Genomic DNA, 72,089 nt, shown 5'->3' with positions numbered 1-72,089 from the left:
CAAAGTTCATTTTGGATTTATTTCCTTGAAATACAAGAGTTGGAATATTTCAGTAGTGTTTGTCGTGGTTTACCTTGTCACAATTACATTCCCTTGATTTTTCAAAGTTCATTTTGGATTTTTACATTGTCTTGATTTTTCAAAGTTCATTTTGAATTTCTTTCGTTGAAATGCAAGAGTTGGAATATTTCAGTAGTGTCTTGTCGTGGTTTACCTTGTCACAGTTACATTCTCTTGATTTTTCAACGTTCATTTTTGATTTCTTTCGTTAAAATTCAAAAGTTGGAATGTTTCAGTAGTGTTTTGTTGTGCTTTACCTTGTCACAGTTACATTTTCATGATTTTTCAAAGTTCATTTTGAATTTCTTTCATGAAAACCAAGAGTTGGAATATTTCAGTAGTGTTTTGGCATGGTTTTCCTTGCCACAGTTACATTCTCTTGATTTTTCAAAGTTCATTTTGAATTTCTTTCGTTGAAATGCAAGAGTTGGAATATTTCAGTAGTGTTTTGTTGAGCTTTACAAAGTCACAGTTACATTCTCTTGATTTTTCAAATTTCATTTTGAATTTCTTTCGTGAAATGCAAGAGTTGGAATATTTCAATAGTGTTTTGTCGTGGCTTACCTTGTTCTGGCTAGGTGGCTAGCCGTTCTGGCTAGGTGGACGCGCGCTGGGCTGAGAATCCGTGAATTCGGGTTCGATCCCTGATGTGGTCAGTTTCTTAGTTTGGGACGCGGGTCAGTGGCGTGACCCTGTAAGCTTAGCCAGAGTCAACCCAGCTCTAAATGGGTACCTGGAGAAATCTGGGGAAGGTAAACAAGAAGGGTTTGCGAAAGCATAGGTTGGCTGGCCTCCAGCCCCCCATTGCACTTCCTGACTGAAGGGCCACGAAACGGAGATAGGCACCGCCGGTTTGGACCTTAAGGGTCTAGTGCCGCATCCTTTACCTTTACCTCTTTTTACCTTACCTTGCCACAGTTACATTCTCTTAATTTTTCAAAGTTCATTTTGAATTTCTTACGTTGAAATGCAAGAGTTGGAATATTTCAGTAGTGTTTTGTTGAGCTTTACAATGTCACAGTTACATTCTCTTGATTTTTCAAAGTTCATCTTGAATTTCTTTCGTGAAATGCAAGAGTTGGAATATTTGAATAGTGTTTTGTTGTGCTTTACCGTGCCACAGTTACATTCTATGTATTTTTTCAAAGTTCATTTTGAATTTCTTTCGTTGAAATGCAAGAGTTTGAATATTTCAGTAGTGTTTTGTCGTGGTTTACCTTGTCACAGTTACATTCTCTTAATTTTTCAAAGTTCATTGTGGATTTCTTTCATTGAAATGCAAGAGTTGGAATATTTCAGTAGCATTTCGTTGTGCTTTACCTTGTCACAGTTACATCCTCTTGATTTTTCAAAGTTCATTTTGGATTTCTTTCGTTGAAATGCAAGAGTTGGATTATTTTAGTAGTGTTATTGTCGTGGTTTACCTTGTCACAGTTACATTCTCTTGATTTTTTAAAGCTCATTTTGGATTTCTTTCGTTGAAATGCAAGAAATGGAATATTTCAGTAGTGTTTTGTCGTTCTTTACCTTGGTTTACCGTTACATTCTCTTGATTTTTCAATGTTCATGTTGAATTTCTTTTGTTGAAATGCAAGAGTTGGAATTTTTCATTAGTGTTCTGTTGTGGTTTACAATCTCACATTTACATTCTCTTGATTTTTCAAAGTTTATTTTGATATTTCTTTTGTGAAATGCAAGAGTTGGAATATTTCAGTAGTTTCAATTGTCGTGGTTTACCATGTCACAGTTACATCTCTTGATTTTTTAAAGTTCATTTTGAATTTCTTTCGTTGAAATGCAAGAGTTGGAATATTTAAGTAGTGTTTTTGTCGTGGTTTACCTTTTCACAGTTACATTCTCTTGGTTTTTCAAAGTTCATTTTGAATTTCTTCCGTGAAATGCAAGAGTTTGATTATTTCAGTAGTGTTTTGTCGTGGTTTACCTTGTCACAGTTACATTCTCTTGATTTTTCAAAGTTCATTTTTAATTTCTATCGTGAAATGCAAGAGTTGGAATATTTTAGTAGTGTTTTGTCATGGTTTACATTGTCACAGTTACAATCTCTTGATTTTTCAAAGTTCATTTTGAATTTCTTTTATTGAAATGCATTAGTTAGAATATTTAAGTACTGTAATTTTCATGGTTTACCTTGTCACAGTTAAATTCTCTTGATTTTTCAAAGTTCATTTTGGATTTCTTTCATTGAAATGCATGAGTTGGAATATTTAAGTAGTGTTATTGTCGTGGTTTACCTTGTCACAGTTACATTCTCTTAATTTTTCAAAGTTGATTTTGAATTTCTTTCATTGAAATGCAAGAGTTGGAATATTATAGTAGTGTTTTGTCGTGGTTTACTTTGTCACAGTTACATTCTCTTGTTTTTTCAAAGTTCATTTTTAATTTCGTTCGTTGAAATGCAAGATTTGGAATATTTCAATAGCGTTTTGTCGTGGTTTACCTTGTCACATTTACATTCACATGATCTTTCAAAGTTCATTTTGAAATTCTTTCGTTGAAATGCAAGAGTTGGAATATTTCAGTAGTTTTTTTTGTGCTTTACCTTGTCACAGTTACATTTTCTTGATTTTTTCAAAGTTCTTTTTGAATTTCTTTCGTTGAAATGCAAGAGTTGGAATATTTCAGTAGTGTCTTTTTCATTGAAATGCAAGAGTTGGAATATTTTAGTAGTGTTTAGTCGTGGTTTACCATCTCACAGTTACATTCTCTTGATTTTTCAAAGTTAATTTTGGATTTCTGTCGTTGAAATGCAAGAGTTGGAATATTTCAGTAGTTTTTTTTGTGCTTTACCATGTCACAGTTACATTCTCTTGATTTTTTCAAAGTTCTTTTTGAATTTCTTTTGTTGAAATGCAAGAGTTGGAATATTTCAGTAGTGTCTTTTTCATTGAAATGCAAGAGTTGGAATATTTTAGTAGTGTTTAGTCGTGGTTTACCATCTCACAGTTACATTCTCTTGATTTTTCAAAGTTCATTTTGAATTTCTTTAGCGAAATGCAAGAGTTGGAATATTTTAGCAGTGTTTTGTCATGTTCTACCTTGTCACAGTTACATTCTCTTGATTTTTCAAAGTTCATTTTGGATTTCTGTCCTTGAAATGCAAGAGTTGGAACACACACACACAAACACACACACACAAACACACACACAAATATACATACACAAACATACAAATATGTTACCAAATTCCACATTATTGCACAGAAATACCAAAACCATAGGTTAGGTTAGGTTAGCCTATGTACGCGCGCGTATATAGGCTAACCTAACCTAACCTATGGTTTTGGTATTTCTGTGCAATAGTGTGGAATTTGGTAACATATTTGTATGTTTGTGTGTGTGTGTTTGTGTGTGTGTGTTCCAACTCTTGCATTTCAAGGAAAGAAATCCAAAATGAACTTTGAAAAATCAAGAGAATGTAACTGTGACAAGGTAGAACATGACAAAACATTACTGAAATATTCCAACTCATGCATTTCAATGAAAGAAATCCAAAATGAACTTTGAAAAATCAAGGGAATGTAACTGTGACAAGGTAAATCATGACAAAACACAACTGAAATATTCCAACTCTTGCATTTCACGAAACGAATTCAAAATGAACTTTGTAAAATCAAGAGAATGTTACTGTGAAATGGTAAACAATGACAAAACCCTACTGAAATATTCCAACTCTTGCATTTTAAGAAAGAAATTCAAAATGAACTTTGAAAAATCAAGAGAATATAAGTGTGAGAAGATAAACCATGACAAAACACTAATTAAAAATTCCATCTATCGCGTTTCAATTAAATATAACCGAAAACAAATATGAAAAATCAGGAGAAAGTAATACTGAGAAGGAACATCGCGTCTAAACACTACTGAAACATTCTAACTCTGGCAAATCAACAAAAGGAATCAAGAATAAGAATTGCAAAATCAAAGAGAATGTAACTGTGACAAGCTAAACCTCGACAAAACACTACTGAAATATTCAAACTCTTGCATTTCAAGGATAGAAATTCAAAATGAACTTTGAAAAATCAAGAGAATGTAACTGTGACAAGGTAAACCACGACAAAACACTACTGAAATATTCCAACTATTGCATTTCACGAAAGAAATTCAAAAAAGAACTTTGAAAAATCAAGAGAATGTAACTGTGACAAGGTAAACCATGACAAAAACACTACTTAAATATTCCAACTCTTGCATTTCAACGAAAGAAATCCAAAATGAACTTTGAAAAATCAAGAGAATGTAACTGTGCGAAGGTAAACCACGACAAGACACTACTGAAATATTCCATCGCTTGCATTTCAACGACTTAAATTCAAAAAATAAGTTTGAAAAATCAAGAGAATGTAACTGTGACAATGTAAAGCACGACAAAACACTAGTGAAATATTCCAACTCTAGCATTTCAACGAAGGAATTTCAAAATGAACATTGAAAAATTAAGAGAATGTAGGAATGACAAGGTAAACCACGACAATAACACTACTTAAATATTCCAACTCATGCATTTCAATGAAAGAAATCTAAAATGAACTTTGAAAAATCAAGAGAATGTAACTATGACAAGGTAAACCATGACAATAACACTACTTAAATATTCCAACTCATGCATTTCAATGAAAGAAATCCATAATGAACTTAGAAAAATCAAGATAATGTAACTGTGACACGGTAAACCATGAGAAAACACTACTAAAATATTCCAACTCTTGCATTTCATGAAAAAAATTAAAAATGAACATTGAAAAATCAAGAGAATGTAACTGTGACAAGGTAAACGACGGCAAGGAACAACTGAAACATTCCTACTCTTGGATTTTACGAAATAAAATAAAAATGAAATTTGAAAAATCAAGAGAACATAACTCTGACATGGTAAACCACGACAAAACACTACTAAAATAATCCAACTCTTGTATTTCACGATAGAAATTCCAAAGGAACTTTGAAAAATCACGAGAATGTAACTGTGAAAAGGTAAACCACGACAATAACACTACTGAAATATTCCAACTCTTGCATTTCAACGAAAGAAATCCAAAATGAACTTTGAAAAATCCAGATAATGTAACTGTGACAAGGTAAACCACGACAAAACACTACTTAATCATTCCAACTCTTGTGTTTCGATGAGAGAAATCCAAAATGAATTTTGAAAAATCAAAAGAATGTAACTCTTATATGGAAAACCACAACAAAACACTACTAAAATATTCCAACTCTTGCATTTCAATGAAAGAAATTCAAAACGAACTTTGAAAAATCAAAGAGAATGTAACTGTGACAAGGTAAAGCACAACAAAACACTACTGAAATATTCCAACTCTTGCATTTCAACGAAAGAAATTCAATATGAACTTTGAAAAATCAAGAGAATGTAACTGTGACAAGGTAAACCACTACAAAACACTACTGAAATATTCCAACTCTTGCATTTCACAAAAGAAATTCAAAAAGAACTTTGAAAAATCAAGAGAATGTAACTGTGACAAGGTAATCCACGACAAAAACACTACTTAAATATTCCAACTCTTGCATTTCAACGAAAGAAATTCAATATAAACAGTGAAAAATCAAGAGAATGTAACTGTGATAAGGTAAAGCAAGACAAGACACTACTGAAATATTCCAATTCTTGCATTTCAACGATAGAAATTTAAAAATGAACTTTGAAAAATCAAGAGAATGTAACCGTGACAAGGTAAAGCACAACAAAACACTATTGAAATATTCCAACTCTTACATTTCAACGATAGAAATCCAAAATTAACTTTGGAAAATTAAGAGAATGTAACTGTGACAAGGTAAACCACGACAAGACACTACTGAAATATTCCAACTCTTGCATTTCAACGAAAGAAACTCAAAAAGAACTTTGAAAAAATCAAGAGAATGTAACTGTGACAAGGTAAAGCACAACAAAATACTACTAAAATATTCCAACTCTTGCATTTCACGAAAGAAATCCAAAATGAACTTTGAAAAATCAAGAGAATGTAACTGTGGCAAGGTAAACCATGACAAAACACTGCTGAAATATTCCAACTGTTGCATTTCAACGAAAGAAATTAAAAATGAACTTACGAAAAATCAAGAGAATGTAATTGTGACAATGTAAACCATGCCGAAACACTACTTAAATATTCAAACTCTTGGTTTTCATGAAAGAAATCCAAAATGAACATTGAAAAATCGAGAGAATGTAACTGTGACAAGGTAAACCACAACAAGACACTACTGAAATAATTCAACTCTGGCGTTTCAACGAAAGAAATCCAAAATGAACTTTGAAAATTAAGAGAATGTAACTGTGACAAGGTAAACCACGACAAAACACTACTGAAATATTCCAACTCTTGCATTTCAACGAAAGAAATTCAAAATGAACTTTGAAAAATCAAGAGAATGTAAAAATCCAAAATGAACTTTGAAAAATCAAGAGAATGTAACTGTGACAAGGTAAACCACGACAAACACTACTGAAATATTCCAACTCTTGCATTTACAGGAAAGAAATCCAAAATGAACTTTGAAAAATCAAGAGAATGTAACTGTGACAAGGTAAACCACGACAAAACACTACTGAAATATTCCAACTCTTGCATTTCAACGAAAGAAATCCAAAAATGAACTTTGAAAAATCAAGAGAATATAATTGTTACAAGGTAAACCACTATAAAACACTATTGAAATATTCCAAATCTTGCGTTTCAATGAAAGATATTCAAAATTAACTTTGAAAATCAAGAAAATGTAACTGTGACATGGTAAACCATGAAAAAACACTGCTGAAATATTCCAACTCTTGCATTTCAACGAAAGAAATTCAAAATGAACTTTGAAAAATAAAGAGAATGTAACTGTGGCAAGGTAAACCATGACAAAACACTACTGAAATATTCAAACTCTTGCATTTCAAGGAAAGAAATTAAAAATGAACTTTCAAAAATCAAGAGAATGTAACTGTGACAAGGTAAACCATGCCAAAACACTACTGAAATATTCCAACTCTTGCATTTCATCGAAAGAAATTCAAAATGAACTTTGAAAAATTAAGAGAATGTAACTGTGACAAGGTAAACCATGACAAAGCACTACTGAAATATTCCAACTCTTGCATTTCACGAAAGAAAATCAAAATGAACTATGAAAAATCAAGCGAATGTAGCTGTGATAAGGTAAAGCACAACAAAAAACTACTGAAATATTCCAACTCTTGCATTTCAACGAAAGAAATTCAAAATGAACTTTGAAAAATTAAGAGAATGTAACTTTGACAAGGTAAACCATGACAAACCACTACTGAAATAATCCAACTTTTTCTCTTCAATGAAAGAAATTCAAAATGAACTTTGAAAAATCAAATGAATGTAAAAATCCGAAATGAACTTTTAAAAATCAAGAGAATGTAAGTTGGACAAGTTAAACCACGACAAAACACTACTTAAATATTCCAACTCTTGCATTTCAAGGAAAGAAATCCAAATAAACTTTGAAAAATCATTAGAATGTAAGTTTGACAATTTAAACAACAACAAAACACTACTGAATTTAAGTATGTTTCATCTCATTCGAAGACATGTAAAAAAAAGTTAAAAAAAAATTAATGTAATTATGTAAATTAATTAATAATACATGTAAAAAAAAGAAAAATGTTGGGGGGGGGGTGGAGGGAGGATGGAGGTATAGGGGCTGGAGGGAGGGTGGATGGATAGGGTTGAGGGATAGGGGTAGTACTTGGGGCCCAAGTATCAGAAGAAATCGTTTGTCTAGTATGCATCTCAAATCATCGTGGTATGCATATTCTCATGATGATGCCATAAAAATGCTCCGAAACAGGTCACTTTTAACACCTATCAAACATACAATTGATAAATCGAATGTGCTTGAACTTTTTTCAGCTCAACGGAATGGACCTGTTGCAATATTGTGACACCTGAAAAAAGTTGGGCAAAATCCCAGAAATCATACATTGGATGTTTTTCTAGAATAATATTGTATTCGATAACTTTTTGGCTCATGCAATTTACGAGTCGGTCTTTTACCTTAGGAAATAAAGAATTTCATACAAAGGAAACGAATCACTACCATGAAAACATCACGCACTTTGAACAGAGATCAGCACGAATTTTCACGGTAGTTGAATCTGGTCAATACACTGTTTGCTCGTATTGGCGGGAGACATTCTGCTACCTTATATTATAGCTATAGGGGTAGACACTCTGCTTGGAATCGTTATAGCTATATGGGTACCACCCTCGTACCTTATATTATAGCTATACTACTTCCATCACTATCAAGTCCGGTAACTACATCGTTAAAGCGATCGTAAGTTAATCCAGCTTTCAGTGATTTTTCATCCACAACTAATGTGCAAAATCTATCAGCTTGTTTCTCTAGTTTAGCTTCTAGCAATTGGAATACGTCGTCATCAAAGCCATCTCGCGCTTCGAGCGTTCTTAAGTACCTACGAATATTCGGAAGCGACGGCAACTGAAAAATACCAGCTTTCTTGATAGTCACATAAGAAGAGGGGAGGTGAAGTAGAGCGACAAAGCAATTTTTTCTCATCTTCTGTGTATGGTAGACGTTTTTTCCTCTCCGAATTTCAGACTGGATCATCCTTAGTGTAAGACCACTAAGATGGGTGTTTGCTAAATCAAAAATCCTTTTTTTTGCCAGTTTCAGAAAGCTCTTTCGGTTTTGCTTTCATTACACAATATCTAGCACGGCATCTCGATATCATTTTTTCTTGGTTTTTGATGATCTGTCTAAACCTCTTTTTACGAGGAGTATACCTGACTTGACTTAGTATCATTTTCTTTTTCGAGCTTGGAAACTGTTCCGTGCCCTCCTTTTCTACCCTCTCCCCCATCCCTAATTTTCCACCAGTTGAGTTCTGAGGCAGCTCGTCAGACAACCTTTTGAATTTTTTAGGTAAGGGGGAGTTTTGTTCGTCACGGGGTCTTCTCTTTTTTGGCGTTGTCAAGACGGATTTTTCACGGATATCTTTATTTTCATATTGTGGGGACTCTACGTTTCCTAGGAGTGAGTTGCATCAAACTGGTTATATGAGGCAAGAGCGTTTCTCTTGCCGTTACAAAAAAGCCTCTTTCTTCCCGGTCTAGCAAGGCCATCACTGATTTCGTGAGTTCTACCCAGTCCTGAAGAACGGCGTGCCCGGTTTGGTCCTTCGGGAAAACTTCTGGATTCAAATTACGAGTTGCGACGAAGGAACAGCTAGAAAGCGTCGGCAAATAACTATTTTGCTTAGAAGAATCAGTTATCTCTGAAGAATGGGACACATTTTCTTCTTCGTTAAAGGTTTCTAAGACAGGGACGAAAGTAAAATTAACTTCATTCAGCTTGTGACTTTTCGGAATTACAACCATAGCATCACTTAAGGTTACTTTGACACCTTCTTTTATTGTCTTAGACTCCTTCCTCGCAACACAGTCACTTGCAGAAACCAGCCTCTGGCCTTCGATAGTCTCTGGATTATTGGGTAAGAGCAGAGATGGTATAGCATTGAATTTAACTTTCGGACGTCTGCTGTGAAGACCCTCTTCCTCACAAACAAGGTCTGGTGGGCCAAAATGGCGGTTGCATACATTGGCATACTTCTTTATATAAGTAGGTTTTCTCAAAATATCCTCCCGGCCACACACTGTTAGCCATTCTGTTGCCCTGGAAAATCAAACGTAAAATTTAGCGGCTGAAATCTTTGAAATGTATAGCTAAAAATGTATTATTTCTTATAGTTCCCCGTTAGAAAAAAAGTCTTAGAAATATTTTGGAAATTGTGCCGTAAAAGGTCTAAGATTATACAGACTCAGCAGTAAGAAATGCATTTTATTTATTTTCTGGTAAACAAATTGGAAGAATATTCTATAATAGGAGCTTTTCTAGCGTAAAGCCCCGTAAAATTTTGGATCTGCCACTAAAATGTGTGATGTCCTTCAATTTTCAGAAAATTCCCTAAGAATTTTACGAAAAACACTTTTTAACAGACGTTTGGCATTTTCTTGGAAAGGGCTATTGTGCCAACTTTTACCACAGAAACCAATAATTAGAACCCAAGTCCTAAAATTGGTCTCAATCAGGAGCCCTTATCGCTATCTAAATTCAGAAAGTGCAAAGATTTTCAAACAGAGGTGTTTATTGTTTAAAGTTCAGGAAAGGTCTTCCCATTTCATATGAAAACATTGATTGAAAACAAAACTAGTCTTATCTAGGCTCTCCGCCAAAAAAAGGTAACTAGATTTTTCAAATATCACAGGAACAACAATCGGAGAAAATAAAATATCCCCCCGTGAAATAACAATGAGCACCGCTCCCGGTACGGATCCCAAGGGGGGGGGGTGAGGGGTACTCCCGTAGAGTAGTATAAAGCATTTTTAGTCAATTAGTTATAGAAATGTTCTATTAATTAAACTTGCTCCTAACGTAAGTTTGTCGGATCAACCTACTTTGCGCCCCCCTCCCCTAAGAAAATCCTTGATCCGCCCCTGAAACCATCACAACTAGTCCACCAGTTATTAGAAGAAAAAAAATCCTTATTTTCACAAATTTCATCAACCCCCAGCCTCCTTGTTTACAAAATCCTACATAGGCCAATCATTTGAGTCCACTGTATGTAAATAGTAGATTAAGTCATAATTTGTATATAAATTAAGTCATACCTGTGAGATGGGACCCTTGCAAACCACTTGGCTGGCTCACCAAGTTTTTTTTCTGCTTTCGCAATTACGACTAATGCACTTTGTAACCATTTCTTATTGATTGACGAAAACACACTAACCCGCTAATGCAGAAATAAGTGGGAGGAGCTTTTTGTTCGCACCGAGAAGGAAGAGCCAGAAATCATCTGCGGTAAACTTACTGCCTAATTATATAAACTGTGCCCCAGCCTAACTATTTAGCACTGAGCTGTCATTCTGGGACATTGCTTTACTGAAGTTATCTGATGAAATCCAGCGGATGAGAGCCACGAGATTTATCTGGCAAAATCCAGCAGATAAAAGCCGAATTTTGGAGTACACCAACCCAACTGTGCAGTGTCTGGCTGTCATCCTAGCGCATGACTTTTAGGGGGGGGGGGGGTTATCTTACAAAATTCATCAAATAATAGCCGAAATTTGAAACACTGCCAAGTATTTGCTCCACTCAAACCTTCTTCCTGCACAGGACTAGAAATTTAATCAACACTGAAAAGTTAAAAGTACGAAGGACAAGGAAAAGGGATTTTTTTTGTATGTTGTTTGAATTTGCTAAGTGGAAACTTACACAATTATTTATATGTTAAAAAGTTGCGAAACATCGGGAACTCAATATGTAATGAAAAAACTCCTTTTCAGTAACGCAGTTTTTGGCAGCAGCGGGTGTCAAATTTATAAAAAAAGAAAGAAAGAAAAGAGGGTGAAAAATCAGCAAAAAATAGGCTACCAGCATATGACACATTAAGAAGGTCTATTTTTCATTTGAAGGTGTAGTTGCCTTTGGAAATCACAAACTTTGATTGTGAAATCACAAGCTTTTGACACAAGCTGTTGTGTCAAGAATAAAATCCAACTAAATGACACCTATGCTTGCAAAAAAAGAGGGGGGGGGCTAGTATTTACTACAGTCTGACGTATACAGAGGGCCAGATTTTGTGCGTATGATAAGCAGTTTCAATCTATGTCTAGTTTTGATCTTGTATTTACATTTTTCTTCATAAGCGGTGCCAATAAGTTTCTATCACTCTGTGTGCTGAAAAACCAATTAAATAAATTTGCAGATTAAACAAAAGCAACACTCGTCAATGAACGGTAGTTGTAATGTGGATATTGCTGATTTCACAACCTGTATAAGCATCGCACAGAATTACATTGACATATCTTTTCTGTAATGAAACAAGTTAGTAATTTAAACAACTCTGCTATTGATTTAAGGGTTCCACACTATAGACACATATCGAAAATTAATCGAGGTATATGAGGTGAGCTGGGTACTTGTATGATATACCCACTACCGCTCAAGTTGTTCATGCATTGACGCACTGTAAACCGGTTTCTTTCGCTAGTTTCTTTCACCTTAGCGTGAGAAGACAGAGAGAAGTGACAGAATAGATGGGAAATATATAGTTTGGGCTATATATTTGCACATTAGGGGGGTGGGGGTAAAGTATTTCGAAAGTCAGAAAACAATTCTTACTTCATAATATGCAGAATAACTTTAGCTAACACATTTGGCATGCAGACCCGCTGTACTTTACCCCCCCTACCCCTAATGTGCAAATATATAGCCCAAATTTGTTTCTAAAGTATTATATTTTTATCATGCTTAGATATATTTTATTAGAATTAACCTAACTTCACTTCTTGAGTGGTAGTGGGTGTACCATAAAAGCACCATGAGCTGTTCAATTGGGACCCTGAAAAACTAAATCGATACAGCACGAGCTAAGTACGCAGATATTAACATGCATTCGCCTTTTTAATGGCTGTCTCAATATGAGCACTAAAAGACAATCAAATACACTAACTAACAAAAAAGTCTGAACAGTTTTTTTACGCCCTCCGTCCAGTGCCCCCATCCCCACCCAAGATATATCTCTGATCCGCCGAGTAATGGAATTTTTCCCCAGAGACAAATCTGTGCATGGGTTTGTTTTCCTTTTTTCAATTTCGCAGAACAAATCATATAAAGCAGACAATTTAGCAATGGCCTTTGCTCGTTTGTCCATTTGCTTACAGATAGTGTTTTGTTATTGAGAAAAATACGGACATTTTTCGCGTGGGAGTTTTCTGGATCAGCTATAATGAGGGCGGAGGTGTGAGTCACTGTTTAGGTGGGGATAGGGTAGATTCCTAAAAAAGTACACTTTAATGAGCAAACTGCTTACTCTTCCTGAGGCTTCAGATAAATGTTGAAAGTGTTTGTTATTGAGAAACATACGGACATTTTTCGCGTGGGAATTTTCTGAAGGGGGAGGGGCAGTTTCTAGAGGATTTTCCATGAGAAGAATATTTTTGCATGGAGGTAGGGGCAAGACTTACGCATAAATTCCTCTTTTTACTTTCCTTAGCACTTCTCAGCTAAACTAAAAAATAACATAACACAAACAAAATATTCCAGTTTGGAAAACCATATTTTCCGCGAGGGGTATTTTCTGGGAGAGGATTTTCCAAGGCTTTTACCTGCTACATTATTTTTCAATTCTGTTAGCATCGTCTCTAGATAGACTACCCTACTTTTTATGCAGACTTGTCTCCCTCCTCTATCTGTGATGAACAAATAAACCACTCCAAATGGTTACACGTGCAGGTATAAGTTTAATATCACATCAAGTTCTGCACTTAGCCTATGTTTATATATACATCTTAATTTCTTTTCTTTTAGTTCTATATTTCTCCTAACATACTTTATTACTTCCGTATATAAACTAGTTTAGACTTTTACCCTGGCTTGTGCATGGACATGGCTTGTGCCTGCATGGACAATACTTATACAGCAATGGGCATGTTTACAAGCAATATCAACTATACCACAGTTTAGAGTCACAATGGGAGTTAATCCCTATTGGATTATTGTTTCTCACAGAACTCATGTTTATATAGCATGTTTAATTATCAGTTCATTACACTAGGAAAGTGAATTACCGATATCGGATAATTATTTAATTTTAGCTCATTCAATTTTTGGTAGTTCCAAGGGCCAGATGTAGTTTATGTGTAAAACCTATCGGTATTTTGTTTCATGCACATTGTCATCTATATTATTACGAATTCAAGTAACATGGCCCTATTTATCTGTTAGTAATATCTTCGTTTAGTTTTTGCTTTAAATAAAATTCTAAATTAAATATTTCTAATTCTAATATAAAATACTAATTTGCTCTAAATTAAATTCTATATATTTAATTGTTCAATTTGTGCCCTTTCGTTTTTGCAAATTAGCCAACCATGAATTTACCAGCTTTAGAATTTGAATATAGGCGGGATGGGAAAAAAAAACAAACAGCTAAACTTTGTTACGCAGCTTTGGTGGATGAGTTTAATTTGGAAATGTGCGCGCAAATAAGTGACTCTTGCTAATAGTAAAAGGGTTATAGATATTTGTATCTAAGGATAATCCAATTTTCTAAAAGTATAATTTTGATTGCTCTCATCAACGTGAGTTAAAATCAATTAAGTTGTAATCGTTCGTAATTTATTTGCCGTCGTCATAATGAGGATAAACTGTGCTGGAAAAATACAAGAAGTTTCACTATTCGACCAAAAATATTTGAAAACGCTAAAATAAGGGGCCAGTAAAAACTGTTCTGTAGGCTAGGCCTGCATAATTTCAAGCATAAAGGCACGAACTATTTCAGGGGGGAGGGGTTAAAAAAACAATTTCTATATGGATATCTAAATAAGTGCTCAGGAATTGGAGAGTTTAGGGTTACGGGGGGAGGGAGCAATCTTCTTCCCCCCTCGTATGTCCCTGGGTTGCGTAGATGATTCAGTTGGTTTGTCAAGTCTGAGAAAAGGTATTCATAGCGTTTCACCATTTTTACTAATTTTCCCGAAAAAATATGGAACTGTTTTCTAGAAATAGAATATACAATTATTGCTCACATATAAAACAAAACCTTTTTTTAGGAATATATTTTTAAACTTTGGGTTATCAAGAACTGTTTTACCTTTTACTGTTTTACTGTTTTATCCATTCGGAGCTCAAAATTTAATTTCCTCCAGAAGCAATTATTAAATTACGAAAGAGGATAAAAAAAAGGCATCATGTTATATATTTACGTTCATCCTAGGTAAACTATGTACATTAGCCTTTATGATATATCTCTACCAGAAGGTTGTGCTGTGTATAATCATTCAAACAAAATTAATATGTGCAACAATTTTTTCCCCACATCTAGGCTGCTTCAAATATGTACTGACCTATATCTTGAAGATGATCGAATCTCTTTCACGATGCTCTTTCAAGTGAAGCCTGCCTGGCTGTATAGAATGTGTTTCCCTCTGCTTTGTGGTACCATAATTGTTTATTTAATTTATTGTTTTGCATAGTGATCTTTTTGTAATTTATTTTCTTAAAAACATTTTCAAAACAGCAACTTATGGGAAAGATTTATTCGGTTTTCGATCCTCCTGCGAAATTAGAAAAATTAGTTGGTTTGCTTATGTTTTATATGATAAAAAAGGATAAAGATCCCCCAGAGCCACTGAAAGGCTTAGGGTGTCGAACCGACATTTCAGCTGCAAGCCTTTTTGTAGGGACAGGTAGAAAAGCCTGTCGCCCAACTTTGCGGCAGCGGGAATTGATCTCCGGGCCCCGTATTGCCAAACAGAGCATCAATGCTACTATAAATTTACATGTTTTCAAGAGCGCCTTGTAAACATAGTGAAATATACCGTCGGTCGAAAGGCCAAAGGGGGTGGGTGTCTGAAAAAATGCAAGTTCAAATCTGGTAAAAGAAAAAAAATCCTTAGGGTTGTCTTCCAGATGCGCAATTTAGATAAGAGCGGATTAGGACCTCGAAAGTTGTAAAACTAATAGTCTCTGTAACCTACCTCAAAACTTTTGAAGCTAGTAATTTTGAAATTCAGTAAATTCATTATACCCAAATTTTAGGTTTGCAGATGCGTCCTTTGGACTGGCGACTGACGATTTAGCCATATTACCCATCCTACATATAGTTACGCCACTTTGCATCATAAACTAAATAAAGAAATATTTTAAAAAGAGAATAATTATTGACTTGGTTCTTTGTTTGACTTTATAGTAAAATCTAAAAAAACTTTTATAGAATAGCTGAAGCTGAGCGGTTGGAATTGAAATCTACTGAAGAAAATCAACGCAGGGTCTTTCAAAAAGAAGAAGATAATTTGAATGCATTAAAAAAATTGATGGAACAAGCAGAGGAAGAACTACGAGAAAAGTTGAATCAAGTCAGACCTTTGATGGAAGAGCAGGATAAGGTTTTTCTTATGGTTTATTGACATTAGGCTTACACAGCTGTGTTTTGTCTGACGCATCAAAGAGAAACAAGAATAAATAATTTTTCGGTCCCAGTAGGGATGTTGAATTCATTAAAACGCATAAGGCAAAACAAGGCAGCTATTAATTTTTCTGCATTAAATAACAAACTAATGTCCAATAAATAAGATTATCTTTTTTAAATATCTGTTTTCTTCATCAATATCAAGTTAATTTTGTGTTTATTTGTTTTTGTATTTTTTTCAACATTTATTAGTAACACAGGGGTCATACAGCCATGTTTTGTCTGAAGCAAAACAGTATACACGTAGAGATAAAGCAAAAATATATAATTATTTACTCCAGCTAGGGCTGCTGGATAAAAATGTATAAGGCAAAAATGGCTGCATTCTACAATAAAAAAAGAAATTAATCCATCACATCGATATTCACTTTTTGAGAGACGTCTGCTCTTAACTTTTTGACATTAAATAATAGAATAAGTTCCAACAAATTTCTATTTTCTAGTGACTACAAGGCTAATTTTTAGTTTGGTTGTTTTAATTTTTTTTTATCTATTGGTAAAAAAAAACGTATGACGTTAATGAGAAATCTGTGATGACAACGATTCCGTGCTTAAACGTATGTACGGAAAATAATAATGATTATAATAATTATTTAATATTAAATAAAATCAGTCGTCTATCAAAGTGAATCTATATCCAAAAGACATTCAAGGTTAAACTTTAAAAAAAAACTTTCGCACGCTTACCAAAGGTCTGCGTTGCGCAGATACCTGATTCAATACCTTCGGCCGGGAGTACAATGCGTGGTTGGGGGGGGGGGAATCATCCGATGCGTCCCGTGTTTTTCCCTCCAGATTTCTCCAGGTACCCATTTAGAGCTGGGTCGACTCTGGCTGAGCTTACAGGGTCACACCATTAACCCCCGTTTCAAACTGAATAACCAGCGACACCAGGACTCGAACCATAGTAATAAATAAGAAGAAAGTAATAAAGAAGAAGATAAGAAGTAATAAAGTAATAAAGAAGAAGTAATAGTAATAAAGAAGTAATAAAGTAATAAAGTAATAAACCATAGTAATAAAGAAGAAGATAAGAAGAAATACATAAAGAGAAATCCCATAGGATAAACTGAATAAAAAAAAAAACTTTTTCAACTTTTTAACAAAATTAAAATTTTAAATTTTACAAAACAAAATTTCAAAAAAATTAAAATTTTAAAAAGAGTTTAATAAGGTAGACAAAGCCATATGAGAAAAGAAGTTTATTTGCTTTGTGGAAAACTCTATTAACTTTATTGACGTCTTGGGAGCATCGTATAAAGCAAGGCTTAAAGATAACAAAAAATATTACCAACAAAAAGCTTTATGAAAAAAGACATTTCAACAGAACCAAGACATGACTTATTGTAAAGGCAGACCAATCCCCCGACGAATGAGTAACAATAAAATGAACAGAAACCATCTTGTGAACTAAAGAGGCTTCGAAAGAAAGTCGAGACTAGGCATATTTCGCAGTGAGTTCTTGAGCAAGGGCAATATATGCTTCTTTAGCTGCGTCTTGAGCCAGTACCCATTTAGAGCTGGGTCTACTCTGGCTGAGTTTACAGGGTCACACCATTAACCCCCGTTCCAAGCCAAATAGCCAATGACACCAGGACTCGAACCCTTGAAATGAAAAAGCGACTACCGAAAAAGTGAATATTGTGATGTAGAAATGTTCATATTTTTGATGCAATTGCTTGACATTGATCAATAACTTTTTTTGTCATTCTTGGCTGAGTCTTTATGAGGTAATGATGTTAAAGCTCTTCCCAAATTATTAGTTCTCTGGTTTTAGCTCATCGTTATTATATTGAAGTGTTTTGGAGTGAGTTAAATTTTTTGGCTGGAATAATTCAAATTTTGGCTATTATCTCCTCGATTTCTTCCTATGATCTTGGTCCAGGGTTGATAGCCAGCTACAACATAGGTTGGCTGGGATATTTAAAGTCTCAGCTATTACCCTCTTCCCAATATTTTGTTTTCTGGTTTTCTGTTCATCATTATTTTACCGAAGATTTTTTGGTCAAATTTAAATTATTAATTTAAGTTTAATTGGTTTAAATAAAATTGGGTAAATTTTAATTTTAATTGGGTTAAATTTAAAATCTTATTGGTTTCTTTGTTTTAGTAGTTGCATTATATTAAATGCCCCCCCCCCCCCTCAATAATATTGAGACATTTTTTTAAGTAACTTTAAAACTGTTGCTAGTTCTAAATTTCAACTGCGTTCTTTACTTTGAATAGACAATTTTTCTTAACTATTCCTTCCTCGTTTTTAATATAAAAAACGCGAAAAACTAGGGTCCATTAACTTCCTAATATGCTCCAAATTAACATTTATACATACCCCTTTTTCTCGCAATTTAGAAATTTTCTGCATACTCATAAGTGGTGCTGACCAATACTCTTCAGCTATTTTTATAAGTTTTATCATGCATCACTACGCGGCTGAGCTCCGCTTGCTGGAGGGAATTTTAGACATAAGGGGAGGTAATTTTCAAACTATAGGTGTCAATTTTCCCCATCCCATTGTCATCCCTAGCAAATTTTAATTCATATAAGGTTTCTATCGCAATGCTACCAAGAATTGTTCAGATTTTCCAGATATTCTTAATCAAACAATGCTCAACGCGCTAAAAATTCCCAAGCAAGTTAAAAATTCTCGCTTTTTTTTGAATACTTTAAATTAATAATAATGTAGCTATTTCAAATGTAAGGAAAATTTCCAGGGGGGATTCTCCATGGTGGAGAATTTCCACAGGGGTGGGGGAAGTTTGTCCTCCAATTTTTTTCATTAGACAACACCTTTTATGTTATTTTTTATTTTTTAAAATGAAAAAAAAATCCAAAGTGCACATTTTGGGTGCCATGGGGCACTTTATGATTGCCTTATTAAGTCAAATTTATAAGGAGCAATTAAATATAAAAATTAGCTTATAAATGAGCCCATAACTAGCTCTCAAGAGTGTCCTCGTGTCCGGCCCAGCCTTTCCATTCCATAAATGTCATCCAAATTGCACTTTTAATTTACCATGTTGCACTTTTTGTTGACCTTATCGAGTCTAATATATTAAAATAAAAACGATAAGATGGAAGAATTAGCTATTATGGGTCCTTGAACATCTCTCTATGATGTTCCAGTGCCTCAAATTTGAGGGCATATTACTCCTACCCTTGTAGAATAGTATTTTTTCATTTTGCTAAATTAGGGGGGGGGGGTATTTATTATTTATTTATTTATTGAAAAACCCGTCAATAGACACAACAAGACGGAGCACTTAAAAGAAAAAAGAAGACACAAACTATAACAAACTGAACTAACAAAGAAAACGAATCACTGATCCACTGAATGAGCAGATGGGACCATTCGTGTAGATTTCGCCGTATTTTTCTATTATGCTTCGCTTTTCGTCTAGCGACTGTGACGTCAGGGTCTGCGACTTTAAAATTTTCAATTACATGCGAATTCTTATACCACGGAGGTAGACGAAGCAAATACTTCGTAAAACGAAAATATATCGCTCTGATTTTATTCTGGTCAGTTTTTGAGAAGTTTTTAGAAGGGCGTAGCATATACAATGTGAGGATAAGCGATGGCGTTATACAAGCTTTCTAGAAGCAGCTGGTTAAATCGGAGTTTCCACGATACAACTGAAACATGAGACGGTGAAATTCTTTGTTTAAGCTGTTTCGGGACAAGTTTTCGGGTGTGACAGACAGACGAACCTATGGGTAAACATAGATAAATGAGGTGATCCACTGGCTGGACAGAGCTAGAGCCAAGGGCAGTGGTAGGAACATAAAAATCAGTTTTCTAAATGAACAGGACGATTTTTTATTTTCAAGAGTTGATCTAAAGTCCGACTTTGAGATATTCGGCTTCAAAGATTTTGAAGATATCAATTGCCCGCTGAAGGGTTCGGCTAAGATTCAGGATGTCGTCCACGTAACATACCAAAGACAAGGTAGGAGATGACAGAATCAGCGAAGATGGACATTGATCTTGTGCATCAAGGACACAGTTATTGAAAAGTCGGGAGAGGTGACTGCTCCTTGACGCGCTCCTTTCTTGACTGGAACTAGTCGGGTGCGCGGAATGGGGATCAAACCCTTGTCAGGAGGCAGTTTCAGTCAAATCCGTAATCTAGAATACAGATTCCTGAGAGAAAGAATGACAGCTAGATTCAACCCATGTTTACCGGCCTTCAAAAGCATCGCAGCATGGATTAGAGAGTCGAATGCACGTCTAATGTCGTGTGCTGCCAAAGAAAGGCTCTCTCCAGAAGATTCTGCATCTATCAAGACATTAGCAACGACTGTTAAGGCATCAGCACATCCAGTTTCTCGCTTGAAGCCGAACTGATGCGGAGGAGTGTAGCATACTGTTTCGAGTTCCTGTATAAACAGGAACTCGAAGAGCTTACACAGTGAAGTAGCTACAGTTATCGGACGGAATGCTGTACATTGAGTTTCAGATTTTCCCTTTTTAGAAATGGGAGTCAGATGTCCGATGCAGAAAGTGGCAGGAACAATCTCTTGAGAGAAAATCATCTGCATAAGCAGAGAGAGATGTGCCGCGAGAAATTTACCTCCGTGTTTCAAGTGGATCGCACTGACTTCGTCAATGCCCGATGAGCCTTTCCATTTGAGTCTACAGATGGCATCTTCAACAGAGCGGGCACTGACGATAAAATCTTCATCGGGATGAGAAGATAGAAACTGATCCAAGGCAGCCTTGTAAGGTTGTTCGATGGAGGGGTCAGGAGCTGAGAACTCTGATTCGTAATGGGCATACCATTCATCTTCAGGGATGTCGGCTGGGGATGGTGAAGAAGAGTTTTTGCAGAACGAGAGACAAGCTTGAAGATCATATTTCTATCTTGTTTGGCACGGGTAGAATAATGATTGACTAGATTTTTCCGATGCCGAGCCAGGGCCTTAGAAAATTTTCGCTTCGTGAAAATCCGTATGCTGTTCACAAGACCCATATTCGGGCGTCCACACTCTTTCCATACTGAAAACCAAAATTTTGCTTGACTACATTAAATGACGAGATCTGGATTTGACGACCACCCGGGAATGATTCCCTTACGAATTCTTTGCAAAGGAACGGCTTGTTTTTCTGCGAAGCCGAGAGCATGGCAGATTTCTGCGCAATAAATATCTAGACAAATCGAAACCTCTTTTTGAGGTAACTGGAGTGACTTCTGAAATAGATGAAATGGGACGCTGATTTTATTCAGGACTGAATCTACCGACTCGATGAATAAGGCTTGATAAATTTTCGACCAGTTACGACAGTGTCGAGGTGCTGAAGGAGCAAGAGGTGTGGTTTGGTGACCAGAAGATGGCATACCGACAGAGCAAGCTATGGGAAGATGATCAGACAACTGATAATCAAACACAACCTTTACTATATCTGCTCGCAAATCTGACGATACTACAACGTGGTCCAGGTTGGAAGTTCGCGAGGACGTGTGAACATACGTAAAATCGGACGATTTATCTAAAACACACAAGAAATCACTAAATAAGCCCCTAACTAGTGTTGTACGTGGTGAAGCTGGAGAATTCGGCTCTGACAGATTAAAATTAAAGTCACCGGCTATAATACAAGGTAAACCTAAGCGTCGAATTTTGTCTATACATGAACCTAGTTTTTCACAAGATAGCGCAAACTTACGCTCAGACTGGTCATTATTGTAATCTGTGGGAAAATACACACTAATATACACAGAGAACAATCCACTCTCACAGCTAGATAATAATCATTTGCTTCGAAGATACTAGAGCGGAGAGCTGATTTCACAAACGTAATAAGTCCACCCGGGGGTTGGCCTCTGTTGTTCAGCTGTCTAGCGGGTACACAATAAGTTGTCACATCCTCAAGCTCAAGTATGTTCAGACCATGTTTAGTAACAAAATGTTCCTGGAGACAAATCACACTAAACTCAGAACGGAGGCTTTCCAGAACCGGAAGTTTATTAATAAAAGAGCCGTTTATATTACACGATAAAAAAATTATTGACGAGGTCAATAGTTGAGGGTTTACGGTTTTTCGGGCACCTCACACTAGAGCATGTATGACCCCGCTTCTTGCAACCAACGCAAAAGGCTGCCTTCTGACACGGGGTATCGAACATATATTTGTAATTAGCGGAGCCGCATTCGGAACATAATGACCGGTTCTTACTATCTGCGGCGAGGCGACCGATTGCGTGGCAATTAAAGAAGCGCCGAGGTAAGAACACGAACTCTTCAGCTGGGAGGCTTTCATGCCCGATCTTCACTGAAACTTTGAGAAAGGTATCGAGGTCATTTTGTGTCGGAAAGCAGACTTTAAATGTTCGAGACTTGCAAAACTTTAGGGTCCTGTTACATTAGGGGATTAATTGTTTAAGACACCGTTTGTCTTTATCCTCCGGCACTCGCATGATTGCAGCTAGGAAAGCGGGTTTCTTATAGGAAATGTTGAGCGATGGTTTTACACGTTTAGCTGCATCTGGATCTCGGTTTGCTTGGAACGAACCACGAGTTTCCACTCGGTATTAGAGCGGTGTAAGTCGGTTATATCGCCGTCTGGACATGGGCACAGTTTGTTGATAAATCCTTTGCGTTCACTTGGGCATTTTAAGTCTGTTGAAGGGTCTCTTAGTATCACCGAGTAAAGCGGCCTCGGGGGTGTAATTTGGAACGACTCAGATTTATCTGGCAGGGTTACTTTGGAGTGGCTAGTATTTAGCATAAATCCATCCAATTTTCAGGAGAGCTTGTTTACTGTGGACACCACTGTAGCGTGAACTGCCTCACCGATGGCAGGTACTTCACGCGGACTAAATATCAAAAATTTCGGGATCGGGACATTTTGCTTTAGCAAAAACTTTGATAAGCAAAAACTTATCAAAATCTCTTGTAGTTCAAATGTTTTTTTTTGTTTTTTTTTATTAAAAACTAAAAAAAAACTTTAAAAACTTTTTAAAACTTTTTTTTTAGTAAAGAACGATGTTGGCACAATGTGTTATTTTCTTTTTTTTCTAGACCAAGAGACTTCGTATTGAAGCAGTTGTCGTAGAAACTTCGCAAAAGGGCTCATTCGATTGGAAATTGGAATGGCTAGTGCCTTTTAATAGTCGAAAGTGATCGGAAGGCAACTAACACCCCTTCCACGCCTACCATTTTCCCAAATACATCCAATCGAAATTTTTCGATAGGTATTTTGTTCAACGTAGTTGAAAATTCTGAAAATTATGTCTTTGAGGATGACAATCCCCCCAGACCCCCCAAACCCTTCAGGGCAAGGGTTGTAAGTTATGCCCTTGGGGCATATAAGGTTCTTATAGAAAGCGTCGTCGTAGAAACTTGAAAAAGGGCTCATTCGATTGGAAATGGAAATGGCTAGTGCCCTTTTTAATTGTCGAGAGTGATTATAAGGCAACTAACACCCTATCCACGCCCACCATTTTCCCAAACACATCCAATCAAAATTCTGAGATAGACATTTTGTTCATCGCAGTTGAAAGTTCTAGAAATTATATCTTTGCGCAGGACACTCCCCCCACAGTCAGGGTTATAAGTTATGCCGTAGGGGAATATAAGGTTTATATTGAAAGCATTGTCGTAGAAACTTGAAAAAGGGCTCATTCGATTGTAAATTCAAAGGGCTAGTGCCCTTTTTAATAGTCGAAAGTTACCCACCTTTTTCCCAAACACATCCAATCAAAATTTTTTGATAGACATTTTGTTCAACGTAGTTGAAAGTTTTGGAAATTTGGTCGTTAAGGATGGCAACCCCCCAGAGCCCCAGGGCAAGGGTTGTAAGTTATGCCCTGGGGGTATATAAGCTGTTTATAGAAAGTGTTGTCATAGAAATTTCAAAAAGGGCTCATTCGATTGGAAATTGAAATGGCTAGTGCCCTTCTTAATAGTCAAAAATAATTGGAGGGCAACTAACCCTCCTCTCACGCCCACCTTTTCCCCAATCACGTACAATCAAAATTTTTAGGTAGCCATTTTTTTCAACGTAGTTGAAAGTTTCGGAAACTAGTTCTTTGCGGATGACAACCCCCCCCCCCAAACCCCTGAGGGTAAAGGTTGTAAGTTATGCCGTGGGGGCATATAAGGTCTTTATAGAAAGCGTTTTCGTAGAAAATTCAAAAAGGGCTCATTCGATTGGAAATTCAAAGGGCTAGTGGTATTTTTAATAGTCGAAAGTGATTGGAGGGCAACTAACCCCCTCTCACGCCCAGCGTTCCCCCAAACACATCCAATCAAAATTTTGAGATGGAAATTTTGTTCAACGTAGTTGAAAGGTCCGGAAATTATGTCCTTGAGGATAAAAATCCCTCTACAGCCCTCACGGCAAGGGTTGTTATTTATGCCCTAGGGACATATAAGGTTTCTTATAGAAAGCTTTGTCGTAAAACTTCAATAAGGGCTCACTCGATTGGAAATTGAAAGGGCTACTGCCCTTTGTATTAGTTGAAAGTAATTGTAGGGCAACCCCCTTTCACGCCCATCATTTCCCCAAACACATTTTCAACGTAGTTGAATGTTCTGGAAATTAGGTCTTTGATGATGACAACCCCCTAAGAGTCCTCAAGGCAAGGGTTGTAAGTTATGCCATGGGGCATATAAGGTTTTTATAGAAAGTGTTGTCGTAGAAACTTCAAAAAAGCTCATCTTTGATTAGAAATCGAAAGGGCTAGTGACCTTTTTAATAGTCGAAAGTGATTAAAGAGTAACTAACCCCCCTCTCAGGCCCTCCATTTCCCCAAGCACATCCAATTAAAATTTTGAGATAGGCATTTTCTTCAACGTAGTCGAAAGTTCTGAAAATTATGATTTTGAGGATGATTAAAAAGGTTTGAACACTGGAATGTTTTATTTTAGTTATGCTGACTATAGCTCGTTTTATTGAAATTATATTTAAAAATAAACATGCCCCTTTCAGTTATTTCATATGGGAAAAACTTAGGCTCTAGAAAACTTAGCGGAAGATACTCAATACTTTTTCAATATATATATATATATATATATATATATATATATATATATATATATATATATATATATATATATATATATATATATGAGCTTGAGTAAATATAATTGATAAAAATTAAGGAGAGGATTAGTGGCTACAGTAGACAACTGGTAGGTTGGCTACTAGCTTCTAACTGGCTTGTACAATTTACAAGTAATGTTTGACTAATCTTAACGAAAAAAAGAAACTGCCGAAACCTCTAAAAAAAAGTAGCAGGATCTTTACCTCTTTGATGGTATGGAAAAGAGGTTTTTTAAACCTCTCGAGATAGCCATAAGTATATGGCTATCTCAAAATTTTTATTGAATGTGTTTGGTGAAATGGTGGGCGTGAGAGGGGGGTTTGTTGCCCTCCAATCAGTTTCGATTAGACTATTAAAAAGGACACTGACCCTTTCAATTTCGAATTGAATGAGCTCTTTTTGAAGTTTCTATGACAACATTTTCTGTAAAAAAAAACTTATATGCCCCCAGGGCATAACTTACAACCATTGCCTTGAAGGCTGTGGGGTGGGGGGGGGGGGTGTCATCCTCAAAGACCCAATTTCCAGAACTTTCAACTCCGTTGAAAAAATTGGCTATCTCAAAATTTTGATTGATGTGTTTGGGGAAATGGTGGGCGTGAGAAGGGGATTAGTCGCCCTCCAACACTTTCGACTATTAGAAAGAGCACTAGCTCTTTCAATTTCCAGTCACATGAGCCGTTTCTGCAGTCTCCAAAACAACAGTATCTATAAAAACCTTGGCTTTCTTAAGTACTAAACCTACCAGTTTTTTCCTAAAGGATTTGGGGGGTTTGTCATGTTAAAGAATATTATATCTAGAACTTACAACAACAATGAACAAAATAGTAAACTCATTATTCTGATGGGATGGGTTTTGGGAAACAGTATGCGTGATAGAGGGGTTAGTTGCTCTCCAATCACTTTCAACTATTAAAAAGGGTGCTAGCCCTTTCAATTTACAATCAAATAAGCTTTTTTTGAAGTTTATACGACGACGCTTTCTATAAAAACCTTATATGCCCACAGGGCGTAACTTACAACACTTGCCCTGAGGGCTCTCAGGGGGTTATCATCCTCAAAGACCTAATTTCCAGAACTTTTTAACTACGTTCAACCAAATAGATATCTCAAAATTGTGATTGCATGTGTTTGGGGAAATGGTGGGCTTGAGAGGGGGGTTAGTCGCCCTCCAACACTTTCGACTATTAGAAAGAGCACTAGCCCTTTCAATGTCCAATCAACTGAGCCCTTTTTGAAGTTTCCACAAAAATGCTTTCTATAAAAAAAACCTTATATGCCCCCAGGGCATAAATTATAACCCTTGCGCTAAGGGGTTTGGGCGGGTTGTCATCCTCAAAGACATAATTTCCAGAACTTTCAACTGCGTTGAAGAAAATGCCTATCTCAAAATTTTAATTGAATGTGTTTGGGGAAATGGTGGGTGTGAGAGAGGGGTTAGTTGCTCTCCAATCACTTTCAACTATTAAAAAGGGTACTAGCCCTTTCAATTTACAATCAAATAAGCTTTTTTTGAAGTTTCTACGACGACGCTTTCTATAAAAACCTTATATGCCCACAGGGCGTAACTTACAACACTTGCCCTGAGGGCTGTCAGGGGGTTATCATCCTCAAAGACCTAATTTCTAGAACTTTTTAACTATGTTGAACCAAATGGATATCTCAAAATTGTGATTGCATGTGTTAGGGGAAATGGTGGGCGTAAGATTACTTTCTTCCAATTCCAATTACTTTCAACTATGAAAAAGGGCACTAGCCCTTTCAATTTCCAATCGAGTGAGCCCATTTTTAAGTTTTTACGAAAACACTTTCTATAAAAAAAACTTATATGCCCCCAGGGCATAACTTACAAACCTTGCCCTAAGGGGTCTGGGGGGTTGTTGTCCTCAAAGACATAATTTTCAGAATTTTCAACTACGTTGAACAAAATACCTATCTTGAATTTTGATTTGATGTGTTTAGGAAAATCGTGGGCGTAAGAGGGAGGTTAGTTGCTCTCCAATCACTTTCGACTATTAAAAAGGGCAATATCACTTTCAATTTCCAATCAAATGAGCTTTTGTTGAAGTTTCTACGACAACGCTTTCTATAAAAAAAAAACTCATATGGCCTCGGGGCATAACTTACAATCCTTGCCCTGAGGGCTCTTAGGGGGTTGCATCCTCTAAGACCAAAACTAATTTCCAAAACTTTCAACTAAGTTGAACAAAATGGATATTTCAAAATTTTGATTGCATGTGTTTGGGGGAATGGTGGGCGTGAGAGTCCAATTACTTTCAACTATTAAAAAGGGCACTAGCCCTTTAAATTTTCAATTGAATGAGCCCTTTTTCAGGTTTTCACGACAACGCTTTCTATAAAAAACCTTATATGCCCCCAGGGCATAACTTACAACCCTTGCCCTGAAGACTGTGGGGGGAGTGTCCTGCTCAAAGATATGATTTCCGGACCTTTCAACCGGCAACAAAATGGCTATCTCAAAATCTTGACTGGATGTGTTTGGGGAAATGGTGGGCGTGGGAAAGGTATTAGTTGCCCTCCAATCACTTTTGACTATTAAAAAGGGCACTAGCCATTTCAATTTCCACTCGGATAAGCCCTTTTTGAAGTTTCTACTTATTTCTACTAGTAATTTCAGCTTATTTATTAAGTTTCCCCAATTCAAGGCACTTAGTAAATAGCGAAGTGTCTTCCATATATTTTTTTTTTCTTATCCATATAGCATAGAAGGGGTGTTCATAGAAACTGAAAATGGGGCTCATTCGAACGGAAATTGAAAGCTCTACTTTCCTTCTTTTGAAAGTGGTTGAATTAAACTAAGAGGCAGTTTCTTCATGTGCTTTTGTAGGTCTTTTCCAGCAACATTCGAATAATACCATCTAATGGCCTTTCAAGAAGTCTCACCATAACATTTAGATAGCATTTACATTTTAATAGAGCCATTGATCGTATCTAATCATATGTTTTCTTAGCAGTTTTAAACCAGTTTCAAGAAACTGGTGTTTTCATTATAGCAGAAAAGCAAGATCATATCATAGGAAAAAGTCTCATCTATTTTTAATCAGACATGTGTGATGTTTAATCACAAATCGTAGATGCCACAAAATTACAATGTCGGATAAATGAGTCAAATAACAAATTGGAAGGATCGCTATGTACTAAACACTATTGATCTATCTTCAAGAAAATTTTGATTCAAGAGCAGTTTACCGTTTAAAAAACGACAAGATCCAAAATAGGTTTTCTTTTTAAAGTGTTAGCGTATTTATTTGATTACAATTTGTATAATCAGGAGGAACAGAGGGACTGATTCTAAAAAAAAATGTACATGTATATAATAAAACTTTTAGATAAATACAAAATGTATAAATAATAAAAACAGATAAGAATCAAAATCAAATAATAACAAAAAAAAACAATACAAATAATAAAGGTAATACAAATATATAAAATATGTAAATAATAAATATAAATTATCCCAAGACTTGTATATAAACATAAAATTTAAATTATATTACATATAAATATGAAAATAAAATTAAAATTGTTTAAAAAAATAAATATAAAAGATAAGAATATATAAATATAAATATATAAGTATGCATATGAAAATTAAAAAAAAATGAATCAAAAACCTGTAGTTCTTTTTGCTTAAAATTTCATAAAGAAGAACCATAAATTGGAAATAAATTTTCGTTCTTTTTATTAAGTCAAGATTTCACAGAAAAACAATCAGATTAAAAAAAACAGGTTCTGAACGTGTCTCCAGACGTTTTAACGTTTTTTTTTCTTTTCTTTTTCAAGGATTTGTAAGAAAATAATCTCTGTTTTTCTGTTTGGTACAAACCTGATTTTTTCATATAGATTGTAATTGGTCTGATTCTATTTCGAACTACCCATGAACCTGAGATGACCTTTTTAGGTTTTTTTTTAGATTTTTCCATTAATTCTGGATATACTATTACTATATTTATTATTACTTTGTTTTTGTTTTCTATTATTACTGGGAGAATATACAATTTTTGGCTGCTACATGATGGCTTAGCTCGCTCGCTTATTGCAATGATTGTCTATAATCTGGTTTCTATTCAGGTAATAGATCTTTGATTGCACTGGTCAAAGGATCTGCTATTACTATATTTATTATTACTTTGTTTTTGTTTTCTATTATTACTGGGAGAATATACAATTTTTGGCTGCTACATGATGGCTTCACTTACTCGCTTATTGCAATGATTGTCTATAATCTGGTTTCTATTCAGGTAATAGATCTTTGATTGCACTGGTCAAAGGATCTGCTATTACTATATTTACTATTACTTTGTTTTTGTTTTCTATTATTACTGGAGAATATACAATTTTTGGCTGTTACATGATGGCTTAGCTCGCTCGCTTATTGCAATGATTGTCTATAATCTGGTTTCTATTCAGGTATTAGATCTTTAACTGCACTGGTCAAAAGCAAAACCAAACCAAAGGATTCATCTTTTAGAAATTTTGAGTTTGTTTTGTTTTCAGTTTGTAATAATTATTTTTTGTCAAAACGAGTTTTCTACAGTCCAAACATGTGCATTAAAGCAGCGTGGATATGAGACATCCTCGTGAGAAGCATTTTTTGTATTCGATTATTGCAAATTACCATTGACTATTGAGTGTGTCTGCAAGCCATCGTAATCTTTTTCAAAAAGAACCGCCATACAGTGCCGTAGCTAGGGATCGGGTAAGGGGGCACACTTGTCATGGTGCACAGCATTTATAATGTCGCCGTTTAGATTTGTCTTGATATATTGGACTGCTTGTATTGTTACTACGGGAGGGTCAAAACTAAAATTGCTCCTGGGAACTGATAAATGTTTTGGGCAACAACCCCTTATCCTGGAAAATATAATTGCCTGTTCTTCGGTCCTTGGCAAATCCCAAATCTTAATTTGAATATCCATGGTGAGACACTATATTCTACCACTAGTCAAAGCAAACTAAACGGTGACCTCAAGAATGACGTTAATAATGAACTAAAATGAACTAGGTCAAGAATCACGTTACTAATGAGCTTTTCGTTGTCTTTGAGACTGTCAGCCGACGCCAAAGCTCCTAATTTAATAATTCACAAATGACCTTCACAATCTTGCTAATAAAATTTTCTATTTTCATCATATTTGATTGTCACCAAACTTCTCTTCTCGAGTGTGTTTTATATAATAGACAAGTACCGTGAAAAGATACGCTACGTTGTTATGAAAAGTGAAAAAAATTTTTTTGCAAATTTTTGAGATTCCGTCAAAGTTGACACTGTTTATCAAAACACTATTTAAAAAAAAAATATTGATTAGGTAATGCTTTATTGCTTATACTTAAAACCCTCATTTTAAATGTCTTCTATCTATTTCTATCTCTTTGCTCTATTTTTTTTTTGTTATGCCCCTAAAAGAACTAGTATTAAATGTTTAATACATCATTAACGAATATAGAAGATAAAAGATCTGCTGCCATATAAAAGATCTAATATGTCTAGGAATTGCTTATCCACTATCTTAGAATGATAGAAAAGTAGTCAGTCTTTGTGACCCTCTTTGGTTGACAACGTCAACTTTATCTACCTTTGCTTGATAACATTGCTTAAAAACCTCTCAGGAGGTTGTTGTTCGTCATTTATTCCTCATTTTATTTATTTTTAGATAAGAGCTTCGATTGCAGATTATGAAGAGAAGAAAGAAGTTCGTCTGAAGGTTATAAGAACTCTACAAAATGGCGAAAAAGAATTGGTGAAAAAACAAAAGAAGGCTTTAAATGATAAACACAACCTTGAAAAAGAAGCAATCGACTCTACATCGGGCAGAATTTCGCCCTCTGATGCATCTAGAACGTTGGCCGTAAAAATCAGTGCTTTGAAGGCTACTCTTGATGACGAAAGACGTCGGCATGATCTGAATAACCTACCAGAACTGATTCAAGAAAAGATGGACTTGGCAAACCATGCAAATGACATAAAATCAAAATTGGATGAGCTGGTGGAAGATTATAAGCGCTGCAAAAAGGAATTTGTAAGTTATTATTCGTGTTTAACATCAGGTCAGGCACGCACGCTGGAGTTCAGTTCGGAAAAGGATTTGTAAATTAAAATAAAATCCGCAAATTAAATAGAAAATACTAGAAATTCATAAAGAAAATCATAAATGCCTCTCACAATTCAAAGAAAAGGCAGTGGACAGAAGCCCCCTTCTCCCTTGCCCTGTTTTCCTGCTTGCCGCGAGGAACAGAATTAAAATTAAACCATAGTTTATATTCAACTTTAAGATCTTTTTTAGATGAATTGAAGATGCAATCGAATTTTTCAGCGACAAATATTTTGTGTAGTAATTTCCTGAAATTTGTTCTGAAATATTTTGAGCTAAACATATATATATATACATATATATATATATATATATATATATATATATATATATATATATATATATATATATATATATATATATATATATATATATATATTGCGATCCATATTGAGTAACTTTTTTTTAATTGATTTTATTTGCAACCAGTTATGTATTTTGTAGCTTTTCTTATACCAAACTGTAGTATTTAATGAATAGTTTTCGTGAGTAAATTTATGACTTTTAACTGTTACCCTAGCTGATGAATACTTCTCATGGTTCACTATGTACCATCTGGCAGGGGGTCTTCCCCATTGAGCCAACCTGTGGTCCATACTTGGCCACTGAAAGACGCATATAAGTTTTAATTAGTTTAATTGCTTATAAGACTGCAGGAAACAAAGTACGAAACTAAATATAAAAACAGAAACCTTCTATGGACTTACCAATCTTCAAAAGTGAGGAAAGAGGATGGTCTTGATACTGTTCCTTTTGCAGATACTGGGTTTGAGATCTTCTTCAAAATATCCTCGCACGGATAGATTATGGAATCTTCTTTTTCAGGACACTTCCATTTACGTATTCCTGCCATGCATAATACGCTTATTTTAGCTGTGTCATGGCTCTTTACTTGAACAATACCAGGGTAATATTCCCCTCCATAGACTACTTTCACATAATATCCCTCTGCAGCAGTATCAAATTCTCCGTCCTCTATAGGCTGCTCGTTTTCTTCTTGTCCTAAGTAAAGAGATTAGGCATCACTCTCATCATTCATTGAAAAACTTTGATTGCTCTCCTCATCATGATGCAATATTGTGTTTTTTTTTCACCTCTACTTGCTGGACTGCTTTTGGCCTTGCAACTTTGCTTCTTTTCCCCATTTTTTTTTCTCCTCAGCTTCAATTTGGTTTTTTAACTGGAGTATCAGTTAATACTTTTGTTCTGCCACGCTTCCTACCCCTATTAGATTGTTTTCTAGGAAAGGCTTTTGCAAAAGGTCTGACTTGTTCTGGAGTTACAATGGAAGAAGAAGGTTGTTTACTGTCAGTGAAGCCTGTAATACCCACTTTTGGGCATGCATTCTCGGGCAGCCCTTGAGGTTCGTCTTTGTTATTTTCATCAGCCATATGATCAGACGACATGCTTGGTCTGTCACTTACATACGAGTACAAAAAATCTTCCTCGGTAAAGACATCAGGGTTGAAAGGCCAAATACAAGCTTTGGCAAATCCACTCTGGATATTGGAAGGGGTGAATGCAAGTGGGAAGGATATACCAACCAATCCTGCTATATTGTAGATGGTAACCGTTTTCCCCGGATTGATTAGCATCCAATTATCCATCACTCTGCTGTAGTGAGCTTTGAATGGGAAAAAAACACTGGCGTCTAGTGGTTGTAGCCTATGGCTACTATGAGGAGGAATGGTAAGAAGGACATTGCCATTTTCCTTGGCTATGTTCACAGCCTTTACCAAAATATGTGATTCATGATTATCGAGGATCAGTAGCTTTTTTCGCTCAGGCGATGCATACAAATGCTTCACAAAATGGTGCAAGTACTCGCAGAACAGCTCTTGTGATATGCACCCAGACGGGTTTGCTCCAGCAGCTGACCCATTTGGACTCCCGTTTAGCATATGGGGCTGGGATTTCTTTCTTGGAAAGACAAAATAAGGCGGTAAGGAATTTACACTAGCAGAAACTGTTCCAATCATTGTAACTAGAGGGCTTCGTTCGGCTGAAGTAACTTTGCTGACTGTTTGCTGACCTTTCCCTGCAACAATTTTAGGGGGTCTATGTACAGTTGTAATACCCGTTTCATCTGTATTATATATTTCAGATGCAGTGAAATTGTGTTTTTCAAGGACAGAGCGCAAGTTTTCAAAAAATTGGTTCACATTGTGCGAGTTGAAACTTGTTGCCCGACTGAGGCTGGTTGCTTCTGGTTTCCTCAGTGATAATGTCGGGTTTCGCGAACGAAAGTTATACATCCATTCTTTCCCTGCCTTTCCATTGTCGGTCAACGCCTGAGGCACTTTTTTGCTGTTTGCCAGAGCTCACTGATATGCAAGTTTTCTTCTTTCAGATTCAGTCAGACCGTAGCACATTTTGGAAGCTTGGATCAAGTAAATTGCCAGAGCGGCTTCTTCACTAGGGGAAAAAACGGTGACAAAGCCGTGTTTTCTTGAAAGGCTGGCCGAAAGCTTCTGATCATCACTAAAATTTTTATAGTAATTATAACGCTGCTGTAATGTTGCTTTTGGAATCCCAAATATAGGAGCAGCCTTCCGGACACTAAGGGCTTCACACACTTTATCAAGGGCTTTTCAAGTATTTTTTTCTAATTCAAGTCTCTGCTCTGCAGCATCCGTTATGTGTTCTTCCATCTGACTCCTAGATACCCTTGGCATTTTGGAACTATCAGTGATTTTTACTTAGAAAAGAAATTAGATTGAAAAGTGGACAAGGAGTTAATTTTTGTTTTCATTATCACGGTTTCATATTTTACTTCCTACATGTTTTTAAACGTTTTATATTTCTCCTTTTAGCCTCCCGTACGAAATTGGTTCATATATAAAATCCAATATTTTCATCCTACAACTTGTAGGTACTTTTGAGTTTTAACGGACTTATTCCCTTTTCTAAATTGAGATACAGAATTCCTGTCTGATTTATTGTTTATAGGTGCCTAAATTTCTTGTCGAAATAATTCTTGGGCTAAATCTTGTATCTTCAACCAGCTAAATAGAGTTAAGTGAATTTCACAAGAAGCCGGACACGATAATTCTTTGTCTAATGGAGTTGAAACTTGGGATATCTACTATTATCACTAATTCTATTGAAATTGTCAGATTAGCAAATGAATGACTGATTTACTGCTAGATTTGGCTTTGGAACAGAGAGAAAGTGAGAGAGAGGGGGAGAGAGAGTGCAAGAACCTTCAGCCGACCTTAAACTTTGACATGGAAAAGGGCAGAGGTAAATCAAAAGTCCCATGATGACATGGGTCCAGGTCATCAAATTAGCAGGTCTGCCATATCTTGATAATAGCTGATGATAGGGACTTGGACTGGCTTAAAAGTCTTAAGTTGCTTATAGACTTAGGTAATTTTTGTAGACGTACCTTTGTTTGTTTTTTCTGAGCATTTTGTCATGTACAGAAGGTAGCAATAATTTTTTAGAGGGTAAATAATGCTATGGTACATAGTGAGCACAGTTTATATAATTAGGCAGTAAGTTTAACGCAGATTATTTCTGGCTCTTCATTCTCGGTGCGAACAAAAAGTTCCTCCCATTTATTCATGCATTAGCGGAATCCACTTATTCATGTGGATGTATTCATGAATCCACTTATTCATGAACTTATTCATGAACGCGAAGCCAAGTTTTGCGTTTAAGAGAGATCTGACTTGTCTACCCGTGAAAAGATCTAATGTCGCTTATGTTTATACGTTCTCTGGAGCACTCGCACCTCGGTCCGGGTTTTTATAATGGGTGAGATAGGGAAAGATCATACTGCTAATTATATATACTGTGATAGTGAGTCAGTGGCTCACTATGTACCACCTTATACTGGCGCAGTATGCACCACCCGCCCTCTAACCACAAAAACCAAAATCCAATGAGACTGTTGTATTATAAAAAAAAAATTGAGGCTACTAACAATGTCTTATCATCAGGGATTCTAACAAGCAAATAAAAGCTTTTCTAGGGTCAATAGAAATAGAGATAATTAAGAAAATACGGGCACAAAATTTTTCTAGACCGTAGCAAAAACTTTAAATATAGCTAGCAAAAATCCAAGATTGTAATTTACCTTCAAAACTGGATAAGGAAGTCAACCATGCTGTAAACAATATCATATAGATCAGGCAACTTGTTTCCACCTGAATAGATGGCAGTTAATATCAATGGTTCACTATGGACCTATGCCTATGCTACATATATATATATATATATATATATATATATATATATATATTTCTGCTTGTCTTTATTCTCTCTTTCTTTGTCTTCTTCCCTCTCCGTTTTTATTCATGTTTTAGGAGCAACGTTGGAGGAACTTGGCGCAACTTCAGAATCATTTGGCGACAAAGGTGTATTACAATTTGAAGGGTATACTTGCAGTTCGAGAGTTTAACGTCGAGACAGACATTGATTTCAAATCGGAGAGTTTTTCGCTGAAGATATCACCTAAAGGAGGGGACTGCCAGGACGTTGCGTAAGCTCCTTCTTATTCCTATTCCTCAGATTTTGCCCTGAAAACCTAGATCAGTCATTGCCACCTGTCATTTTTCTGTCTTCAAATTCACATTACAGAAAAACCAATAACGGAAAACAATACAGAACTAATGGTCCGTTCAGACGTATAGTAAAACCGATCTAAGGGGAAAACTTTTCCAACGATAGAGGCAAAATTTTTCCTAAAAAGTACAGATAACATGTACTTATACGTCTCTAAGCCAAGTGTATATCTTGCCAAGTATCTCCCTTATTCTTGTTATTTTTATACAAAGAATGACTCGAGTTGGATAAAATCTGATAGTTCTTTGCAAGAACTACCAAATCTTGAACCTTTACGGGCTTAACAGTTGACATTCTTTCCACTTTCAAAATGATTGCTAATTGTTGCTCGATGACACAGGAAAAATCGATCAGTACCATAGGGAAATTCAGAAAATCTTCCTAGCCCCAAAACCGATCGGTACTATATGAAAAACCGATCGGTTTTCTCATGGCACCGATCGTTTTTGAGCTTTTCGTCTGAATGGGCTATGAACTAGAATAATTTTTAACCGTTGAAATGAAGGAAAAAAGCAGGTATTCTGAAAGTCCGTAGCGGGTTAGATTTAAGTATTTGTCCTTGAAAATGATTACTAATCAAATATTATCGTATTCATATATTATGATATTTAATTATTTTTAATGAATAATTTGACGAAAGAAATAACTTTATAATCCTTTAATTCAATGTGATAAGTTTTTTATTGACTAATTTTTTTATAATCGTCGGCTAATTTGTTATGTAATATTCCTGTAAATATGCCTGTAATGTGTCGGCTAAGTATTATGTAACTTTCCTGTAATAGCTGGAATAGATCCCTGGACCTCGTATTGTCAAGCAGAGGTCAATCCAAGGGGAGAAAAAAAATGTCAACAAAGAAGTTAAAACAGTCTGATACAGAGATAGTAAAGGGACATACATATGGATCGAATGAAACAGGAGGATAAAAATAGCGTTTAAATTTTTCCAGTCTTTGTTGAGTACTATTTTTCCGTCAAAAGTAATATTAGTAAATTAGACAACTATTGTCTCGCTATGTTGGGCAATACATATTGGCAAAGCGAATATCTGGTTCTTGCCAGAATCTAAAATAACTTGTCATTTGGAATCATTAACTTCAGTTTAGTAGCAATTCTTGACATAAATGGTAGTTTTTCTCCCTGTTTCCACTTCTAAAACGAATGACATTGATTGTTTTTGTGTGAATTGGCAACCCGTTGAATTATATTACAAAAAATCCAAAGGTTTTCTGATTACCCCCTTTACATTCTGGTATACTATTTCTTCAAGAAGGCGCTTCAAGTTGTCAAGACAATTGGTCCTCCTCATAAAAAGGTGCTTATGAATTTGTTTATAATTTTTATAGATTTACTCTAAGTATCTACTCTGCCTTCTTTCGGATTTGTGAACGACCGCATGCTCTGTGTCCTCAGTTTTTTTCAGCTAAACAAAACTAGGACCAAGACTAAAGCCCTACCGTGTAGACCAAGTTGCCTGGTACCAGTAAATTGCGTTCCTGTGCATAAAACGCCGCCTGTGCTCACTCTTTGGTATAGCGAACTGGTTGTGATTAGCAACTGTGACAAAACACCGCCTGCTCTACGTCCTCAGTGTTTTTCAACTAAACAAAAGCTGCCTAATACAATCGTGTGTAACGAGCGTTCTTTGAACATTAAGATCGACAATTTCGAAGTTATAATCAAGCAGAACAACGCCTCAATCGCAATAATAAGTGAATGCTGGGACATTACTTCTGTGTCAGCGCGCATTAAAGGCTACACACTGGCTACTTTAATACTCGTCGCGACCGTGACCTATATCGTCGTGGAGGTTGCTTAGGACTTTACTTTCGGGACGATCTGTCGTCCAAGCTGTTTAGTGATCCAATTGACTCCGACCATGAGATATTGTTGACGGAATGTAAACCAACACATTTATCAAGAAGATTCTCGTGTTTGATAGTCGCTTCGGTCTATTACCCTGAGAGTGCCAGAAACAGGAAAGAACTTATTGAGCACATACAGTTTTTCGTAGACAAAATGTGCCAAAAGTATGCCTCTCGTGCCTTTGTGATTGCTGGTGACTTTAACCAACCAAACAAACAGTGTTTTTCCAGTGTATTGGATTTGCGGCAAGTTGTCCCAATACCGACCCATCAGAGTGGCAGCATACTTGACTTGATCTTAACCAACCTTACAGACTTCTATGATGCACCGCGGTCCTTAGGACCCCTCCAGAATTCCAATCATTTCATAACTTTCCGGGAAGCAAATTCAGCAATCCTCAAAACCTAACGAGTCAAAATTACTATACGACCATTAACAAGAGATTTGATTTCTGCGTTCGATTGCTGGATCGGCAGCTACGAATCTGATGACATTTGCGCCGAGCCGGACATCAACGTCAAAGTCAGTAAGTTAAATAGCCTATTTCAGGAGAAGTTCCATGCGTATTTCCCGGCTAAAGTCATTAACGTTACAGATACGGATAAACCATGGATGAAAAGTGACCTCAAGGACCTAATTGAGCCTCGCTGCCGCCTTCACAGCAATAGCGATTCAGTCGTTTCAGCCAAGTTACGGAATTATATTGTCAAACTGAATAGGCGAGTGAGGAGACAATATGTGAAAGACAATATTATGCCCTTACTTACAACAGATACACACAAATGGCATTCGTCAGTAAAAAGACTTGCTGGTAAAATAACACCCAGTAGCTTAAGGGTGTTGAAAGAGGACGGTACCTTTTTATCGGTTACGGAAGTGAACTCCTTTTTTGTTCGCATCTCTACCACCTGTCCGTCAATCACATGTTCAGGAATCGAGTCTCTCATTACTCAAGCAGAGATTGATAATGTAGGTGAAAATTGCAAGTTTACCGTTTACAAGGAACTTCAGAAGCTGAAAAGGAACTGTTCGTCCAACCCTGGCGAGCTTCCTTTAAAGTTGTTACGTGAATTTGCTATTTTTCTTGCAAGCCACTTTCCTCTATTATTAACCAGTGTTTCGAAGAGAAAGTGTTCCTTAGTGCTTGGAAGAGAGCGTACGTTCGCGTCATACACAAAGTGAAAGGTCCTAAATCTTGTGACCAACTCCGGCCTATCTCAATAACCCAAAACCTGTCTAAGGTGGCAGAAACGCTTGTATACCGTGAGCTAATGTCACAGATTTCTTCTTCTCTTGAACCATATCAGTATGGATGCTTGAAAGGAAACAGAACAACTGTTTACTTAGTGAGAATGTATCACCTTATTGTCGAGTGGCTTGATCGAGGAAGTGCGATTGTTGATCTTCCCCTAGTGGATCACCGAAAAGTCTTTGACCTTATTTGCCATTTCATAGGTGTGATAAATTTACGTGCGAAGGGTGCACACAAGTATATTCTACTTTTAGTGATCGATTTTTTGCAAGACCGTTTCCAGTGCGTCTACAGCCCTCTTGACACCAACTCCGAATGGACTGAGCTCACGTGTGGTGCTCCATAAGGCACGAAACTTGCAGCGATGTTGTTTTTAGTAATTATAAACTTTGTCCTTTCTGAGTTTGAGGACAGGTTTAAGTATGTAGACGACATGTCAGTCCTTTTGAAATATCTCATTGAAAACTCAGAGGCAGTTCCCCAATTCAGTGATGCAGTAATGAGCAACTTTAAAGACCAATGTACTATCAACAGCCTTCAAATCAACGAAGGAAAAACCAAACTCCTTCGCTTTAATCCTCTTAAGAGGGACTTTTTCAGTCCTCCTCCACCGTATCCTAGTGTATCTTCGGCTGTGATTCTCGGTGTCTAATTTAGCGTTGACTTCTCGTTTAGTACTCATGTTGGTACAATCACAGAAAAGGTGAATGGTGCGATGCGTACCCTTATCTTACTTCGTCGTTACGGTTTTTCTGTGTCCCAACTTACGACGGCTTACCTTCCGTACATCTGACGAATTCTCGAGTATGCTTGCCCTGTATGGGGCCCTCAAGTCAACAACACAAGTTACCTAAGCGATCAACTTGAGTCACTACAAAAAAGAGACTTTGAAATTTTTCTTTCAGACGCATACTTAAGTTATGAATCGGAATTATCTGTCCTGCAACTACCGCCCCTTCACGAATTTCGTTTGGGTTCGATCTGCAAATTTGGCTAACTTCTTGTTAGCAGTGAAAAATATAGAGAGATTCTACTACCAGTTATGAAAAATAAACATAAGGTAACCTAACAAACTGAGACTGGAATTGCCTACTCCAAGAACAAACGGTTTTGCCAATTCGCTCGTTCCTTTTTAGATGTCAGTGTTTAATAATTTATAGTCAAGTGTTTTTTCTTTTTTCTTGTTTTCGTTGTAAGTACTTGTGAAATTTAGTTAGAATTTTTATTCTAAAATATGATTGCTTGTATAAATAAAACTATTCTATTCTATGGCACCTTAGTATATATATATATATATATATATATATATATATATATATATATATATATATATATAGTGGTAATCTTAGAGATTATGGAGGAGTTTGGGAGGTCAAGTCAGTTGTTACATAAGTAAATTGATATTTTTATTTATACCCCTCATTTTACAGGAGTTTAAGTGGAGGTGAACGGTCTTTATCAACTCTTGCTTTAATCTTAGCTATCTGGGAAATTACTGACCAGCCATTCCGAGTCATGGATGAATTCGATGTTTTCATGGATGGTGTCAACCGTCAGTTCGCTTTGGAGTTTATCCTCAAATCCTCGTCTAACAAGCCAGATAGTCAGTATATCCTGATTACGCCCCTCTCTCTTTATGTTCCGGAAGATAGATCAATTGGAATACACAGGTTTGTAGACCAATCCAAAATTGTATGTTTTAGAGCAAAAGCAAAACAAGTTCGACTAAACATAATATTTAAGGTAAAACTTTGGGTAGAATATTTAAACTATGGCACCTGGGCTGCATTCAATTTTGCATCCACCAGACACTGGTGGTTTTATTAATTAAACAATGTAATCATTTTCCCTTTCAATGATTGATAATTCATAGATAACAAAATTGAAAGATCATAAATTCTGCTTAAATTCGGGGGGAAGGTTGCCCTCTCTACCCCATATTGGAATATGCATACAAAATTTGTTTTTTCTATGAAATATTCATTGCGATTGTGTTGAGTTAAGAGGTAATCAGTTATTTTCATACTGTTTGAAAAAAAGTAATTTCAGTTGATAGAAACTGAACCTCTGGAGGGTACCACAACTGCAACTTTTGTTGCCATTATCTTTATATCGCCACTAATTCAGGTCATAATTTCGCGCCTAAGAACCAAAAGGCGTAAATCACACTTTTTCAAGAATGAGTTATTGCACTTCTGGGAGGTATCCACTGCTTATCTGTAGGTTTCCGTATGTAGAAATGTCACAATCGATCGTAAAAGCTTACTCATTGCTTTTTCTGTGTTTCCCCTCAAACCAAAATAAATTTCTATGTAAAAGCCGATTACTAGTTCTCCTCGCCTTCCAAAATAACCTTCACAAAAAGTGGGCTAGCTAATCATGATCAGGGGCGATATTTTCATTGAGCCTACCTCAAATCTACACTGCATAATTTGATGCAATTGAATGCGCTAAGGAAATAGCATTATTCGGCTAAATATCGTTATTTTGTACACATGTTTTGTTATTCAAAACCTAAAAAAATGATATTTGTTTGAAAACTGTCCAAAATTTGTGTTTGAAAAAATTAAAATCGGGTTTAGTTTGATAAAATTGTCATGACTTTTACAAGAAAGAAGGCAAGTCTCTATTTTATGTGTGATAGTGTAGTAAAATATCCATGGGAAATTTCAAAAGTTTTTTTCCAAAAATTTTGATGGTAATCCTCAGAGTTTGTAATTTGACTCATAGGAAAATTACGAGCAGAGGATAACTTCTTTCAAAAGGTTCAGAAAGAAAAGTGCTTCAAAAATCTTACTAACAGTGGAACTATTGGAATTGCAAGAAAAGAAGTTGATTTGTTAGGAATTAAGTAACATTTAAGCATGAAGTAGGAAATTGGGCCAAATAGAATGTCTGTACTTTATCAAACTTGTACAAAGAGAGTAATAAAGATAAAGGAAATCCCTTTAAAATCCATTAGTGATCAGGTTTTTTATTTAGAAACATTTAACCGGACTGAAACTGTTACTGTTCCCTATTAATTTGAGAACTACTTTTAAAGATTGTTTCTCTGGTGACAGTTGGTCATCTAACATTTTTATACAAAATGCTGGCCAAAATGAGTCTTTTGGATAGACTTTAGACTAATTCACTAAGCCCAAGGTTCTTTATAAATCTCAAATGGTATTACTTAGTTTCAGTGTTCATGTTGTCCATCCCAAATGATGAAATCTCATCACTATTGCCAGATTTCGGATAGGTGGATTTTTGGGATAAGTAAAATCCGAGTGTGAATGAGTCTTCAGTGTACAAGGTTAATAGACGGTGGCTCTCTTAAATATTTACTTAAATATTTACTAAAATATTTATTGTAAATAAATATGTTCTACTCTAGGTTTCTTAAAGAGTTAATTCTTTTAGTATATTTTTTGATGTTCATAGTTCTAATGCTGTTTCTTTTTCGTTTTTAAAGACTTCATACTTAATAGGTAGAATCACACCTTTCAGGGGTGATCTGGATTGATAATTTACAATCTCTATTGTGGGAATCAGGTTTCTGTGACAAATAAAATTTAATCTTTTTTATTTCAACTGTACTTTCGACGATTTTCCTCCGAAGGACATTAAATCGGGGCCATACGCATTGAATAATCTACGGGGAATTTAAATTTCAAATTAAATGAAAAATCATTTCCCTTACCCAAAATGGAATTCCAGGAGCTGTACCTGACTCTGATCAACGGCAAGCAGCAAATTTTGGAAATAGAAGCTTCTTCCCTAAAGTTCACCATGTTTGAAACTATGATATTAAAGGCATATTAATGGTTCTTATCTTCAAATTACTGAATAGGGACAGCATTGATTTGGGGGGAAGGTCTAAATAAGATTCTATTTTAGGAAGATTCTGACTGTTTTTTTTCGGGGGGGGGGGGGTTATTGACTTTGCACCCAGCTTTAACATAAATATTAAAATGTCAAAATCTACCGCTCGAAATCAATGTTTTTTTTTGTTATAATCTATATTTAATGGGAATAGAACCCCTAAGCCCTCTCCCTATTTGCAGTTTTGACATACATATTTAGTAGAGATGATACACGGCAATACAAAAGGTTGAAGTACTTTAAATTTGGTGTCTGTTGTAGATGTACCTTGGTCAGTTTAAGCTATGCAGCTATGTCAATATGTATGTATGGGCAGCAAGTTTCAGGTTTTGGCATTGATGATTATCAAACTCATAAATTTGTGTGTTCCATGGTCAATGTTCAAAAGTAACATAGTGACTGTAAAACTTCTATTTCCATGTAATTCAAAACCATTTGTTTACATATATTAGAGTGCCACCTATTTTGTATCAATTTAAATTTTTTTGTTTGTTGAAGGTGAAAAAAAATGTTTTTTAATGCTTAGCTGTGATGTTTCTAGTAAAATTAGACCAATGTAGACTTTTCCTAGCAATGTGCATAAATATAAGCTGCATTAGTAAGATGTATGAGAATGGAAATTTCTAATCTTTTGTGTAGATACGGCAACCGTATCAAATGAACTTAGCATCAAAGGCTAGAGGGTTTCCCAACCGTATTCTTTGTAGCTCACACTATTTTGATGATGCTGATGAAGAATAGCGCGGAACTTTAAGGTTACTGAAGTTGAAATTTTGCAAGATGTTTTCTGTTTAACGTTCCTAGTTTGATAACGTTTATCGTACAGTTTTACGTTAATTTTAGCATACACTATTTTGATGTCAGAAAGCTCAATTTAATTACAATCTCATGTTCATCACTTTTTTTTATGTTAAAATATTGTACCACATTCTCACTGTCGGAGCAAATATCTGCTTCAATCAAAACCATAATTATTTCTTTGGGTTTTCTCTTTTTTTGTTGGATTTTGTGGATATGTCAACACCACATTTATTTGTGATATTTTTTTTACCATTTTAAATTTGACTTCACTGTTTATTGTAATTTCTTTTCGTACCTGGATTTTTTTTCATCGTTTTAGTATTCTCTGTTCGTTTTATTTTTGGCATCTTATGCAAACTACTTTCTATTCGTTTTAAGTTTAATTTTTCTCTTAGTTTTTGTGGAAACACCGAGCTTTCAAATTGATTTTGTAGTGACGTACTAAAACTGCAAGTGAGAGAGAGAGAGAGAGAGAGAGAGAGAGAGAGAGAGAGAGAGAGAGAGAGAGACATATATATATATATATATATATATATATATATATATATATATATATATATATATATATATATATATATATATATATATATATATATTTTGATTTCCAAAGAATGGATATCACAAGACAAGATTTGCACTTTAGTTTCAAACGTAAAAATTACAGCAAAAAAAAAAAGAGTATGATAATATTGTCTTAAAAAGTGTGTAGATAAAAAGTTCAAGGTGTCAAAAGATGGTAAAACTATTACCATCTTACAGATGGTAACCCTTGGGTAACCGTCTTACAGATGGTTACCCGAAGGATTTTGTTCGGAGGGGGGGGGGGGGATACCAAAAGAATGAAGAAGAAAAGGTTTAATTTCCGTGGATTACGTCTAACAGTCTGAAATAAGGGTTGTTCGCCTGAATTTTTAATACGAATATATGAGCAGGAGAAAATTTTTGGGTGCGGAGGGGAGGTCAAAGTTGATAACCTCCTATACGGCCCTAGTGCGAATATTTGCCTGTGTAATCCGAACGACAATTTTTATGTTTCTAATGACACACTTTTCTTTTGTCAAATTTTTGATAGGATTAATCTTTCTCACATTTCTTATTTTCAGAATGCACCCTCCACGACCATAGCCTTTACAGCCTCCGCAACCAGTGTGCTTATAGCCATTTTTGTTTTTTCCGTTGACCTGAAGTTGATTTTATATGTTTGATATCTGAATTTGTATCTGAAATTTATTAATAAATGCCAAAATGTTTAGGCATAAATTCTGAGTACTTTGAAAAGTTCTTATTCACTTGAAAGATGTTCACTCTAAGTTTAATTTACCTTGTCTCGGAACCTAAAAATATGGCTTTGACTGAAGTGGCACCTCACTGGGAACTACCAATGGAGGTAACACTGTTGGGTTTCGTGGCAAGGGTCTTTCTTTTCCAATTGCTGTCATTTTCGCGTCTGCCTTTTCTGACCATTTTTTAACTTGTTTCACTTTCTAGCACCCGCTATCCCAGCATTTCTCAACGATGACAAGGGTTTCAACCAGCTAAATGCTGCTTCAACGAACTCTATTTTTGTTTGATGAAGCAGAACAGCTTTTTTGCCTTTTGAAGAAAGCTTATTGGCAAGACTTAAAAACTTTACCTCTCTTTCGTCAAAACAACGAAAATATAAATCACACTGCGTTTCACATTCATTGGACGGGAAGCTTTGAAACTTTTGGTGGCAGATTGCACTCCATGACTTATTTTTATCCTCTAATATATAGGGGTCGATTTGTTTGATTTGTGATAAGTTGTCTCCTGTTGCTTTTCAAGAATAAGTTCTTGTATCAGATAATAAGCTATCTTTATGTTACTTGTGTAGCAGATAATAAGTTATTACTCGAGCATATTCTGACGTGAGTTCAAAACTTAACGACGATACAATTGTTTTTTTGCTATGGACAACTATTCGGATTTTATCTACGTCTAGATAGGTATAGTTATCCATCTTTTTATCATTCATTTTGTGCTCTATCGTTGGTAGGATGGGAAACTTTGTTTTTAAGATGTAGATGGCTGGTCTATTACAGAATAGGGCTCGAAATTAATTGAACTTTACTTGTACTTGTTTGTTTAGTATACTTAAAATATAAAAAATTTTAACCCCCAACAGAGAGCTGAGCTCCTAAGGCTCGGTACGTAAATAATAGGACATAGAAAAAACTAAAATCTCGTCATAATAAAAGTAGTAATAACAAAAATTTACTTAATTAACAAAAAAAAACAATAACAACCAAAGCCTAAAAAAAAGAAAGGAAGGAAGAAAAGAAAATCTGGGCAGGAGGGGCGTGGGAAGTCATCCCATCGTGGGGACTAAAACAATACACATAAAGAAATATATCGTGAAATTTGATATTCCATCATCAAAGGTATATAAACAAACATTAAAAAACAATCTTTAATATTTGTTTCTTTAAATTCAGCTGAGATTTTTGTGATGGATCAGTCTGAGTTTTATTATTCAGCTTATATTTATTTGCAATGAACGGTACTAGATACCTAAGTGAAAACCTTGACCTTTCGTATCTTAAAAAAGGAATTCGGTATAATCCCGACCACCGGCGAGCCGAACGAGGGGGCAAAATCAATAGAGATTTATTGTAGAAATAGTTCTTAGGATTTTGAATGAGGAAATATTTATATCTCGTATATGTTTTAAATCCAACAAATTTATGAAAAAGAAAATTGTTTTTGTTTCAGATGTATTTTTAAGTTTTGATGGTCAATGTAAAAAATTTCCAAGTGTTCTTACTGCCCTATTTTGTAGTACCTGTAATTGTTATAAATGCAACCAAAAGGTATTCAGATAGACAATTGGGCAGTAATTTAAATACGAAAAAATTAAAGAGTGGTGAATTATTGTTGATATGAAAAGTGGACCCAATATTTTGGGCATGTATAACCCTTAAATGATCAATGTGATTACTGAAAGACAACAATGAATCAAGAAAAACTTCCAAATAACGATATGACTGAGCCCTACAAATTTTATTCTCACCAACCTGAAATCGATTGGGTGACGTGTTTGGAACGACGAAAAAGACAATAATTTCAGTTTTAGTAAAATTTGGTGCTAAATTATTAGAAACAAACCATCGATTAACTGAAGTAAGAGTCGTTATCAAATTTTCAATTAGTGTAGATGAATCACTTCCATTAACGGATATAGTTGTGTCATCTGCAAATAGAATAGCAAGAGTAATATTCACCTGCAAACTTTGCGGAAGATCATCAATATAAATCAAAAATAAAAACGGACCTAATACTGAACCTTGAGGAACACCAATATTATTGAGGTTTTTTAAATTTGACAGTTTTCCATCGACATCTACCGCAATTTTACGTCCATACAGGTAAGATTTTACCAAAGTATAATCACCTACGTAACAAGTACTGACAAAACTCTCCAAAAGCGACCCCGCGTACCTCAGCGCCTCTAGACGCAAAGTGTTGTACTACTTAATCGCTCCGAGCCAAAGTACTTGGCTCCCAGCCAATAAATTATGCTAAAGCGTGATTCAGGCGACGAGTGACCGGGAAAGTTGTATTGAATTGTGTAACTACGCTATTTAGTTGCCAGGTTCGCATAGGTATGGAATCGTCTCCGGAGACGTGGACAAAGGGTCACTTTTTTTGTGTGGAGAGGATAGGTTTTGTCAGTACTTGTTCCGTAGGTGATTATACTTTGGATTTTACAAATTCTAATCCTATCCCTCCTATGCCTGCATTTTCCATTTTGTCAAGAAGAATTTCATGGTTTAATGTGTCAAATACTTTCTTAACATCGTAGAACACAGTAGCCACATGCAAATCGTCATCTAAACAATCATTTATTTCTAATAAAAGAGCTGCAACTGCGTTTTGTGTCGAATGCCTTGCCCGAAATCCAAACTGGTGTTTGGTAAAAATAATTAGAAATTCTTTCTTAAATTTTTTTTTCCAATACTTTAGATAAGGGTGATAAAACTCCAATGTGACGACAATTATTTACATCAGATTTATCACTTTTTTATGTATCGGATTTACCCTGGCAAATTTCCATCTTCTAAGAAACATACCTGAACCGACACATCAATCAAAATATGAATAAGTGGTTCAGAAATCACTCTATCAGTACTCTTTAGCAGCTTTGTTGATAGTTCTTCATATCCCATGAATTACTATTTTTTATATTTTTAGTAACCTTATAGAATTCAGCAAAACTGATCGGGGGAGGGAAATAAGGTTTTTGCATCCTGCGAGAAGAAAAATTCTATCTCTGCCGAAACGATAGATTGTCCAACGCCAATAAAAATAATCACTAAACATATTAGCAACAGCTTGCGGTCCTCTAACTTCTTCACTATTTATGTCATATAGTACCTCGGGATGCGACAACTGTTTATTTCGTCCAGTTTAATCCTTAATCAAGTTCCAAGTTTTTTGGGGAGAATCAGAATTTTGAAATGAATTTTAATAATAAGCAATTTCGCTTTCTCTAAGAGCCCTTATCAACAGGCTCTTATAATTTTTAAAACGCATTATATTCATATCTGTGGGATATTAAATTAAAAAAAAAAAATTTCAACTGAAAGTAAGGAGCAGCATTAAAACTTAAAACAAACAGAAATTAATAAGTATATGAGGAGGGTTGCCCCCTCCTCAACACCTTGCTCTTCACGCTAAAGTTTTTTAGCATTTTTAAGAAGGTTACTTATTATTCTAATTAAACGACTTGTGTTTCAAAAGTCGTTTTCAAAGAAATGGGACATAATTTTAACTTTAGCGTAAAGAGCGAGGTGTTGAGGAGGGAGCAACTTCCTCAAATACCTAATAATTTCTGTTCGTTTGAAGTTTTAATGTTGCTCCTTACTTTCAGTTGAAAAAACTTTTTTTTTTAATCTAATTTCTGATCGTTTTTTTAGATAATGCCAGGAAATCTTGCTCCTGCTCCACGGAATAATCCTTCTCCCCATGGAAATATCTTCTGGAAAATTCAATCCTGGTGAAAATTTACTCTGGACAACTACCCTGAACACCTCGACGTTTAAAATTGAGTTGGTTTGGAGAGAGCAAGACATATAAAGAAATTTTGTATGGGAATTCTGGCAAAATCCCCCAGCATACAATATCCCCTGAAAAGTTCACCCCCTGGAAGATGGAAAATTCTCCCCATGCAAATTCCCCCGAGCAGAAAGTTCGTCCTCCCCACCCGCAAACGTAAGTATATTTCCCAATAACAAATACTATACGTAAACAATGGGCAAATTTTATAACTTCAAAACCTTTCCACATGACCTATAGGGGTCATGTTAACTTTAAAGACATGGTTATTAAACTTTTCAACTATGCTGAACAAAATAGCAATCTCAGAATTTTAATCAGAAGATTTTGGAAACAATTTAGGTGGGAGGGGGCCTAGTTGCCCTCCAATTTTTAAGTCACTTAAAAAGGGCACTAAAGCTTTTAATTTCCGTTAGAACGAGCCCTCTCCCCATGTTCTAGGCCCACTGGGTCGACGCGATAACCTCTGAAAAAAAACACATCCGTGATCTTTCTTCTGGCAAAAAACACAAAATTCCACATATTTGCAGACAGGAGCTTGGAACCTCTACAGTAGGGATCTCTGATACGCTGAATCTGATGGTGTAATTTTCATTAAGACTCTATGACTTTCAGGAGATGTTTTTTTCCTTTTTCAAAAATCAGTCAAATTTTCTCAGGCTTGTAACCTTTGATGGGTAAGACTAAATGAAACTTATACGAAACTTAAACTCGTATATTTAAAGTCAGCATAAAAATTCAGTTCTTTTGATATATATGTGTTGTTATCAAAATTCCGTATTTTAGAGTTTCAGTTACTATTGAGTCGGATCGCTCCATACTTACAGCTTGTTACCACGAACTGTGATTTAATTCTGATTTTATATAAAGGGTTTTCTTATTAATCAACCTCAAAAGGGACTCATTTACCCAAGATTTTCTTGGAGCATGCCACTTTTCCATTGGATTTCTATACGGGCAAAATTGAACATAGCTTTTCAGTCAATATATTCTAAAACTTGTCTAAGGATTCATTTGAATTTCTTTTCATTAATTACTGAACTTCACTCAATGTCACCTAGTCCTTTTGTTAAATTAAAAAAAAATTATTCGAAAAGTTCCGACGCTTCGTTTGTTCGATGACTTTTTTTTCTTATGCGGAAAATAAAGCGGAAAATCAGCCATAATTATGCGGTGACCAGATGAATCATCAGGAATGACATATATATTAACGGTGCTGTAAGGTGAAAAAGTATTATCAGTTAGTGAAAATGATCTATCAGTTATCCTGGATGGCATAAAACATACAGGGTTCAATCCATGAGTTAGCGGATATTCTAAAAACTGCCCAGCGTTTTTATCCATTCTATTTTGGTTCTATCCATTCTATTTTAGTATTGGATATAAGGTTCATTAAATTAATATTAAAATCTCCCATAACCAGATAAGGAGCGTAAAGACTAGCTAATTTATTCAACAAAATTTCCAAACGATTTATAAATTCTACCTGACTAGCTGACGGAGCACGGCAAATAACTGCGATTAGAAGTTTCTGATTATTTGAAAAAAAAAAAAACAATCAACAACACAAGATTCAAAAAGCATTTCCTTTCGTTTTGAAATTTGTTTTCTTTATAATTTTTTTAACATTTTCTCTTTGTTCTTTATCATCTCTGATCCTCAGTTTTTCATATACTCAATTTTATCACGTCTATCTGTATACTTTGAATCCTTTTTGGATGTGCTATTTTTATTGTTTTCTTTTTCTTCATTTTTACCTTCCATACTTTTATTTGTTCAGTTTTTCATAAATTGAACTTTCGTGGAACGGTTCTTTTATTTCCTTTGTCAAAGGAGTTTTGCTCCTGGGAATCAAAGGCAGCGCGCTAGCGCTGCCTAAGTAAAGAACGATGTGGGCACAATGTGTTTTTTTTTCTCCAGTTGGGCACTTCGTATCGAAGGAGTTGTCGTAGAAAATTCGAAAAGGCTTCATTCGATTGGAAATTAAAGTAGTTAGTGCCCTTTTTAATAGTGGAAAGTGATTGGAGGGCACCTAGCCCCCCCCTACGCCCATCATTCCCCCAAACACATCTAATAAAAATTTTGAGATAGCTATTTTGTTCCGCGTAGTTAATTTCCCGATAGAAAATATGTTTTTGAGGAGGACACTCCCCTACAACCCTCGGGGCAAGGGTTTTAAGTTATGCCCTGAGGGCATATAAGAACGATGTTGGCACAATATACGATTTATTTTTTTTTTCCTTTAGAGCAGGGCACTTTATATGAAAGGGGTCGTCGTAGAAACTTAAAAAGGGGCTCATTCGATTGGAAATTGAGAGTTCTAGTGCCCTTTTTAATAGTCAAAAGTGATTGGAGGGCAACTAGCCCCCCACGCCCATCCTTCCCCCTAACACATCCAATCAAAACTTTGAGGTAGCCATTTTGTCCAGCGTAGTTGATTTCCAAGGAAACTAGCCCCCCCCCCCCCCAACGCCCATCATTTCCCGAAACACATCCAATCAAAATTTTTAGATAGCCATTTTGTTCAGCGTAGTTGATTTCCGAATATAAAATATTTTTTTGAGGAGGACACTCCCCCACAACCCTCAGGACAAGGGTTTTAAGTTGTAAGCTGGGGGCATATAAGGTTTTTATAGAAGGCGTTGTCGTAGAAACTACAAAAAAGGCTTATTCGATTGGAAATTCAAAGGGCTAACACTCTTTTTAATAGTAGAAAGTTATTGGAGGGTAACTAGCCCCCCCCCCCTCCCACGCCCATCATTCTCCTAAACACATCCAATCAAAATTTTGAGATAGCCATTTTGTCCAATGTTGATGATTTCCAGATAGAAAATAGGTTTTTGAGGAGGACACTCCCGCACAACCCTCAGGGCAAGGGTTTTAAGTTATGCCCTGGGGACATATGATTTTTATAGAAGGCATTGTCGTAGAAACTTCAAAAAAGGCTCATTCGACTGGAAACTTGAAGGGCTAGTGCCCTTTTTAATAGTTGACAGTGATTGAAGGGAAGCTAGCCCCCCCTCCCTCACGCCCAACATTCCCCCAAACACATCCAATCAAAATTTTTAGACAACCATTTTGCTCAGCGTTGCTGATTTCCAGATATAAAATATGTTTTTGAGGAGGACACTCCCCCACAACCCTCGGGGCCAGGGTTTTAAGCTATGCACTGAGGGCATATAAGGTTTTTATAGAAGGTGTTGTCGTAGAAACTTCAAAACAGGCTCATTTGATTGGAAATTCAAAGGGCTAGTGCCCTTTTTAATAGTCGAATGTGATTGGAGGGCAACTAGCCCCCCCCCCACGCAAATCACTCCCCAAAACACATCCTATCAAAATTTTGAGATAGCCATTTTGTTCAGCGTAGTTGATTTCCAGATAGAATATATGTGTTTTTGAGGAGGACACTCCCCCACAATCCTCAGGGCAAGGGTTTTAAGTTATTCCCTGGTGGCATATAAGGTTTTTATAGAAGGCGTTGTCGTAGAAATTTCAAAACAGGCTCAGTCGATTGGAAATTCGAAGGGCTAGTAACATTTTTCATAGTCGAAAGGGATTGGAGGGCAACTAGCCCCCCCCCCCCCTCCACTCCCATCATTCCCCCAAACACATCCAATGAAAATTTTGAAACATCCATTTTGCTCAGCGTTGCTGATTTCCAGATAGAAAATATATTTTTGAGGAGGACACTCCCCACAGCCCTCAGGGCAAGGGTTTTAAGTTATGCCCTGGGGGCATATAAGGCTTTTAAAGAGGGTCTTGTCTTAGAAATTTCAAAAAAAGCTCATTTGATGGAAATTCAAAGGGTTAGTGCCCTTTTTAATAGTCGAAAGGGATTGGAGGGCAACTAGCCCCCCCCCCCCCATGATTCCCCCAAACACATTCAATAAAAATTTTTGGATAGCCATTTTGTTCAACGTAGTTGATTTCCAGATAGAAAATAGTGAGGAGGATACTCCCCCACAACCCTCAGGGCAAGGATTATGTTATGCCCTGGGGGCATATAAGGTATTTTATTCAAATATTTGTCGTAGAAACTTGAAATAGGGCTCATTCGATTTGAAATTCAAAGGGATAGTACCCTTTTTAATAGTCGAAAGTGATTTGAAGGCAACTAGTCCCCCTCCCCCCCTACACGCATCATTCCCCCAAACACATCCAATCAAAATTTTCATATAGCCATTTTGTCCAGCGTAGCTGATTTCCAGATAGAAAATAGTGAGGAGGACAATCCCCCACAACCCTCAGGGCAAGGGTTTTAAGTTATGCCCTGAGGGCATATAGTACCCTTTTTAATAGTCTAAAGTGATTGGAGGGCAACTAGCCCCCCCCCCACGCAAATCACTCCCCAAAACACATCCCATCAAAATTTTGAGATAGCCATTTTGTTCAGCGTAGTTGATTTCCAGATAGAGTATATGTTTTTGAGGAGGACACTCCCTCATAACCCTCAGGGCAAGGGTTTTAAGCTATGCCCTGGGGGCATATAAGGTTTTTATATGCCGTTGTCGTAGAAACTTCAAAAAAGATTCATTCGATTGGAGATTCAAAGGGCTACTGCCCTTTTTAATAGTCGAAAGTGATTTGAGGGCAACTAGCCCCCCCCACGCCTTTCATTTCCCAAACCTCCAATCAAAATTTTGAGATAGACATTTTGTTCAACGTAGTTGATTTCCAGATAAAAAATATGTTTTTGAGGAGGACACTCCCTCATAACCCTCAGGGCAAGGGTTTTAAGCTATGCCCTGGGGGTATATAAGGTTTTTATAGAAAGTGTTGTCGTAAAAGCTTCAAAAAAGATTCATTCGATTGGATATTCAAAGGGCTACTGCCCTTTTTAATAGTCGAAAGTGATTTGAGGGAAACTAGCCCCCCCCCCACGCCTATCATTTCCCAAACTTCCAATCAAAATTTTGAGATAGACATTTTGTTCAACGTAGTTGATTTCCAGATAAAAAATATGTTTTGAGGAGGACACTCCCCACAGCCCTCAGGGCAAGGGTTTTAAGCTATGCCCTGTGGGCATATAAGGCTTTTAAAGAGGGTGTTGTCTTAGCAATTTCAAAAGAAGCTCATTCGATTGGAAATTCAAAGGGCTATTACCCTTTTTAATAGTCGAAAGGGATTGGAGGGCAACTAGCCCCCCCCCCCTCACCCACGATTCCCCAAATACATCCAATAAAAATTTTATTGGATATAGCCATTTTGCTCAGCGTTGATTTCCAGATAGAAAATATATTCTTGAGGAGGATACTCCCCCATAACCCTCAGGGCAAGGATTATAAGTTATGCCCTGGGGGCATATAAGATTTTTATTGAAATCTTTGTCGTAGAAACTTGAAAAAGGGCTCATTCAATTTGAAATTCAACCAGCCCCCCCCCCCCACGCCCATCATTCCCCCAAACACGTCCAATCAAAATTTTCAGATAGCCTTTTTGTTAAGCGTAGTTGATTTCCAGAAAGAAAAATTTTTTTTGAGGAGGACACTCCCCCACAACCCTCAGGGCAAAAGTTTTAAGTTATGCCCCGGGGGGCATATAAGGTTATTATAGAAGGTGTTCTCGTAGAAACTTCAAAAAAGATTCATTCGATTTGAAATTCAAAGGGCTACTGCCCTTTTTAATAGTCGAAAGTAATTGGAGGGCAACTAGCCCCCCCCACCCACACCCATCATTTCCCCACACTTCCAATAAAAATTTTGAGATAGCCATTTTGTTCAGCATAGTTGATTTTCAGATAGAAAATATGTTTTTGAGGAGGAAACTCTCCCATAGCCCTCACGGGAAGGGTTTTAAGTTATACCCTTGGGGCATATCAGGTTTTTAAAGAAGGCGTTGTCGTAAAAACTTCAAAAAAAGCTCATTCGATTGGAAATTCAAAGGGCTAGTGCACTTTTTCATAGTCAAAAGTGATTGGAGGGCAACTAGCCTCCCCCCCCCACCTATTGTTCCCCCAAACACATCCAATAGAAATTTTGAGCGATCGATTTTGTTCAGCGTAGTTGATTTCCAGATAGAAAACATATTTTTGAGGAGGACACTCCACCACAACCCTCAGGGCAAGGATTATAAGTTCTGCCTTGGGGGCGTAAGGTTTTTATTGAAATCTTTGTCGTAGAAACTTGAAAAAGGGCTCATTCGATTTGAAATTCAAAGGGCTAGTGCCCTTTTTAATAGTCAAAAGGGATTTGAGGGCAACTAACCCCCCTCTCACGCCAACCTTTTCCCCAAACACATCCAATCAAAATGTTTAGGTAGCTATTTTATTCAACGTATTTAAAAGTTTTTGAAGTTAAGTGTATAAGGATAACAACCCCTCCCCCCACAGCCCTCAGGTCAAGGGTTGTAAGTTATGCCCAGTGTGAGTTATGCCCAGTGGGGCATATAAAGTTTTTATTGAAAGCGTTGTCGTAGAAACTTCAAAAGGGCTCATTCAATCGGAAATGGAAAGCGCTAGTGCCTTTTTTAATAGTTCAAAGTGATTGGATAGCAACTAACGCCCCTATCACGCCCCCCATTTTCCAAAACACATCCAATCAAAATTTTGAGATATCCATTTTGTTCAAAGTAGTTGAACGTTCTGAAAATTAGGTCTTTTAGGATGATAACCCCCTCAGAGACCTCAGTGCAAGGGTTGTAAGTTATGCCCTGGGGGCATATAAGGTTTATATTGAAAGTTGATGCATAAATCATTGGCAGCGTGATCGCGCTGCCTAAGTAAAGAACGGGGACACTCGAGAATGAGACAAGAAACGGGGACTAAGTAGAGAGGAGGACACTCCATCACAGCCCTCGGGGCAAGGGTTTTAAGTTATGCCCTGGGGGCATATAAGAACGATGTAGGCACAATGTATTATTTATTATTTTTTCCTTTAGAGCAGGGCACTTCGTATCGAAAAAGTTGTCGTAGAAACTTTGAAAAGCGTTCATTCAATTGGAAATTGGAGTGGCCCGTGCCGTTTTTAATAGTCGAAAGTGATTGGAATCAAAATTTTCAGATAGCCATGTTGTTTAACGTAGTAGAAAGTTCTGGAAATTCGGTCTTAAAGGATGACAACTACCCTAACAGACCTTAGGGTAAGGGTTGTAATTTATGCCCTGGGGGCATATAAGGTGTTTATAGAAAGCGTTATCGTTTCCAAAAGGACTAATTCGATTAAAAATCGAAAGGCTTAGTGCCCTTTTTAATAGTCGAAAGTGATTGGAAGGCTTGACATTTTTATACTAAACATCGAAGTGGGTATAATGTATTATTTTTTGTTGTGGTTGTTGTTTAGACCAGGGCACTTCGTATCGAAGATGTTGTCATGGTAACTTCGAAAAAGGCTCATTCGATTGAAAATAAAAAGGGCTGATACCCTTTTTAATAGTCGAAAGTGATTTGAGGGCAACTAATCCCCCTTCCAGTCCCACCCTCCCACCCCCATCCTCCCACGCCAACCCTCCAATCTAAAACAAAATTTGCACTTTACTGAAAAAATACAAGTGAATGTGCATTGTCAGTTTAATATATATATACTGATGCTTAGTAATCAAAATGTCAATATTATTTGATTTATTAAAGTTATAAAAGTAAAAACATTTATATTTTTTCAGTAAAGTGCAATTTTTGTTCTGGCCTTGGGAAGGCATAGAGGTTTTGCGCCCAACTTATGTTAATTTCTGCTCGTTTTGAGTTACAGGAGCAAATAGACAGGGTCCCAGGTATATGATGTTTTTACTGGGAGATTTTAAGACCCAGGTTGGTAGAAATAGGGATAGATGGTATCCTAGCCTAGGTAAATTTGGTGTATGAAAAGAAAACAGTGATGGATACGGACTTTTGCAATTTCGTAGGTATAACAATCTAGTTATAACCAATACGGTGTTTGGTCATAAAATGGCTCATAAGTTAACATGGTATTCACGTGATGCTAAGACAGCAAACCCTATTGATTACGTTATTGTAAATTGAAGACTGGCAGGATCAATACAAAATACTAGGATGTATAAGAGTGCTGCTATTGATGTTAAAAGTAAAGATCACCATCTAGTAGTGTCAAGGGTTAATTTAAAGCTGAAATTTCGGAAAAATAACTTCCTCCCGGAAAGTTATGATGTTGGTAGACTCCAGGATAAGAATTTGAGAAAAACTTTCCAAGAACAGTTGAATACTAAATTTGAGAGTTTAAAATTTGATAATGTGGAAGATGGTTGGAATGAATTTAGAAAAATAATTTGTGAAGTTGCTGAAGGTGTATAAGGGAAGAAAGCAAGAACTGCATGTATGAGTACTAGTTAAAATGTTTTATTCTTATTTAGAAGGAGAAAGGATTTGCCCAAGTACTTTCTGGTCGACAGTCGATATAACAACAAAAGGAATGTAAAGAAGGTGGGGAAAATATTAATGTGAGAAATTAAGATGTGTGTAATAAAGGCTACAGATAAGATTGTCGAGGACCTAAAAAATACATATAGACTGAATAATAGTGAAATATTGCACTGGCATGTTAACAAATTGAGAGGGAGTAGTCAATGCGGACCTGACCCAGTTAAAGATAAAAATGGGGCCACAATTAGCGATAAGCAAAAACTGAAGATTTGTTTTGTGACGAGGAATTAGCGACAGTACTAAAAGGACTAAAAAATAAAAATGCTCCTGGTGCTGATAGGGTGGTAAATGAGCTTCTTGAATATGGTGGCTCTGAGGTTAGAAATAAGTTACTGAAGATTATGAATATGATCTTTGAAAAAGGGGAAGTACCTACCGATTTTAGGAAAACCTTAATTAAGCCACTTCATAAGAAAGGTGATAAAAGTGAGTTTGGTAATTATCGAGGAATTAGTCTGGTCTCTGTAGGTAGTAAATGACTTAGTAATATGGTAATTTTTGGACTGACAGATGCTGTAGTCAAAGTTCTAAAAGAACAAAACAGTGCAGTTTTAGAAAAGGTAGAGGATGTTTCTACTAAATTTTCACTCTTAGGTTAATCATCAAGAAGTACCTTAGTTTTCAAACACCTTTGGTCCTCAGCTTTATAGATTATGAGCAAGCATTTGATTCTGTTGATAGAAGAGCTTTAGTAAAGGTTTTATCCTTGTATTGAATTAGAGTTCATAGAGTTAACAGCTAAATAAGTTTGAATTCAGTCGGATAAAACACATGCTTAAAATCTCAACAGCTTAGCTTGCGTAACTAACAAGTTTGACCACTACTGTGTATTAGTGAATTGTTATAGCTGTGACATCAGAATCTTTTAATTAGAGACATATCGATCTATCATTCAACGAGTGAACTTAATTAACTAGTTATACCGGTCTTAGACCAGTCTCTGTCATTTGGATACTGCTTGGATACTTGCCAGTAAGTCTGTATTTGATGAAATTCTAAATGAAAACATAAATCTCACCTGAGAGCGGATTTTATAGCTAAAGAAATATGTCGTCAGTCAGCCAGAAAACGTTTGATGATGGAATTAAGGCATTGGGAAAGAAACCGGATCTCATAATTAACCAACAAAAAGAGTTTGCTGTTACACTGTCCTTGATTTCGGATGAGGTTCAGACTTTGAAAAATGAATCGAAGTCTCGTGATGCGAAGATTGCTAGTCTAGAAAGCCAGCTTGAGGAGCAAAAGTCAAAGTTTGATACAATCGAAACGAAACTGCTGGAAATCGAAGTATTTACCGGAAGAGAAAAACCAACAGTCAGTTCTCACGAATGTGTCTACGTTACTTACATCAAAAATGGAAATCACGGATAAAATCCAAATATCACAGTGCTACCGAGTGCCTCAGAAGTAAAATTTGTCTAGCCCTAAGCTGATCACCCCTCCAGTTTTTTTAACAGTGTCGACAGAAAAAGATATTCTATCAATCTTCAGTTCAATATCAAAGCTAAATGGAACTGGGCGCTAGATTTGCACGGACTCGCCATCCAAATTAAACTCGATTAGAAACGATTTACTGTCTAAAGGTAAGCAAATGCGTGAAAATGAATCAGCACAACTCAGGGAAGTGACACAAAAAGGGGATAAACTCTGGCTAGAGTATAAATTGGATTCTGAGTCGCAGTGGGCAAAAGCAAAAGAAATATTAAAGGCGACTAGTGTATGATGTTAGATCAATCCCGCTCTAGATTCATAATTGTTTCGTTTTTGTGTTTAAGATATGTTGATTTTTTATTTTGATGTGTTATTTAGGCTAGCTCGGTTCAAGTTTATTTTGATTATTTCCACCCCAGTTATTTCTGTTCTACTTATACCTTCTCAACTTGGGTCTTCTTGAAGGATGATAAGCATAGTAGGTTTTCATGAATCGGCAGTGGTACGGGCTCCTTATCACGCGGGCTTACTGGCGCGGGGTGGGATCTTTCGAATATTACTTAGTTGACTTTAAGGTTTGCGGGTGCGGGGGGGACCAATAGACTGGTGGCTTTGGAGGGAAAACCCCTTAACCTATCTTTACTTTCTGAAACTTTTAATGTATTCGGTCAAAGAGAAAACACTTTTTCTAAAATAAAACCGTCATCGTACGTTTCTCCTGATGAAATAAACAGACTTGAAGAAAATTCATTGCAAATGGGGTTTGTGAATGTACAAGGACTCATGAGTTCTATTGATGAACTAACAAATTTATTGCCAGCAAATCAAATTGACATTTTGGGGATTTGTGAAACATTTATTAATGATAAGACACATTATAATGTGAAAATCCCGGGATATAAATTCGTTGATAAGAATCGACTAGTCCATGAAAAAGATAGCCTTGGGTTATTTTGAATGATGGAGCGCAGTTTGAGCGACTGCCAGAACTAGAAAAATATAATGTTGAAAAAGTGTGTGAAATACTGGCGGTTGAATTTCGGCTTGGGACTAAAAAAATTCAAGTTTGTGTTGTGTATAAGCCCCCGTCAGCCCCAATACCACTTTTTTGCAATCTCTGGAGTCTTTACTAGCACCTTTGGATGATAAGGATGTTGTGGTTATGGGAGATTTTAATATAAATCTACTAGAATTTAAAGAAAATACCCATACAACAGAATTTATTACATTAATGTCATCGAATTGCCTAATTCCTACGTGTACAATTCCAACGCGTGTTGCATCGACTAGTGCAACTCTCATTGACAACATATTTTTAACAACACCAGCCACGTCTTCACAGGTTGTTCTGACGGATTTCTCTGATCATTTTTTTTTTTTATTTCTGATGTGAGATACCAGATTCATAAAATAAAATCACCAGAAACAGCAACCCAGATTATTAATAAAAAAAAATCTAGTATGTTTAAAGGATAAACTGAATTTAACTGATTGGTCTCCTGTATTTGATGCTGATGAAATAAACTCTGTGACGGATTATTTTTTAGAGGGATTTCATGCTGCACTTGATGAGTCGTGCCCAAGAGTAAAAAAAAGAAAACGGAAATATAATCAACCCATCCAACCAGGGATATCGCCAGCCCTTTTGACGTCAATAAAACATAAAAACAATCTCTATAAAACTTTTATATCTTTCGAAAGTGAAGAAAGTAGAAGAACCTTGAAAAATTATAAAAACCTACTTTCAAAAATAATAAGCACTGCTAAAATGAAATTTTATTTCGATTCTTTTAATGAAGTAAGTAAGTCCCCAAAGAAAACTTGAGAACTAATCAACTCATGTTTAAATCGATCGCGGACGTCTTCTTCACCATCAAAAATACGGGGTGCCCATGGTAATACAATTGAAAGGGAACTAGAAATGGCAAACTACATAAATTTTCATTTCGTGTCAATCGGGCAGTCAATAGCTAATAAGCTCCAACATAATATGTCCCATGGGCAATGTAATTATCCTACGTACCTAGGAAGTCCTTCTGAGAATTCTATATTTTTAACTCCGGTAACACAAGAAGAGCTTGCTGAGGTTGTTTAGTATTTAAATAATGGAAAATCCCCGGGGATCGATGAGTCGTCGACCAATATTGTTAAAGCCATTTTACCTAGTATTAATAAAGTTATTTGTCATTTAATAAATCGGTCATTTAGATCAGGAACTTTTCCGAATTCTTTTAAAAAAGCGAAAGTGTTACCGCTATATAAAAGTGGTGACCGGACTAATTGCTCAAATTATAGACCCATTTCTATTCTTTCGGGTTTTTCTAAAGTAATGGAGCGATGTTTTTATAATCGAATGTATAATTTTCTCTGTTCAAAAGACTATTTTTCAAAAACTCAATATGGATTTAGAAAAGAGCATAGTACGCAGGATGCTATATTAACTATGGTACAATTTATTCACGAGTGTCTGGACAAAAAATGGATCCCGGCGAGTATATTTTTGGACCTTGAGAAGGCCTTTGATTCGTTAAGCCATGAAATATTTTTGTATAAATTAAACCACGGTGGGATACGAGGACCAGCGCACGATTTTATCGCATCTTACCTAAGTCGTCGCTCCCAAGTGACTATGATCAACGACACAGTTTCGGATCCATGTCTGTTGTCAAATATTGGTGTCCCGCAAGGTTCAATCCTGGGACCACTGCTTTTTATAATATATATAAATGACTTCCATCAGCGACAGAAAACCTTGGTCTGAATGTTCTTTTCGCCGATGATACCGGATCATCACTTACTGGATATTCGGAAGAGGATCTCAATGAGAAGCTGCAAATCGTATTTTCACAACTTCTTGTATGGCTAAAAGCTAATCGTTTGTCACTAAATGCATCAAAAACCAAATTTATCATTTATAGTAGAATTGGGCAGAATGCGCAAGGAATTTCAACAAAATTTGATCATGCTTCAAATAATCAAATTCAAAGGGTAACTTCGTTCCGATATCTGGGTATTATTATTGATGAAAATCTATCATATAATGAACATTGTAATAGATTACGGGTTAAAGTTGCTCAGGGGGTTGGTATAATGCGAAGGTTTCAGCATTTTTTTCCATATGAAATCCTACGTCTAATTTATTTTGCGTTGGTTCATTCCCATCTTACGTATTGCCCTCTGATATATTTGGCAACATTCAGATGTCATGTGAAACCGACACAAATTCTTCAAAACCGGGCTCTTCTAATTTTAAAGAAATATTTACCATCACCGTCTTCGTATCCTAATAAGAGTAAAACTGAAACTCTATATCTTCTAACTAATATTTCGCCTGTTTCACAGATATTCACCCTCAATTCTTTTTTATTTAAGGTAAAATATGACCGGTCAGAACTACCAACGTACTTTCGTTCGAATAATTTTTTCCCTGTGCAACATGCCCATTCTTATGAAACCCGACATAAATGGAACATTCAGCACCTAAAATTAAGCACAGAGAGATCACGGTTCTCACCATTATTTTCAATCACGGGTTGATGGTGTCTTCATCTACCATTTATTGATTGCAGCAAATCTCTTCCAAATATAAAAAAGCAACTTCATTCTATCCTTATAAATAATTTTAAGAATTAATAATATATTGAAAATCTGGGTATATTTGATAATATTGTTTTGTTGGGTGTTTTGCCCTATGAGATGCCAGTCATCGGTTACCCTTAGTCGCCCGTTGTTTTTTTTATTGGTTTTTTGGGTGGATCTTTGCCCGATGTCGGTGGGTTTGTGGGGTGGGAGCCCGTCTATTGGTGAGTCATGGAATAACTCTTATTTATTTTTTTGTTGTCAAACAGGTTTATTCCGATTAATGTACCAGGTTTTTGTCATTCGACCTTGTGTCTCCGGCGTTTACCCTGTATTTATGTCTATTTTGTACAGATATTTTAAAATTAAACCTTGAACCTTGTATGGTATACCAAACAAATACATTAAAGTGATTAGTGCTATGTACGAGAATAACACTGCTACGGTTAAGGTAGGAAATGAGGTTAGCAGCTGGTTTTGTATTAAATCAGGAATTAAGCAGGGTTGTGTTCTATCCCCCTTTATATGAATTACTTTGATGGGCTTTGTCTTAAGGAGCACAGGATGGGCAATGGGAGACCACGGAATCAAATGGAGAGGAAAAAGTCTCCTGGACTTAGATTATTCTGATGATTTAAGCATCCCAGATGAAAGTGTGAGCAAAATGAACGAAGTTTTAGAGGTTTTGCGAGTTCAGGGTGCTAGAATAGGCTTGAAAATTAATGTTAAGAAGACTAAGTCACTAAGGCTAGGAATAAGTGAAAATGAAAAGGTGAAGTTGGGTAATGAAAAGATTGATCAGGTGGACAGCTTCACTTACCTTGGTAGTATTATTAGTAAAGATGGGAGGAGCAGTGAAGATGTTAAAAGTAGAATAGCATAGGCTCATGGTGTTTTTTCACAGTTACAAAAGTTTGTAAGAATAGAAAGATAGGTCTGCGAACCAAGATTAGAATATTGGAAGCTACAGTAATGACAGTGGTCAAGTAAGGTTCTGAATCATCGGCGCTCCGAAAATTGGATGAAGATTCGCTAGATGTTTTCCAAAGAAATTTTTTAAGGATTGTTCTGGGTACCCGGCTGACTGACCCTATTTCAAAAAATAGGCTATACGAAAAATGTGGTTCAATACCGCTCTCTAGGGCTATAATGGAAGATAGTTTGAGGTGGCTAGGGCACGTTTTGCGGATGAAGGATGACAGATTGCCGAAGTTTGTTCCTTTCGGCCAGCCGTCTAGGGCTAAACGGAAAGTAGGTCGTCCTCGTCTGGGATGGGAGGACGTCATAAAGAAAGCTTTAAAGGAAATGGAAACTTCAACGGTGGGCGTAACTGTGTTGGTCTCAGGCGGCTTGGTGCTGCGGTGAGTTGTTAGTAGTAGTAGTAGTAGTTTTGAGTTTGACTCAAAACTGCTTTTCACTTATTGGGTTTCATTTATTTATCGATACTGATTTATGGTAGTTTCACGCTTGGTAGATTATTTTATTTTATTTTTGCTTATTTTTTGTTTAATGGAGTTCTTTACTTTTCTTTGAAAAACTTATTTTTTGGAAAAAGTTTTTTAAATTAATCATTAGTAGAGACGTCTACAACCTCGTCTAACAGTATTCATTAAGATGGCATATTATCAATTCATGTTTCACTAGAAGCACTTTTATTTAATAAAGACTCACAACTGTGCTTGTTTTACTGCGTTTTCTCTAGAACTTTTTTGCTGTGACTCTGAAGGACTGTGATCTTCGGTTTGATTATAATATGATTTTGTCATATTTTCATGAGCAATTAAAATGGCTGTCCGTTGTTTAATGAATTTGGTTGCTTCCTTTTGTCGATCCAAACTATGACTATTTTTAACAGTTCAATTGACAATTTGAAGAATAAACGTATTTTTTCAATTCCTTTACTGGGATTGGAAGCCTTGCAAATTTGCAAGACATTCTGAATAGTTCTATTAAATTTCGTTTTTATGGTATTTTTTGTCGTAATTAATCTTTTCGTCTATTATTTACGAATAGAAAGAGAAAAACAAGACAATATCAATGAGTATGCAAACTAATTATTTCCTGTTGGACTTTAGATTTTTTGTTATATTTTGTTGCTTTTTTATTCACACAGACATTTCATAAATAGGGTTTAAATATAAGAATTTTAGTTATTTTCTTAACATGAACATACTAACTTCCAATGAGGAAAAATTAATCATGTGGCACTTATGTCCTTTTGGCACATGTTCGTTTTAGATACTCTTGTAAGGAAACCTTAGATCCACGTCCTTTTCTCAAACAAAATTAACTCAAAGTTTGCCCGAGGCGAATAGTGCCAAAACATTTAGGGTCAATCGGAGACACAAAATCGTTGACTCTCTTATCCCTCCTTGTCTAAATATAAAACTTGAAATCCCCTATTCGTCTCTCTCCTCAACACTTCAGAAGTTTCAGTTCGAACCCCACAAGTTGTTTCCGAGACGGTTTAGATATACCACATTGATAACCAGGGTACATAGTTTCTTTCAATTTAATATGCCCTTCCCGCGAAGTCAAAATTTGAGGTCCTTCAGCTGCCACCACCCCCAAAACTGTCAACTCCCACATGCAGTTCCTGAGACAATCTATATACATTATTTTCGATAACCCTCCCCAGAGTCAAGATTCAAGGTCCACATACTGTATCCCCCAACACTCCCTAAAAGTTTCCATTTGATCACTTGACAAATCACATTGACTTGTGGTTTACCAAGCTTTAACCATGCATAGAAGACAAGCCACATAGGAGCTTATTGTACTGAGGAATAATTTTGCGGGTTGGAGACATAAATTTTATAGCCCCTTATCTCAACTTCAGCCTCCGAGGTGTTCCCTAAATATGGCAGATATGCTATTTCGATGACCTGGACACACATTGTATCTGGATTTATCTTTATCCCATCTTCCAAGGCAGAACTTTAGGCCACTTGGTCCCCCAGAACTCTTCAAAAGTTCCAACTTGATCCCCCCAAGCCAATCTCGAGAAATTGCAAAAACTTTGAAAAGTCGGGCTCTTTTGGCGTGTTTTAATTTACTTAGGTACGTTTCTGTTTTCTAGAATATACCCTTGAGAAACTATGGGAATCATGGAAAAGTAAACCAAGCCTATGAGCTCTTAGCTGATTGGATAATGATGATAAACATGCCTGCCTATTGTACTAGTTCTAAAATATACACTCAGCTCGAACTCGTCTGGACGGAAGTTCCAGGGATGGGCAAGAAGCCTATTCAGTTGAGAAGGCTGGGAAAAGGACTTGTTTCGACTGAAGTTTGTGGTCATAAATTAACGAAAAGGTCAGTATGACATCTTAAAGCATAGAGTCCATTATATATTTTGTATAACGGACAAATTATTCTCGTAGAGACAATTAAAGTTGACCGTCCAAGATACGCTTTGAAAATTCTCCCCTTCACAACATTTGACTTATACATTGACATGCTGTAGCCCCAATTTGAACGGAATGGAGAATGTCTCACACATTTCCACCTTATCTACTAAGTGTTTCAGGTATCTCTATTGCTTATCCCGGCAGGGTGCACTTGGTAATGAATTTCTTTTTCTATTCAAAATAGATTCTTTTTTAATAAAAAAGCATAAAATGTACTACAAATGTAAATAATTCCTAATTTTTACTTCTAGCATGCCTTTAGTGCACTCCGGAACTCTGCTAAGTCTCCTGAACATTTAAAAGAGGCCACTTAAAAAACTTTCACCTAAAGTATTTACTGTACTTTTAGTCTCAATATGGCATGAATTTTATTCTAGTGATGGCAGTATGCTCACAAAGATCTAAACATTAGTTCTCAACATTAGTTCTGCTGTTTTAAAATATGGGGTACTTCGACCGCAATTGATTCGATGGATTATTAAAGTATGCAATGGTTTACTAGTTAAACTATTTCTAATTGTTCATGACTTAGAAAAGGCACTCGGCTCATTTCCCGCCTGCCTAACTTCTTACAACATACAGCAGTTTTTTCGTGACATCAGTCAATTTACATAAAACAGAAATAACCCATTTTTCGAATACTGAATGCATAAGAGTTTTGCATGTACCCATTAAGTCTTCAAATAAACTTGTTTAGTTTTTGGCAGGTAATTCTGAGGATAAAGCAAATGATAAGTAAACGACATAATAAATTATACGGAGTAGGGTATATATGGAATGGACATACCAACTATTGCAATTTTTTGATGTACCATACCAGATGAAATCGAATTAAAATTCCCAATAAAGTCTTTAGGTTTTAGTTGCAGTGGAATAGCTCTGTGTTGAAATATTTGACTTTACTGCAGTAACTCGTGATTCAACAAAAGGCAACTGAAGATTCATCTACATTAATGCTAACACTGCCCTCCTGAACAATACTAGATTGACCTTTTCAATTCTTTGCGTCTTGCATTACTGGTAATAAAAAGCTGCTGGACTGAGTTAGTTGCATACTCTTTGTCTGCTGTAGTCTTTCAGTTTTATCTAACCAATCAGACTGAGTTTGACGGCTGATTTTGACTTGTTTAATTCTCTATGAATTGATTCAAGCGATAAGAAGTTGCTGAGCATGCCAAAGCAAAAGTAACTCATTCAATACCATCCTTGGAAAAGACAATTAGAAATACTCCTCCATTTTTCCACCTGGATGCCCCTCTATCCAAGTGGTCAAGATTGCCAAACCTGGGCCACCCCGGCACTGGTTCGGCCGTCTCTGGCTTATGTTTGGCCACCGGACAAAAGAAAAAGAAAAGTGACCAGGGGAACATTAAAGCTTGCTTTTCGGCAATAAAATTAAGAAAGAAGATGGTCAGCATAAGAAACTACAAAATGAATTTCATTAAGGTTTTAAAGAAAAACTAAAGAGAGTTAATTTCTAATCATAAATTGACTGATCAACACCAAAAGTAAGCCGCTCCGCTAATCTTGGTGTTCTACCTGTCAGTGGTGGCAGTTTAATTTCAACTTCTGTCTTTAAGACAATATCCATCGCATCAGGTAGCGCAAAGTCTCTTGCTTCAGTCTCTTTTCAAAACTGGACTTTAAGTTCTTCCGTTGCTATTTTTTCAAATATCTTGTTTCAAATTTCTTGTGGTCTGAGCATGTGTTTATATAGGCCTCTCTCAAAGTGGTTAAAGAAACCTCCTACACTGTGACGGTTGAAAGCAGTTGTCCGTCATAAGATAAGATAAGATAAGATAAGGGTTTATTCCAAAAACAACACAACGCAAAAAAACAAATCACCTTCCATAAGCTAACGCTTGTTCGGAAGTATTTACCCTCTTAAAATTAACACTTATAATAACATAATAAAGAGAAAGAAGAGAAAAAAAAGAGAAAAAGAGGAAAGAAAGAAAAAAAGAAGAAAAAATGAAAATCCTACACTCACTCGGCTCCTGGTCGAAACAACAAAAAAAAAATAATTCACAAAATCCAAAACGGCCCCCCGCCATCACGTAAATAATAAATAAACGAAACAAAAAAAAAAAAAAAAATATATAGGAAAAACGGGAAAAACGGGTTCCGGGCAAACCTGAGAGTGACTCAACTATACCACCCTTTAAACAAATTCATACAAATTCATACCAATGGAGACAAAGGGTTTTAAGGTCCCGACGGAACTCACATAGATTCACTGAAATTTTTAAAGAAACAGGCAAATTATTCCAGACAACTGGCACCACATGACGTATTGAAAATAGCGATCTAGTACTAGTAACTTGAGGTGTCCGTATATCTCTAGCATGACGAGTAGGATAATTGTGTACATCATCACCAGAAATAAATAAATTTAAAAAACACTTGGGAACCAAATTAGAAAAATACTTAAACATAAATAACCCATGGTAAAATTTCCCAAGACCTGACACAGGGATAATATTTAACTGTACATATTGGGATCTCACCGAGGTTCTCCGATTATCTCCGGACAACACTCGCAGTGCCATATTTTGTATCACACGTAACTGCTGGAAATGCACTGAAAATGTGCTAGACCATATACTCACGCAATATACTAAATACGGGTGAACTAACGAAAAATAAATCAATCTCAAAATAGAATCATAGAAAATATTTTTTAACTTTCTCATCATTCCAACATTTCTAGCAATCTTACTACTAATAAAAGAAACATGAATTTTAAAACTAAGGCATTCATCCACAATAACACCAAGGTATCGTATAGTATTTGTACACTTAATTACATAATTCTCCATTTGCAAATCCAGAACCCAAGGGTAAAAATTTGATGATCTACCATATATATTAAAACCTGATTTACTATGATTTAACAAAAGCTTATTCACTCTCATTCACTTATCTATACTCAACATACCTCTTCTCATTATCTCTATTAAATCAGATTCAGTCTTTGCTGCGGCAGTAAAATGGGTATCATCTGCAAAACTAGGAATAATTACCCTACAATTAGAATGTGCTCTATCTAACAAATCCAAAACAGAAAATCGTAAGTCATTAATATAAACCAATAATAAAAGCGGACCTAAGACAGAACCCTGTGGAACACCATAATCAAACATTCTTTCACAAGATCTCACATTGGAAATTTCAATGCACTGGGTCCTACCCCTCAAAAAATTTCCAAATAACTTCAATGCACTACCTCTAATTCCACAATTTTCAAGCTTCATAATTAAAATTTCATGGTCAACTGAATCGAACGCTTTAACAATATCTAAAAAAATAGACGCCACCTTAAAACCTTGGTCCAAAGCATCATGCACAAACGTCGTCAAAAATAAACTGCATAGGCTTGTACTTTCTGGCGTTTTTGCTGTAGAGTTTTAAGGCAATCCATAAAACCACGGTACCCATCTTTACCTGTAATTCCTCCGCTGTCTACACTGCCTTTGCAGTTCCGTTATCCGGTACTCTTATACTCTTAATAATGGCATAAGTGTATGCAAAGTATAAGTGGGTCTGCATGTCCAATGTGTTAGGTAAAATTATTCCGCATATTATGCAGTTGGAATTGCTTTATAATTTCAAACTCTACGTATACTTTACAACCCCCCCCCCTGCCCCTCTAATGCGCAAATATATAGCCCAAATTATGTATTTTCAATCTATTATGTCATTTCTCTTAGTCTTGTCTCACACTAAGCTGAAAGAAAGTAGCGAAAAAAAACCGGTTCTATAATGGGTCAATTAATGAACAAATTGAACAGTAGTGGGACAGATACTAGTGGAACAAGATACTAGGGTATATAGGAGTGCTGTTATTGATGTTAAAAGTAAAGATCACCATCTAGTAGTGTCAAGGGTTAATTTAAAGCTGCAATATCGGAAGGGTAATTACCTCCCGGGAAGTTATGATGTTAGTAGAGTCCAGGATGAGAATTTGAGAGAAACTTTCCAGGAACAGTTGAATACTAAACTTGAAAGTTTAAAATTTGACAGTGTGGAAGATGGTTGGAATAATTTTAGAAAAAATAATTTGTGAAGTTGCTGAAGGTGTATTAGGGATGAAAGCTAGAACTGCAGCTAAGAATATTAGTGAAAAAGCTTTAGGTTTAATAGAAAGGAGAAAGGACTTGTACAAGAATTATCTGAGTGATAGATCACATGAAAACAAAAGAAATGTAAAGAAAGTGGAGAAAGCATTCAAATATGAACTAAGGGGGTGTGAAGTGGAGGCCATGGATAAAATTGCCGAGGATTTAGAAGATGCAGCTAGACGGCATAATAGCAAAATATTGTACTGGCACGTTAACAAATTGAGAGGTAGTAGTCAATCCGGACTTGTCCCAGTTAAAGATAGGAATGGGGTGGCAATTAGCGATAAGACAAAAGCTAAAGCGAGATGGGCCGAACATTTTGAGAATTTGCTTAACCAAGATAGAGTTGCTGGAAAAAATATAGAGGAAAATGAAAAAGTTTGTGATACCTTGGATGTGAACGAAGATTTGTTTTGTGAGGAGGAATTAGAAACAGTACTAAAAGAATTCAAGAATAATAAGGCTCCAGGTGCTGATAGGGTAGTAAATGAGTTTCTTAAATATGGTGGCTCTGAGGTTAGAAATAAGTTATTGGAGATTATGAATATGATTTTTGAAAAAGGGGAAGTACCTAATGATTTTAGGAAAACCTTAATTAACCCACTTTATAAGAAAGGTGATAAAAGTGAGTGTGGTAATTATCGAGGCATTAGTCTGGTCTCTGTAGGTAGCAAATTGATTAGTAATATGGTACTTTTTGGACTGACAGATGCCGTAGTCAAAGTTTTAAAAGAACAAAACAGTGCAGTTTTAGAAAAGGTAGAGGATGTGTTGACTAAATTTTCACTCTTAGGCTAATCATTAGGAAGTACCTAAGCTATCAAACACCTTTGGTCCTCAGTTTTATAGATTATGAGCAAGCGTTCGATTTTGTTGATAGAGGAGCTTTAGTAAAGGTTTTATCCTTGTATGGTATACCAGACAAATACATTAAAGTGATTAGTGCTATGTACGAGATTAACACTGCTGCGGTTAAGGTAGGAAATGAGGTTAGCAGCTGGTTTTGTATTAAATCAGGAGTTAAGCAGGGTTGTGTTCTATCCCCCTTTATATGGATTATTTTGATGGACTTTGTTTTAAGGAGCACAGGAAAGGCAATGGGAGACCACGGAATCAAATGGGGAGGAAAAAGTCTCCTGGACTTGGATTATGCTGATGATTTAAGCATCCTAGATGAAAGTGTGAGCAAAATGAATGAAGTTTGAGAGGTTTTGCGAGTTCAGGGTGCTAGTATTGGTTTGAAAATTAATGTTAGGAAGACCAAGTCACTAAGGCTAGGAATAAGTGAAGATGAAAAGGTGACGTTGGGTAATGAAAAGATTGATCAGATGGGCAGTTTCACTTACCTTGGTAGTATTATTAGTAAAGATGGTGGGAGCAGTGAAGATGTTAAAAATAGAATAGCCAAGGCTCAGGGTGTTTTTTCACAGTTAAAAAAAGTCTGGAAGAATAGGAAGATAAGTCTGCAAACCAAGATTAGAATCTTAGAAGCTACAGTGATGACAGTGGTCAAATATGGCTCTGAAGCATGGACGCTCCGAAAAGCGGATGAAGAGTTGCTAGATGTTTTCCAGAGAAATTGCTTAAGGATTGTTCTGGGTACCCGGATGACTGACCGTATTTCAAACAATAGGCTATACGAAAAATGTGGTTCAAAACCGCTCTCTAGGGCTATAATGAAAGAAAGGTTGAGGTGGTTAGGGCATGTTGTTCAGATGAAGGATGACAGACTGCCGAAGATTGTTCATTTCGGCCAACCATATAGGGCTAAACGGAAAGCAGGTCGTCCCCGTCTGGGTTGGGAGGACGTCATAAAGAAAGATTTAAAGGAAATGGGAACTTCGTGGGCGGGTGTAAAAAGGGAGGCTTTGAATAGATTGGGGTGGAGGAGGAGCGTGCGTAGCTGTGTTGGCCTCAGGCGGCTTGGTGCTGCGATGAGTTGTTAGTAGTAGTAGTAGTATGCAAAATTGACAAGCTTCTATGGGAATACAGTTGAAAGCATATCAGCTATCGTTTTCAAGTTTTAGTCCTTTTTCTTGTTCCTCTGTAAATATTTATCATGTGTTGTAACAGGGTGTAAGGAAACTTAGGTCCATACCTTCTAGAGGGATATTCAGCTTCTCAACTTTTTTTATGTAGTCTTGCAGTGTTCCTCTAAGGACAGCCATGGAATTTCTTGAGAATCCAACTGACTTCTTGTAGAATAAGACGGAAAAAGTTGCTGTTTTATTTTCTTCTGGATCACAGCCACTTTTCTTTCTTTTTCTTGTGTTTTACTTTTAATCATTTTATCTTGAATGAAATTTAACAGAAAAAAATGGAACTTTAGTTCACCTACTGTTCTGACTGGATTAAACAACGCCAGAATTAACACAGTTTTGGGTTTTAAGCTTGCCTTCAACCTTTAAATATGCTGTTTACACAGCGTTTACAAGCATAGCCCACTTTTGGACACCTTGGTACGGC

At 36.2% G+C, this 72,089-nt stretch overlaps 1 protein-coding gene across 1 annotated transcript; it reads left to right on the top strand.

Moving 5' to 3' along the window:
• Nucleotides 1-15,859: 15,859 nt before the first annotated feature.
• Nucleotides 15,860-41,381, top strand: LOC148943431 (structural maintenance of chromosomes protein 6-like). Its single transcript, XM_089101444.1, has 4 exons — nucleotides 15,860-16,040; nucleotides 30,846-31,211; nucleotides 35,594-35,769; nucleotides 40,401-41,381. The coding sequence occupies exons 1-4, from the start codon at nucleotides 15,969-15,971 to the stop codon at nucleotides 40,795-40,797; spliced, it is 1,011 nt and encodes a 336-aa protein (XP_088957570.1). The 5' UTR covers nucleotides 15,860-15,968; the 3' UTR covers nucleotides 40,798-41,381.
• The last annotated feature ends 30,708 nt before the right edge of the window (nucleotides 41,382-72,089 follow it).

The sequence above is a fragment of the Artemia sp. Qi Xiang Cuo genome, chromosome 15 (assembly GCF_049724085.1).
Source record: "Artemia sp. Qi Xiang Cuo chromosome 15, ASM4972408v1, whole genome shotgun sequence".
Classification (NCBI taxonomy): Eukaryota; Metazoa; Arthropoda; class Branchiopoda; order Anostraca; family Artemiidae; genus Artemia; species Artemia sp. Qi Xiang Cuo.
Note: the sequence above shows the minus strand (reverse complement) of the source record. Positions and strands in the feature narration are given on the sequence as shown.

Coding starts and splice junctions, on each gene's coding strand:
- LOC148943431 (XM_089101444.1), top strand. CDS start 15,969: ATGGAACAAGCAGAGGAAGAACTACGAGAAAAGTTGAATCAAGTCAGA. Junction 16,041..30,845: donor TGATGGAAGAGCAGGATAAG/GTTTTTCTTATG, acceptor ATTTATTTTTAG/ATAAGAGCTTCGATTGCAGA. Junction 31,212..35,593: donor AGCGCTGCAAAAAGGAATTT/GTAAGTTATTAT, acceptor TTCATGTTTTAG/GAGCAACGTTGGAGGAACTT.